Genomic DNA, 72089 nt, shown 5'->3' with positions numbered 1-72089 from the left:
AGATTTTTGTCTATCGATGAACAACGGATTCACAGAGCTCTTGGAATTATATCATTTTTCTCCTCCTTACTATTAGCGAGTTCCGACCCTTTTGTTCGAAATTTCTATTTTTTGTACTAAACCGCTTGGAGAATCAATTCTTATTCTATAAGATACTATATAAGCTATACATCCTCCTTGTATTTATGATGGAGACATCTCTAGTTCTATGGGATTTGTCTTAAGTAGATAAAATATGATGAATGGGATTGTGGCACTCCACTCACCACCAATGTGGAATGATGCCGCCAAAAAGAATGGATCACTATTTTCTCTATTGGATGCGTCGCATCCTATCTAACAAATGAGTTTTTTACCCTTAAATTCAAACATGTGGGTGCAAAATGTTATCCTGTTTTATTGTTACATAGTAATAGAAGCCTACTATGCTACTTCGGCAACACTTTTTCGGCCTCTCTTTGCTTTGGACAGGGCTTTTGTTCCTCGGGTATTAGTCACATCTCGTATTCATTCAGTAACTCTAACCCTACTTCATTATTTGACCTCATTTCTTAATAATGTTAATTTTCCATATTATGTCTTAGGAGCCTTTTCAATACGGTTCAAAATTCTAGCTCTGTTCGTAGTTTTGCTACAGATGATACACAAAGAATCTTTTTATTGTAGTTTTTCCTTCTAATGACCGATATATCTATGATTCTTTTTCCTAGATGAAGTAGCTGGCATCAGTCCATAAAACCTATAAAAAGGAGATGGTTGTAGCGCGAAGTACATTTGTACATCTACGTCATTGGCTTGCACGCAAAAGGTGGGGCTCATAGTATTCCAAGCCTGCTTTGGGGGATTCTAGTACCAATATGACTAGTGCACATTTCTGAATATGTTCTTATAGGGCCGGAAGAAGCACATGCAGAGTTAGATAGAGCAAAGAAGGGTCCTGTCAAGTCTGTCCACTAACGCCTTATCTTCCTATTTTCAAGCCACATCCTACTTCGACAGTTCTAATTTCCCATAGAGGAACTGCTTTCTACATCTGCGAATATTGTAGCTAAACTAATAGAGGAAGGAAAAAGGGAAGGATGGCATATATCAAATGGATTAGAGTTTTAAAAAACCTGTAAGAGGTTCAATTCCTCAATGATGTGGTTAAGGAAAAAGATTGAAATCAGAGAAAAAATTCTAAGGTTGGACTTTTTCTTCTTAGGTCATCAGGTAAAGTTTCCTAGTTCCAAGCTAAACGTACTAAATCAATTAACTTATTACTATTGGAAAATTCATTTTATTTCTTGACAATATTTCCTACTCATATTAACTATCTATGATAAAAGTAGAAGCAAGGTTTCCACTTTTTTAAAGGAAAGTCTCAATGCGTAAAGAGTCCTCATATAACAAAAAACTCAGTGCCGTAGTCAGCCAGGTGAGTAACGAATAGGACGTAGGCAGAAGAGGCCCCTTTCCCAATTAATGTCTTTCCCCCTTAATCTGCACCCGAATATGTAGTAAGTATGAAATGAAATGAATGAGTGGAGTAGTAAAGAAACTATGAGGAAGTGTGTCAAAAACGTATTCGAAAATACTCTTAACAATAACAAGATGAATGCCAAGGTTTTACATGACACGCTTAAATTGCTCTTTCCTATATCTATGAAAAAGGCCAAACCAACCCATGAAACTAAGAAAGAAAGAAAGAACTAAATCCAATGTTATTTATTTACCGTGTAAGGATTTGCGCTCTCCAAGGAAGCATTAAGATCCCCTATTCAATGGCATTAAAATCAAACATATAAGATACACCAACAGATACTATCACTGCAAATTTAAGAGCTAGTCTAGTAACTATGGTTATTGATTGAATTACCGGTCTTCAGTTAGAAGACCCTCATGGCTGAACTTCTTTTTGTTACTATGCTTCTACCCAAAGTTGATTAGTTACCAATCAAGACATGAATAGTCTAATTGAATTTGTATAATTTCTAAATTTTGACTACTGGCGTACGTATAACTATTGTCCACAGTCAACCTTACTTCGGTAAAAAGAATAGATGTGTCACATTCCTAACCATAGGATTTCTCCACTAGAAATGTCGGGCATTCATTACTACGTATATAATTACCAGCATCAACATTTTCCCTACTCTGATATAAGATGAAATTCTCAATGTTGAGAGTAAAGTATAAGTAAAATAACAGAGATTGCTTCCTTTTCTAGGGTGACTCTTATTCATTTATTCAATGCTTTGGAAAAAGAGGAGCAGCAAACAAAGAGAGCACTTCGCATTGGCTCATTTTATGCTACAATGTTGTCTCCCTATCACTTGGTTGAAGCAGGGATGAGACCCTATAGTCTTTATCCAGTGCTCTTTCATCTCAATATCAGTATAAGTATCAATCTATTTCCTTCCCTATGTATGAGTTAAATTTTGAGTAATAGATTAGACAACTATTAATCTCTTTCCTTCCCTGTATCAGTATGAAGGGCTTCTTTCAATGTCAATGCCTTGAATACTACTAGGCACAACATAATAAGAAGTCATTTTGCTCTGTTCATCTGTCCATAAAAATAACAAGCAAGAGGAGATGTTAAAGTTCCAATCCATAGTAATCTCTACTAATGTATATAGTATGTCACATTAGGTAACTTTACTCATTTTCATTAGTGAAATGAATCAATCGCGGTATTTCATGAATTCATGTTGTCCACGACTCTATTTAGGTTAGTCTAAGTTAATTTTTAAGTTCCAGTTCCAATTTTAATTTGTGTATATTAATGTAACTTTTCCACAAATCGACATTAAACTAACTTGCTAGCATGGAATTACAGCAATTAAGGAGGAATTTTCTGATTGTAGTAAATGTATCAAAGCTAGACTTGAAGCATGTTTCAAGTATGAACTATCTCATCCATCTGAATAGGACAACTGAACAAATATTGCTAACTAGTGTGACCGATCGATTAGTGGCCATGATTAAGATGTACATAAATCAAGCTATTCATTGGAAAAATGACAGAAGGCCATATTGGAATCATGGCCATTAACAAGCACTATGTCTTCCTTGTTATAGAGATAATTGAAAGGACGCTTAGTGAATTTTATAACTCTTACTTAATTACAGTGGGTAGGTTGTTGTGTTCACAAGTGGATGGTACTTGGACATAAAGAGGTAATGGGTCATTCATCAAGCTGGAACTCTTGCTAGTACGGTGAAACCAACTCCATCCTGTATCCTAGTAGAATGTGGCACTGGTTCATTTCATGGGAACACCTATATCTATAATGGTGAGCCAGTACTCTCTTTCTCCAGTGTATATATCCCAGTTCACTAGTATGAGAGAACCAATCCTCTCACTACTAATGGTGAATCAAATATACATATAGTACATTGTTGGACCTTATTTATCCTTGATTGGACTGTAACAAATATGAAAAACATACTCATACCAAACAACACTTATTAGAACATGCTGATTCACCAGGCAAGAAATGCCATCTGCCCGTTGGAAAGAAGCCAGGACTCATGTAAAATAAAAAGAGCCCTTATGCTCTAGTTTGACCGGGGGTCCACAACTAAGATCAGAGGGATAAACTTTCCCGTTATCGGAACAAACATTTTATTTCCAGGGTTGCTCACTTATGTTTTTCTTTCTTTTTGATGAAATGTATTTTTGGACGACCAAATTAGAAAACCTCTCCCAACAATTAGAGAAGAAAAAAAGTCATTCCTATGAGCTTGGAACTATGATGAATGGACTAAGAATTATGGGCTAGGGACTGAGAATTTACATCTAGATGCTTGTCTAGTTTTCGGTGAGACCGTTTACTTTGTAAATACTAAAGGTCCTCACCTTATTTGATTGAATCTCAAGTATTCTTTCTTCACACATTTATGAAATTCAAGCATGAAGTCTCGCCGCTAGTAGCCATGCTACCTTTTTTGGGCCTTCCTTGCACACCTTATTTATCCTACCTGCCGCCCTTTGAAACTGTCTTTCTTAGCTTTCTCCCTCCCACAAGAAATAGATTTCTTTAATTTTTAGCTTTATACTCTTGTGAAAATGGACTACACTGTCTCAACTACCCTTCTTTTGTTTGTTTCTGACCCATAGATGCCCGTTCGATTGTTATTAGGAATCCCAATCAGACTTGCTTGTGGTTTAATAATGTTGGGGTTGTTTTTACTTACCATTATTTCTATTAAAGAAATGAATCAAAAATCAAGATGTCAATGAAAATGTATTTTACCCCCTATCACATGGACAGAGAAACCTATAGTTTATTTGATAGGCCCAAAAATGCTTCTTATTGGTTCCCTACCCCTTATTAATGTGAATCGATTTTTAAACTAAACCCAAGACTACGCTCTTTCCTTTTGAGTTTTATCTTAGTTACCTAGCCTGAAAAAGGAAAGACGAGGCATAGCAATGGCTAAGGCAATGGAAGCAAGACTGAGTTCGTGTGGGGAAGGCCTATTTTTCTTTGATACAAAAGAGTTCATTAGTTTCTTGGTAGGTTGCTTCTTGATTCAGTATTTGTATTGGGTTTCTTTTCTTATGTAATATACTTACACATATAAAATATGACATAGAGCCATACCGGCCAACCCCTCTCTCTATTTTGAAAATTGGAAATCAAAATGCCTTGCGCTCATGGCCCCTTCTTCACATTGAAGTGAGTCGTGGAAGAAGCCCTAGGTGGGTATAAATCCTTCTTGTGCTCTTTCGAATCTTCCATCAACTATTGGGATCTCCTAGGGAACTCGCCCTTGGGATTCAAAAATATCTATTTTTTCTTTTCAAGCACTACCTGTCCACTATTCCATTTATCCTATCCATCGTTTCCGTGTAATCAATCTTTGATCCGTGACCGAAATAACTGCCTTTCACATCAAAACTTGGGGTTCTACCCCTATCTTTTGCCTTATCGCCCATATGCTCCTTCCCTTGCCAATGGATTAGAATCTTTTCTAACAGTGTCCAGGACTCTATAATCCTAACCCCCTACAATTAAGGAATTGAATATCATGATATAAAATAAAGCAAGAGGCACTCTAGGAAGACATCTCAATCGACCGAAATAGATAGCCTGTGGGAGAATCGGTGCACCCAACTTCAAGATAAAAAGAAAGGATGCTATGGATGCCTTCGCGTTCATTCGCCTCATCTGAAAAGAAATGACGTAAGTGGTAGTTTCCTTTTTGGCTAGTTACAAGGACTCAATAGTTGAGATGACTCGACTCATTTCAAGAGTAAAAGCTCCTGACTAACTTTATAGCACACGAAAATTGGTACCACTTCACTATCAATCACCATTAAGGATGATTCGACTTGTGTTCATCAAATTGACTCCAGAGAATAAAAGCAAAGAAGGAGCTTTCTATTTGGGTCCACTCGACGAGTTTCCCTTGAATTTATATTCCATAAGTGCAAAGCCTTCCATTTTGGTGGGTTGAAAGAACCATAAAGGACTATGATCTCTTTCTTAAAAAAGAAATTGCTTAAATTCAGCCTTTTCTTATCCTAATTTCTCAGTCTTTCTATAAGGCTAAACCTCACCACACTACAGTGCACTTTGACACAAGACAAGAAGACATGGTGTTTTGTATCTTCGAGATAGGAGTTGGCAATTTTCTTAAAGAGAACTTTAATCTAATACTCATTGTGGATCAACTCATGCTTCCACTCTATTTTCATTACGAGGATGTATCATGTCAGAATCCATTGATTTAACCAAATCATGCCAATGTTATGGAAGTTCCTGGATAGTGTAAAATAATAGTAGTACCAAAGACAACACCTTTTATCAAAAATAGAAAATTAGCTATGGAGATTCCGTGCGGCCATAAATTAATACAGACACAAAGGGCTCTAATAGAAAACTTGTTTCTATCTAATCTATTCTTGGGGCCAAATAAAGAAAAAAAGGATCTGTAAGTGACCTAGAATGACAAAGCACTCTCAGAAGGAATGGAATTTCACATTTTTTGATTTGAATATCAACAGTAATGTCTCTGTCAGACTCTCCACTCAAAATAAGGGAAAGGTGAATTCAATTCTTGAAGGAAATGGAATTTTGTGAATTCTCCCCCGAACTGGAAGATCATTTCAAGATCTTCGAACATATTCAAGGGTTCAATGTTACTATTGTAAATTTGACCAACACATAAGATGAGACTTTACTATCATGGGGCAGATTTTTGCAAAAATATGAAGGATAAACTCAGTAATATTTTGGAGAAGCAAAATATACAAGATCACAAATGCAGATTGCCCGCAGCTAGGCTAAATATGAATTGAGATGAAAGGTTTATAATCTCTTTAAAAAGATACCAATTTTCCTAGTGACATACAGGATAAACATTGTTAGATGCTGTCTAAGTTTCCAAGAAAGAGTTCCTTAACACGATTAATAAACCAATTTATTTACACGGGTTGCCCTCATTCCATTGACTAGTTCTTTAAAAGTTCTTGTATCCTTTTTGTGGATAAGCATGTCGAGGTCCTTTGATGTCATAAATAAATCATCTTGGCAGAATCCACCAAACCAATAGAACAAAGTTTAGCTCCACAGTAGTTCTACAATAAAGGTAATTAGGTCCCTTGCTAGCCGGCTTCAAATCCAAATGACCTAATGGACTAATCATGTATCTAGGATCGTAGATGATAACGGGGTTGGAAAAAAATTGGGGGACCCCTGTACCGCCTGTGTCTATCTTCTGTCAAGTATGTACCCCATACATAGACTACGTATAGAGTAGTATTCTTGGAAAGATAGAATATTACCACATGAACATAACATTAAATTAAGTTACAAATATAACATCCAAAGGATCGAATACTATACTAAATATAGTAAGGCACAGAAATGTTGTTCATTAGAGCACTAGAGTGTGGAGGTTGTTCCCATCATAGAAGTCAAGGTGTGAGACTGAGCCTTTCGAATGAGAAAGAAGAAAAGTGCAATGTTTTATTGGAAAAAACAACACAAATATCATGTTGATTTTTTCTCACCCTACTTCTAAAGATTGATAGAAAAGGCTGGAGAGAATTTCATAAAGTCATTCTCTTCTTTCTAAAGTTGCGCAAGGCGTCCCCCCTAAACAAAGCCCACCCTTTTTACCCCTTTTAATGAAGGACCCTCACCTTATTTCCTATTCATTTGTGGATCTGGACCTAATTTTTTTCAATTTCAAAATCAACCAACGGAAAAATATGTAGCCTAAGTGTATCAAAGCCTCCCTCTTGCCCAAATAAATGAAATAGGATGAATCAAATTAATAAGATTTTTTGTTGATTCAGGACACAACAAAGCCAAATTCAATCAAAGAAAGGGGCATATTTTTCCTTAGGTTGATTCATCGTATTTTAATTTTGATATGCTAATGGAAGAGGAAATTTTTTTAGATAAGATGGACCCCAAGAGATGTGCGAGAATCCACAATTACTTAGGGATCGCACTCTGTCCCGCTTGGTTGACTAAATCTTCTCTCCTTTAAGAATTCTTTCTCCTATACACCTTTTTTGCCCTCTTTCACGGAAAAGGGAAGAATAATCTAAAAAGTGGATAGAGACCAAAATTTTCATTAGATTTATTCCTATGCTTGCTTTGTTACAATAAGATAATCAGTCTAAGAGTGTTGGAGAGAAGGGAAAGCACTAAAAATATCTCTTATTCAGTGACCAACAAGTCGAATGACTTTTCAATAACCCAGGGTGATCTGACCCATTTGATATTTTTTTCATTGTATACCTCTTTCATCATTCGAAAGTGGAAAAAAGGGTACTCATATTTTAATACATAGTAAGGACCGAGAATGCTAAAAAGTGGGGGTACAAGAGTTGTCACAATAGAAAATAGAAATAAATAAATAATTATAAGGAACCAATGACTCTCTCTTCTTAAACAACCTATATACTCCTTAATTAATCAACATTTGATAGATTATCCAACCCTGAGCAATCTTTGTTATTGGTGGGGGATCGGTTCCTTAGCTGGTGTTTGTTTAGTCACTCAGATAGTGACTGACATTTTTTTTATCTATGCATTACACACCTTGTGTAGATCTAGCTTTTAACGGTGTAGAACATATTATGAGAGATGTTGAAGGGGGCTAGTTTCTCTGTTATATGTATTCTAATGGTGTTTTTCATTATGGTTTACCTTTATATTTTTCATGGTCTATATCATACCAGTTATAGCTGTCCTAGGGAATTTATTAAGTGTCTCGGAGTTTTAATCTTCTATTAATGATTCTGACAACCTTTATAGGATATGTACTACCTTTGGGTCAGATGAGCTTTTGTGGGCTACAGTAATTACAATCTTAGCTAGTTCCATACCTTTAGTAGGAGATACCATAATGACTTCGCTTTGTGGTGGGTTCTCCGTGGACAATGGCACCTTAAATCATTTTTTTAGTCTTCATCATTTACTACCCTTTATTTTAGTAGGCGCCACTCTTTTTTATTTGGCTGCATTTCATCAATATGGATCTAATAATCCATTGGGTGTACATTCAGAGATGGATAAAATTTCTTATTACCTTTATTTTTATGTAAAGGGTCTAGTATGTTGGGTAGCTTTTAATAACTCTTTTTCTATTTAGATTTTTTATGCTCCTAATGTCTTGGGGTACCCCGATAATTATATACCTACTAATCTGATGTCCACCCCACCACATATTGTTCCATAATGGTATTTCCTACTGACCCATGCCATCCTTCATTGTATGCCTGACCAATCGGGTGGTGTACATAAAATAGCACCAGTTTTTATATGTCTTTTGGCTTTACCGTTTTTTAAAAAGTATGTATGTATGTAGTAAATGTTTTTTCCCAATTCATCAAGGACTATTTTGGTTTCTTTTGGTGTATTTCTTACTACTAGGTTTGATCGTACGTCAACCTGCAGAGGAACCCTTTGTTACTATTGAACAAATTTATCCTTTAGTTTTCTTCTTGTTCTTTGCCATCGCGCCCATTCTAGGATGACTTGGAAGACGAATTCCTAATTCTGACATGGATGAGACTGATCACACCTGATGAGTGAGAAATTCTGATACTAATCAATTACGCGTGAGTATTACACCAAGAATTTACAAGTGGGTCGCGAAATAAAGGGAGAGGAATTAGATTCGAAACAAAGAGATGGATTTTGAATTAGAGTAAGGGCATTATAAGACATTCCTTTTCATTCTTTCTATTTCCTTACTTTGAATAAAGATAAGAAAATAATAGATAGGTAAAAAGGCTATACACAAGACCATGAAGCGAAAGGGAGAGCCTTCGCTTAGCTGCTTAATTGTACCCTCCTATCGTACCTATATACCCTTTCTTTCAGTTATATCCAGTTTTAGTTCTACTTTCAACTACCGATGGGAGAAGGCTTTTTTCTTATATCTAGTGGTACATCTAAAGGTCCAGTACCATAAGTCATTTGTTATCTCTAATCTGAGTCTGAGTTTTGTTTAATAAGCTAGTTTTGTTTGATCCCTTATAGTCCTTGTACTGTCTAGTAGATCTCTCTTTTTCTTACCTTAACTTGAGGGAAGCAAAATACATAAGGTTCAAATTCAAGTTAGGAAATATCCATCCCAAATTACTTTCTCTGATGTTGCTGTTATAGCTTAAATTTGTATAGACTTAATTGGAGGTGTGTTCTCAATTGGGGAGAATCTAATAAAAGGTCTTTTCTAGAAATAAAGGATTGCTACCCTTTTCCCTCATAGTACCACCCTTGAAGCTGAACCAAATTCTTGTACAGCAGGTGAAAACCATTTTGGTGTGTTGCCTACTTTCTTGATTGAGTCATGGTCATTTCTAGGGCTCATTAACTACTATTATTCATTTATTTAGAAATGGGTATTCCTCTATTACTACACTAGAAGAAGAACCATCCTTGGGAGTGGACAGAGAGCTGCCAAAGATCCTTTGAAGAGTTGAAGGATACCTCTATATGCCTAAATAGAGGAACTTAAGGCACACTAATCTAAAAGGAATGTCATGAAACAAAGTGGGATGGTCATCTGGGGTAACAAGGCACACGAGCACTCTCTGAGTCGGCATATTATTGGCCACAAATAAGAGAGAAGATCAAAGGCTACGTGAGGACTTATCTTATTTTCCAACAAGACATATTGGAGAACAAGGAGCCTAGTGGAATTTCGGAACCTCTACCAGTGGCAGAGAGAGCATGGGATAGTATCATGATGGAATTCACCTCGACACTACCATTGTCTAATTCAGTTATGGTTATGATTGATATATTATCGAAGTATGCAACCTTCCTTCCTACATCACTAGATTTGAAGATAGAAAAAGAAACTCTTTTCTTTATTAAGAATGTGGTAAAGTATTGGGGACTACCACGGACCATCGTAAGTGACCGAGACCTGCTCTTTACGGGTCAATTTCTAATAGAACTATTTTCACTCTTGGGTTTGGAGTTGCAGTTCTCCATGATTTCCACCTGGCCAGGTAAATGCCATACTTAAGTCTTACTTGAGGTAATTTGTAAGTGCAAGCCAGCGGGATTGGGCTAGGCTTCTTGATATGCAAAAATTCTCCTATAAGTTTCAAAGGAGTAAAGCTATGGAGCGTAAACCTTTTGAGTTAGAAATGTGGCAAGAACCTCATACTCCTCATACTTTGGTGAGTTCTTACAAAGGAATAAGTCCTTAAGTATATCGCTTGGCAAATACTTAGGAAGAATATATCGACACCACCCACTCTTACATAAAGAAGGTTGCATCGAAGATGAAGAGATTTATGGATAATAAATCAAGGACTTTTAGGTAGATCAGCTAGATCGCGCTCTAGTCTTTCATTGATCTTTTTTGCCTCTCACACTATGAGGATGTGCACTTATCCAGAATGTGCAAAGTAAAATAGTGGTAGATCAACTATATAGTATGGAAAGAATTTAAGCCCAATTGTTGTATTTAGTAAAAAAAGATCTCCCAATAACCCTAGTGAACATTTAAATATTTGTCCTACATTCATTCGTGAAGGTACTCCTGATAGGTTAACGACCATATTAACGGATCTTCAATCTTATAAATAAGGCATATCTTGTCTAGGAAAAATTTGGGAAATGATACCATTATTTTTGTGTCTTTCGATTATTTTATCGCCTACTTTGATTTCACCATTCTATGAATTATATACATGAATCATTTAAGGATTCTAACTAGAACCATCCCTTTTCTGGATCCACCTCACATCAATAACCAACCCCCTACCACCTATAGGTAATTTATGACAAGTATCTTTTGAAGTAGATACCTGAATATCAAGTATAGCATGCAACAATCTATCTTTCGGGACATACGAAGTTTCTTTATCAACCTAGGGTATTAATTTACCTACTAAAATATCACCCTTTTCTACCCAAAACCCCAGCATCACAATTCCATTTTTGTCTAAATTATGGAGTAAATGGGCTTCTAAATGTGGTATTTCATTAGTGACTTTTTTATGGCATTAACTTGTCGTATGAGTCAAAATTTCATATTTTCGTATGTGAAAAGAAGTATAAATATCTTCATATACCAAACGCTCGCTAATAAGTACTACATCTTCAAAATTGTAACCCACCCACATCATATAAAATACTAATATGTTTTATCCCAAAGCAAGTTTGCCACCAACCATAGCAACACCATCCACTCAAATTTGTACCTTTTTAATGCATTTACCCCGAGGAACCTAGAGGTTTTTTTATGCATACAAGTGTTTTTATTGGAACTTTGACATATAACCAATGGAATGCTTAGAATATCTCCATTACCCGCTAAAAGAATCTTGTCAATATTAGTATAAATGACCCTTTCCTCATGTTCGTCTGTAGAAAGAGCCACCTAATCTAGAGTTCCTTGTTATTCCAACCCAGTTCCACCAATGCATTTCTTTGAGAGTGAAAGAGGAATTGCTTGATGTTGTATATTATAACTAATTATAGCTCGATTTTCATCATTATGTTTGATAAAAGGAATGAGGGAAGCTCCAATAGAAAAATATTGAAAAGGAAAAATACTTCGAAGATGAACCTGCTCCTATGCAATAGTCAAGAATTCTTAACAGTATCGAGCTGGAATAATATATTCTTTCTGAATATCATGATTTAAGGCTAAAGAAATTGGAGCTGCTACCATATAGTATTTATCTCTACATGGTGATAAATAAAGCATCGATACCCCGATTGACCTCTCAAAAATTTCATTAAAAGGGCTTTTTAGAGACTCTCAATAACTAATCCTCGCATGAATTACTAAGGATCCAATAAATCCAGCATTTATTCCTTCAGAAGTGTCAATTGGTCAAATATGTCCATTGTTACTAGGATGTATATCTCCTATCGAAAAACTAGTTGTGTGACCTGTTAGTCCTCAAGAGCCAAAATAACAACATTTTCTCCCATGAACTATTTGTGTTAATGGATTAGTTTGATCTAAAACTTGAGATAATGAGTGTAAACTGAAAAGGATTCATAAGTAGTTGTTAATGGAGTTGAGGTTACAAAATTCTGAGGTGTCGGTATTAATTTATGCTGAATTTCACCACATATAGTCCCCCGAACTACATTTTCTAAACGAACTAGAGTCAATGTGGATTGATCTTGTACAGGATCTACTATAGAACAAATACATTTTTTTTCAAATGATTAATATTGTCAAGTGCACCAATTCCAAATTTCAGCCTAATCAAATGATCAGCAACTGTCAATATATCTCGTGGTAATAAAAATGTATTGTTCTAGGGTATATCAAAGTTTAGTGTTAGTTTCATATTTCATCGACCAATACTTTTGAATCCATATATTTACTGAAAGAATTTTTTTGTAATTTGTGGTCTAGTTAAACAACATCTTGCTGTTAACACAGGAGTTTCTAAAGGTAAAATTTGAGAAAAAGAGTCGAATTATATATGAAATCCTTTGAGAAGTTATGCAGGAAGATCATGTATTACTAAATAGAGCACCACTTTACATTTATTAGGCAGACAAGCATTCCAACCCATTTTAGTGGAGGGGTGAGCTATTTATTTACCTCCATTAGTTTGCTAGGGATTCAATGCCGATTTTGATTAAGATCAAATGGTTGTTCATGTATTTTTATCCTTGAAGCCTCAAGTAGAGGCCTATTTACTTATGTTTTCTCATATGAATCTTTTGTCTTCGGCTATTAGGGATCCCATTTTTGTACCAATGCAAGATATGCTTATTGGACTCTATGTATTTCTGAGCAAAAATCATAGGGGTATTTGTGTAAATACACATAATACATTTAATTGCAAAAATTAACAAAATAAAAGAAGAAGTGACAATAATTACTATAAGTATGCAAAAAAACCATTTTTTTGAATTCCTATGATATAATTGGGGCTTATTGATATAAACAAATCAATTTAGATTGTCCTTTATGGCTCCGGTGGTGACTAGATCAACGTGTTATTGCTTCAAGAGAAACTTTCATTGAAGTTCACTATGAATCTTTCGGTACTTTCTATGAGATTTATAGACACCATTTAAGAGTAAGAAGTCTAAAAAAATAAGTCTTTTTTATATACATTTGAACCACTATTAGTCATATTGCTCTTTATCGAGAAATCAAACAAGCTATACAGGGGTTTTCTTAGGCCAATTCATATGGTACCTAATTTAATTCTATGATTCCATGGGACATCGGCGCTTTCTTTTTACATAGGCACACAGTTTTAGAATTTATACACGAATCAAGATCAATAAAAGGAAGTTTTACAATTACTGACTCAAACCCATTGTCTAATCCTACTCAGCGGAATATGGAGCTACTTATAGAAAAATAGGACAATATGGTCTTTCACAATAATGTGATAGACAGAATTACCATGAAACAACTTATGAGTAGATTGATAGAGCACTTTAAAATGGCATATACATCACATATCCTGGATTAAGTAAAAACTTTGGGTTCTAAAAAGCTACTGCTACATCCATTTTACTAGGAAGTGCTAACATTTTAATAATACCTTCTAAAGGATGGCTCGTTCAAGATGCTGAACAATAACGTTTGATTTTGTTAAAATTACCATCATTATAATAATGTATACATGGTGGAAAAATGACGTCAATGTATTGACATATGGTATTCTATGAGTGAATATTTGCGACAAGAAATTAATCCAAATTTCAGGATGACTGACCTTTCAATCCATTTCATATAATGTCTTTCTCGAGAGCTAGAGAAAATGCATATCAGGTACATCAATTAGTAGGAATAAGAGGATTAATATCGGATCCTTAAGGATAAATAATTAATTTGCCTATTCAAAGCAATTTGCATGAAGGACTCTCTTTAATAGAATACATCATTTCTTGCTATGGAGCCCATAAAGGAATTGTGGATACTATTGTATGAACGTCAGACGCTTATCTCACTCACAGACTAGTTGAAGTAGTTCAACATATTATTTTACATCGAACATATTGTGGCATCGCCCGAGGTATTTCTATGAGTTCTCAAAATGGGATGATGCCGTAAAGGATTTTTAGTCAAACATTAATTGGCTGTTTATTTGGAAATGATATATATATGGGTTCGTGATGTATTGCCAATAGACATCAAGACATTGGCATTGGACTTGTAAATCGATTCTTAACCTTTCGAGAACAACCAATCTCTATTCAAACTCCTTTTAATTTTAGGAGTACATCTTGGATTTGTTGATTATATTATGCCGGAGTCCTACTTATGGCGACCTGGTTGAGTTGGGGGGAGCTGTCTTTGATAATAATCAAGTTTGGGTTATTATCAAATACAACTTCTATCTTGGTTTTAGTTGAAGCTCCTAAGTTTACATAAATATGCTTTTCATCGATGTCCAGTGTTTTCAAATAAACATAAAATAGGGATACAATAGTAGCCTATGTTGTGTATTGAGATTTGTGTATTGTTTTTTAAACTAGTCGAGAGTGACCAATCCTTTAGTTAACCATTTATGTTTAATGACGCCTTCGTGACCATCATTAAAGAAATAATAATTCTTTGATCACCATATTTCTCTGCCTTCCCCGCTAAAACTCATTCTCGACTGTCGCTCAAGCACTTTCATGCAATAGGAAAGCAAAGATTATCATATCTTACACCATATGAATAGGTTTCAAAGTAAGAAGTATGGTGCAATATATGAGCCCATTCCGTATTGTCTTTGTTTGTGAATATTAATATGTCCTGTCTTCATGTTGTATTATTCCCATTGACTTTGACCAAATTGTATTCCGAGTGTCTTTGCATAGAAGAGAGAAATATTCCCCTCATAGATTCAGGGATAAACTACTCTACAGAATAAGGAACAGGAAGGAAAGTCAAAACCCCAGATAAAAAAAAGCAATCAGCCGCTGTCACCAACCGAGACTCAGATTAGATGGTGGAGTACGTTCCTACCATAATGAAATAGGCATCATCTAATTGAAGGCCTAATAAAAAGTATCCCACATAGTTAAGAGTGCTTCTCCCTTGCAATCAACTCTGCGCTCTCCCTAGGTGCTTATGTTACTTAACAAAAAAGCATGAAAATGTTGATGTGGAAACCCTTCATGATTGCAATCGTATGTTTTTGTCTTAAGAGAAAAAACCTTTGAATTCGGTTTTTTCATTAGGATAGGAGGGAAATTAGCAGCTCGATGGAGAGCTTGCCCAGCCTCTATGGATGACTAGGGGAATCATTATGTCATCGTTCGCCTCTGAAATCCTGGGTTTTTCTAAAATGAATTTTTTTTATTTTCATATATCTATTTTTCATATTGATCTATGGGTATACTAATCTCCATGTGAGATTTGTTTTTTTATTTTATTTATACTCAATTTCTACTCATCAACTTGAAAAGAATCCTTTTTATATTCAAGAGTTTAGAAAGGCTCTTAGCATGGGAAGGAACTCAGAATTTCTTAGAAGGATATAAGCTAGAACGATCTTATGTACGGGTCTCATTGATTATATAGACTTGATCTAGAGAAAATAGGGCAATGAGTTGTTAGAATGAACAAGGTCACCACTTCGCCCTATGGAAATAAACCTTAGTGTCTATTTTATGGGAAAGAAGATTTTTGAATCAATGAAGGGAGCCTATTGAATCAACTTTTAGGATTACATGGGGAAGGGGAATATGCCAATGAAATCATTGTAGGGACAAAGATGGGGATGGCACAATTATTTATCAATTATGCGGCATTACCGCAGTTGTATATGGTTGTATTTTTTTTTTGTTGTTAGAATGATTTGATGGCATAAAATCAATAGTTTAAATGCACAAAATAGAATAGAAAGAAAGGCTTTTTAAAAGACTCCGGTACTATCTCTCCGCTACTCTAGGTAATTGCCCCCCTTATCTAAGTGTGATTTCTATCTGATGTATGGTAGTGCCTAAGGGCATATCATTTGAAGTAGATTCATCTTTTGATCAATTTACAAACTCTTTTTGAGCTTATTCGAAAGAAAGAGATTTCTGGATGTAGATGAGGATATCTATAGAGATGAATCTTTTATATACCATAGAATGAAGTAGCACATGGGTGGATACATAAATCTATATGAATCCAAATATACTGAGTCACTCATGTTATGATCTTCTACATCCTGGATCTTTCTGTTTCATCATCTTGCTATGTTCTTCATGTAGCATTCACAACAAACGATCCCAGGAAATTAGGTTGATACTTCCATATATTATGGGTAAGGTAGGAGACATCTCTATTTTTCCCTAGGAAATGTTTTAACTTCCCACTTCTTAAATTTTAATTCACCTCTAACCGTCAAATAAAATGTGAATAACACTTCCTACTCTCCATGAGAGAAGGGGCACTTTTGGTTCTTTTGGTGCTTGAAAGAATTTTTTTCTCCATAATACTATATCTCTTCAGTCAATAATTTTATATGAGGAACTACTGAACTCAATCACTTGCTACCCTTACTCTTTAGTTTTCTGTTGAGGTCTATCCCGCAGAGGTACTCAAATTGGATTAGTGATCAATTTTTAGGGTTTTGTTGTAAACCTAATTTGTTATTTCAAATTATAAAAATCAATAGTTCAAACAACACTCAAAGGTAGGGCATTTCCTATTTTTATCGAAAATTCTGTACCATAAAGAATGGTATATCCAATTAGAGACCCTCTCAGATGTAAATATATATCCTCTCACCATCCATATAGTGTATGAGACAAATGTATACATTTCAATTAGGGTTATATTCTATGGTTATGATTCTAACATATATGTCTTTTTTTATTCCGTTGAAAATTGATTTTACGGTATAGATGCTTATGACCTCCCCCTCTATTCCTTGTGGTAATGATTCCTCTGGAATTACAATATTTAACACAACAATGCTATCCATAGATCAAATTATTTTGTGGATGGGATATCACTTGACTATCTACGATTCCATTTCGTGTACACGGGGTAGAAGTTTTAAATAAATGTATTGCCATGCTATTAAGAATTTTGATTATTATTCTTTTTTTATTGAGGTGAAATAGATTAACCCAATTGAAGTGTAATGATAATTCGTATGTAATGCATTGTATGTCCCATAATAGGTCCCATTCTTCTACTCTTTCCCGGAAGTTGGTGACTATTCTTAGCTATTATCTTGACACCAAAGAAGAGTTTGACCCAATTCTTTATTGTTGATCTTAGAATAACCTCGTAGCTCACTTTTATGTTCTATTTAATTCTGATACGACAATAGAAGTATATTTATTCTTTCCCAATAACCGAATACTTTTGTTTGTAAATACTACAAATTATATTCCACCTATAAATTGATTTTCATGACTATGAGTGAAAATATAAATAAGAATACTAGTTCTAACTGTTCATTATGATATGAATATACCATATTAGTTCATTATGTATGGATGATAAGATTCCATTGATACAGAGACAATTCTAATAGACTTATTGAGGGTCCTATTGGTGTGCATCTAGTAGGAATTGAACCGACGAATTTTTCAATTATGAGTTGGGCACTTTAACCATTTATCCATGGATGCAAAAAGACACAACAAGTGAAATTGGTTTTGTTATTCCTTCTTAAGCTTCTATTTATTCCGTTAACGGAGATTTGGGGAAAGATGGAATAAAAAGATATGTTTCTAGAACAAACAAGATATGGTATGAAAAGATGGAGTTAGAAAAATTAGACAAGATTGGAATGTGTATAGGAACATATATTGATGCACCCGATTGGCTAATACTCCCATGTTTATCCAATATATTCCACCAGTTGACTGAAGACTTGATTGCTGGTATATCGATTAGCCTAGAACGGATTGAAATAGGAGCCATTTTGATAGAAAGATTTTGGAAATGCAGTGCGCCCAGGTAAGTAAGGAACAAGATAAATACAGAGGTTAAACGAGCATCCCACACCCAAAAGGTTCCCCACAAAGGTTTTCCCCAAAACCCCCAGTAACTATGGTAAACAACATAGAAAAAACATCTATTTTTGAATCGATTCCAGAAGATCAAAGAACAAGGGGATATTTTCTTAATAGGAACAAAAAAGTGTTTGTAACCATAATGATATAAACAAGAATACTAATCTGAGCCGCAGGAACAGGTACATACGGAATACGAGAATTTCTGCCTTGTTGAAGATCTAGTGGTGCTACTAGAAGACATAAATTAATATCCATTGTTGTTAAGAACAGCCATGATACAATGAGAATTTGTGCGTAGCTTCTGGTCTTTGACATCAAAAAGGAAGGTTGCAATAACAAAAGGGAAATGTGATAATTTGGTCTTGCCTAGTGGAACAAGAAAGACATGGATCTATATTCAATACTCAATTAAATGATTTATTCCCAAAAAAGAGAAGAAGTCCCCTTGATTACTTTTTGCTCCACTCTTGCATGGCACTCCATGCTCACAGAGTGGTATACCAAGAAAAAGAAAATCCTTATGGCGACTACCTTACTTAAGATATTGTTTTTGTTCTTATTCTTTCTTAGTTGTAGTTCCAATATTGGTTTTTTCTTTCTTGGTTTCTCAGGGCCCTCCATCTTCAAAATGGTCTGCTTGGCCACTATAAATGAATATTATGTCAATAGAGTAAGTTGTTCTATAAGTTGTACCCTTAACTAGAAGATAGGGCAGCAATGCAAATGCTTGTAAGTGCATTAAGTAAAATAAATAGATACTTGTTGGTCTATATTGTGCAAGGTAGAGCCCTGTCCTTGGAAGCCATGTATTCAAGCCTTCCTAGCCTGGGTTTATGTAAAGCGTGAGAATAGAAGCAAGCAAGGTCTTTTGCTACTCATGTGACTCCTCCTCATGGCTATTAGAAAGGGCCTAAAGTGATGATGATTCGATTTCCAAAATATATAAATATAAATAAAAAGGCCTCGTTTTGTTGTTTTTTTTTCTCTCTCTTATTGACTATTGACATACCAAAGTCTTGTTAAATTAAATGTGATACCCGCCCTCTACAAAGTGGTTTTTGAAAAGGTCTTTAAAAAACTCTTCATCTTCTATTCCAAAAGGTTTAATGAATGGATTTTTTCACTGCCCACCACCCATGAACTGATTGATTATATAGGACTGCCTGCCCTGGTTCAAATAACATTTTATCCTACCTAGCTCACCCCCCCCCCCTCGAGCTTAAAAGCCTTTTTACTATCACCACTTACCTAGATGAATATGGCTAGTTTTCTATCAATATTTCTATCTATAATTAAGGTTTTGAAACCTCTCTTTTCTCTCTATAACTAGAGAGGTAGGCAACCTGAGTTTAGAGCCACCTCAATTAGAGATGTCAAAACATCAAATGGATCAGAAACCAAAATCCTAAAGTGACTTTGGAATAGGTTCGACAGCTTCGATCAAAAACCTTTCCTATCAAGTCTCAGCTGATCCTTTAGCGTCTGTACTAACTAAATTAGAATCTATATTTGAAACATAAGAGTAGGCTTGAGGAGGATCAAAAGACTGATTCTTGAATCCCTAAAGTTAGAAAGCTGGTTAGACTATAATCTATGCCTATGGAAAGAAAAGTCACAAAAAGCTATCCATATGATCATAAAGAAAGGCTGGCCTATACGTCTTTCTAGAGTACGCTTGGTTCCTTTCCATTATAGCCTATTGCTACTTGGATCAATCAGCCTATTCTAGTTTGCCTTGTGACATCTAATTTTAGGGAATTCATTAGATCATGAAGTTGCTTCACACCTGGACATATTGAGGGAATAAAAATAAACTTTCCATTAAAAAAAGAGAAAAGAATTGGAATGGGAGAGGATGTTCATTGAAAAAGTTGCCTTAATAGGTTGGTCATTTGTCACGAGAAGAATGTGAGTTCTTCTTTTTATCGGTGAGTCACTGTCCCTTATAGTCTTCTTTCCAATTATCGGTGAGTCGCTGTCACTCATAGTCTTAGTACTCTCATTCCTCCTTCATAAGAAGGCATAATAACATATACATCAAATTAAGATAAAAATACAAGATTTTTCATTCCTTATTTATACTCGTTTATCCCTCAATCATCTGGATGGGCCTAGGATAAGGTATTAAAAAATCATCGAAATACAGGGTGATTGAACCGGCTCAACTACAATTCATGTTTGAAAAAAAGATATGCTCTAATGTAAGAAGGGGGTAAATGAAAGTAAGAACCATGTGTATGGATGAAAGAGCCTACTTTGAGGAAAGACAGGAAGAAAGACTATAGGAAGGCTAAGTGAAGTACTTATGGGGAATTCTTTAACATTTTACTTTACTCTTCTTACTTATCACCTTCTTTCTCCTATCTCTAATCCTAATATACTAAAGATTAAGTCCAGTAGCTCCAGGTACAAATATCTTCCTTCCAGATCGCCAACATCAGTAAAAGTAGCTTATGCTTTTGAAAAAAAAAAGTAGAGAAAGAAGGGTGGTATAAATAGGACCATAAGAAGTACCTTTGGCATCTCAAGTACCTAGTTCAGAGCTAAGACATCTTTGGCATATTCACCAGTAGTGCCCTTTTCATGATGGGAAGGCAACTTAACTTAATCCATCGGTTATAAGCCACCGAGGGAATCAAGTGAATGACCTAAATGATTATTTCAGAAGTAGTTCTTTACTAGCTTGATGACTCAAAGCAAGGTCAAAGTCCATCCCTATTTTTAAAACTGATTAATTAACGTCCCACCAAGAAAGGTCATGTTGCACGGTAGAAGCCAGTTCAAGAAAGTGAAACTAAGATAGGAAACTTCCCCTTTTTTGACTTTTAAGTAAGACCCTGTTCTCTTCCCTTTCGATATCAGGATAATTGACGAAGGTGATGTGTTGAACATTTTTTATAAAGCCAAATATACAAACATCTACCTGGTATACAAACAATCCATCTATGTGGATACCCCTTTCTTACTCTCAGCCATTATCGAGAAGAGAAAATTCTGAAGGTTCTATATATTCTTTCTTTGTTTAATTCATTACTATCCTTTTAAATTTTAGTCTCAAGTTTCCCCTCCAATCCAAGTGATCACCTTCTTAGTTAACTTTGGAACACATTGTTTAGCCATCTATATTTAGATACAGAGGGCTTACGAGTCAAAGAATTTGAAGCCCCAAAAACAAGGTAAGAAAAGTTGATCGGCCTCATACAAAAAAAAATTTCTAAGAAATCTCAAAGAGATTTTCAATAAGTCAATACCAAGATTTGATTTCTGTGCCTAGTGATATGGTGATAATTCAGAAGTTTTTTTGTAAAGAAGAAAGGCCTTTTCCTATGGTTTCATGTGCCAAGGCTTTACTAAAAAATGCTATTTTTCAAGAGAGAGGTTTAAGACACATTAATCATGCCTTGAAGGATGGAAGTAGTGGAGTAAGAGAGGAAAAAATGAATAGAAATAGATAAGAAAGAGAGAAGGTGATTTCAGCTAGTAGAACAGACGGAATGTGAAGAAATCCCCAGGATGGAAAGAGGCTTAAAAGAGAGAACCAGGAATGAAATAGCGAGACCAAATGAGCAAAAATCCTTGAAGGTTGACAATAAGAGTGTAAAACTTTTTGCGAGAGGGTAGAGACCTTGATCCTATAAAGAATGTAACTATCTTGAATATTATAAGGAATCAATTTAGAACTATTTTTGTATGTCATCATCCGGGGTTATCAGCCCCGGTTGGAAAGTTTGAAAACATTCCAATTAGGATATTTCTAACACATAGTCATTTATAACTGCATACTTATTCTAATGGTACCGAATGGAGCACCAACAAGGGTTGTATCAAATTCTAAGAACTTTATTGTTCTCTGATGAGGATTAATATCTTATTCTAATCTCTAGTTCCTTCCACACTTTACCTATGTGAAACTAGAAATAGTATAAGTATGATGGTGAATCCATGGTTGGAACCCTATCGCCTTCCCCCGAGATTGATGATAGCACCCAAGTGCATACACAAGTTTATGTGGTCTTATCAGGTAGAGAAGTTGCCTTCAATAAGCAAAGTATTGATCCCACAGAGACTTGATTAAAAAACAATTCAATTTCAGTTCACAGTGGCGTAAATAAAAGTATTGAAGAAATCAATGGAGTTTCGTGTAGAAGCCGCTCAAAAATAATCCACACTATAACAGCGTTTTGTCCAGAATTGTCCAAGATTATTCTTAATGACGTGTGTATATATAATACTCTTTTCCTAATCCATTTGGGATTAAGGAAATATCACAATTGTCCAATATTCCCACAAAGATTCCATCCAGATCCTCATAATGTTTGCCATTTTATTATATTAATAATGGAAAAAACCTTAATGCAGTGTATAATTGGGATATGCTGTGCAATTTTAAGCAGTGAAATGCAGCATGCATCGCATGCATAAGTGAAACAGAATGAAACCCGCATCGAGGTCATATCGCACGCAGCTACTGTAAGTTTCTTCCACAAAATATTCTAAGGTAAAGAAACACTGAAATAGACCATGCGACGCGGGCAAATGGTGGGAACAATCTGGAAATTGTGTCCTAATACGTGGTTTAAGTGTTTTAACATCGTTCCTTCCATCCAAGCTGTTGGTGTTGTTTTTCCTTTAATTTTAAGAAATTTAACATCCGTTTTTCACCATAACTAACTCAAAAAACATCCTACAACACAAAAAACCATGGATTAGAGTTCAACATAAGAACACGTCAAAGACAACACACTAGAAACTCAAGCAAATTACTAGTCTCGAACACTTTACCCTTAAACTTTTTGTTGACACTTGGATCAATCTCATCAAAGATATCACATATTATACAATTTTTCCACACATTATCACACATTTAAACCATAATTAACTAACTTAACACACTAGAATTCATCAAAATCAACTAGAATGACACCTAGCTCAAGCTAGTAAAACTAGTTTTCTCGATTAAACTCTAAATGACTTAATTAAGTATAAAATTTTTTGAAAAACACTTTGAACATTGTAATCACATCCTTTGACACTTAAATTCTTATTTATATCAATATTAATATGTTAAACTCACAAAAAACTTGCAAAAAAAGGCTAAATAAGCTAGAATCAAAATGCTAAAGCGTATAAATACACCCTACATCAACCGACTACTTTGTGCTATAGGGAGAATGTAAGACTTAGTGGGAAATTGAAATATCACTAAATCTTATTATGTTCAATTTTCTTAGTACGACCCAAAGGTTTCCTAAAGTTTCTCTATTCGAGATGGGTACTTTTCCACTGCTATATTATGGTCAAAGATAGTCTAATACCCCTTTGATCATAATAATACTAGGTTTTCTAATAAAGCTCTTGACTATTTTTAAAATTCCTTAATTGAGGGAGTTTCATTAGTTAGAGGTCGGTTAGCTCAGGTGATTGAGGGAGGTGGTAAGAGACTATAAGGACCCGCAAAGTTCCCTCGTGGTCTGAGTCTTAGGGAATTTCAAGTAAGGCATAATTTCATCCCTAAAAGATTGAGAAGTGTCTTACTAAGTGATTATCATGTTAACCACAGAGCATTTCCCTAATTTTGGCTTTTTATCACATAGTAAATTCGATAAGCTTTCCGTCAATATAAACTTCACTCAAATCTGATACCCAGGTAAGAAGTTATGGTAATTTAAGAGCTAGTCATAAAACTGTGTCATTTTAGTGCTTGGCGCACCGCGGAGAGGGTCGATTCGATAATTTTCAAATTCCAATGGAACTTCATGATATTGGTACCTCGTGCTGAGGTTCTAGGTCCCAACAAGTGGAAAAATATGATGGCTCCACGTCGCGGTGACACCCAGTTTACCAATTGTCAATTGCCAATGAGTCAGCATGATAAGTGGTGCATCGCGGTGACCCTTTAAATCGGGTTCACGGTTAAATTTTTTCATCTTTGTACAGATGTTAAACGGGGCATTTTGGACTTTTTCCAAGCAGATAAAACTGTAAAAACACCAAATCAAAGTCATTTGCAAGCATCTTATGAGTTTTTTCTCAAGTTTTCTCTCATAAAAAACCCTAAGTATCCAAAAACTCTTACAAGAATCTCAAGAATCCACCATGGATTTTCTAAATTGAGTCAAGATTCAAGGTTCTCAAGTCAAGGACCTCAAGAACCCTCTTCAAGAGTGATAGGGTTCCAAAAGTGATAGTTCATCCAAAGCTTCTAATTTAAGGTATGTGGAGTTTTGAAAAAGGGTAACCCTTTCACCCTTCTGCCCAAAAGGCTTATTTACATCATGAATTTCCTAAAATATATGAGGTTTCTACATGAATTTGAATTGGGGTTTTTCACCCATTATTATTGAAGGCATTATCTTGATATTTCCCATGAATTAAGAGTCAAATGACATGAATTCGGCATGTTTTATTGAGAATTTATAGCTGAGTATAAACCCCATGATTTTACTCCTTGAGAAGCTAATATTTACAATGTTGAGATATTGAAGCATCTGACTATATTGAGATAAATTGCTGAAATTCCCAGATTTCCACATGATTTATGAATTTATATGCTATATAATATGATTTTTATGAGCTTTAACTTGAGATTGAATTATGGGTTAGTAAGCCCTATTTGAGACATGTGAAATTATGAACTCTTGTGCTATAAGAACCCATGATTTAAATATTTTGAGATGATTTAGAAATAACTTGACCTAATGGTCTAAAAGATTTGAAATCCACTTCATTATATGAGATTATCCATTTGATTATTGGGTTCGTGGTGAACCATGAAATTATTCTAAAATTGGATTTTTTTATGACATGAGCGCAGATAATCTAAAGGGAGTAGTACTTAGCACCGAGCGGGTAAGTCACTATGGGGTTTCTTACCCCAAAACTACGTGCCACCATAGGTTGGGCCTGAGGCTGAGTTTATTATGATTATGATTGGGCCCATGGCCGAGTTTTATTTAGTGATCACTAGACCTTGGTTATACTCTATGGCAAGAGTATGATTCTTCTCCCCAATGTGGGGTCTTCTCTTTTGAAGGACAAAACATTGGACTTCATGTATCTCGCATAGTTTATGTTGGTAACGAGAACCTCGCTTTCCTTTTTAAACTTCAAAATTTGATACTTTTTTTCTTTTCGTATAGTCTACTTTCCTAAATAATTGAAATGCAAAGATGTTTCCAAACCAAGGTATTTTCTTGATGAGAGTCATTTTCCTAAATGAAAGCACCTTCCCTTGTTATGGTTCTTTTCATAAAGGTTTGAGTTAAGTTATTTCCTTAAGCTAGAATAGTTTTACATTTGAGATAGCATGATTTTACCTAAAGCTTGAAATGAGATAATTTCCTAAAGTGAATGAAATACCTTCAAGTATGTCTTTCAAGTCATATGATTCTGATTTACAAGTATACGAGTTTAAAATAGTTATGAAATATTAAGTATTGAAGAGGTTTTACTCTCCATGAGACATATGCATGAGTTGAAAGTATTGTTCAAAGTCCCTTAGCCTTTACGTATTGAGAGTAAGAGAAGATTTCTGATTTTTAAGGTTAAAGAGTGATGACTTATGAGATTTGTGTTGCATGCCTCATTCTATATTATTTATGAGCTTTATATTTTATACTTGTTCAAGCCATGTGAGTCATCTCATTTTGCATACATGATTTGATTGAAGAAGATCGGTACTATTTTTATACATATGCTCTCTCCCCTGCATACTCAGTATATTCTAAAGTACTGATTCACGTATATTTCTATGTTCTACATTGTCTTATAATTTAGATTTAGGTGCTTAGTCCCAGCCTTATTCATGATTCTTTGAGTACCTTGCCTACGTTTTCTACAGTGGTGAGTCCTCATGGTTTGAGGACCGATCTTCAGATATTTTTTGTATTTGAGAGACTATGTTTTATCTTCAGTTCATTTTGAGTTTGTTGGAGACCTGTCCCAACGGCTCTCTATATTTTGATTTGCAGAGGCTTGTTAGACTAGTATCATACTTATGATGTGTCGAGGGTATTATGGTTTTGTTTAGGTTTCTTTGTATTATGGTCATATGAACTGAGTATCTTTCTTGTATTTCCTTTCATATGATATGACTATGTGAGTGTTGAGACTATTTCATCTTGAATAGAGTGTTATTGGTAGAAACTATCTCTAGGGGTTAGCTTAGGGCTACTTGTAGCCTTAAGCATCGTGTGATATCTCGGGAGACAATTTTGGGTCGTTACAAACTTGGTATTAGAGCCTAAGGTTTCTAAGGAGTCCTAGGGAGTCTGACAAGCCGTGTTGAATAGAGTCATGATCATCGGTGTGTAGCGCACCACATCTATTCGCAAGATACCATGAGACATTTTAGGAAAAAATTGTTTCTTCTTTCTTTCATATTCTATCATGCCTATAGTTGTCCCTCTTATCTAATGATCCGTGCTCTTTCATTTTCAAAAAATGCCTCCTCGAAGAGTGAATGCTCGTAAAGACAATGTGAGCAAGCCCCACCTATTGATCCTTAGAATGAGACGGTGTCCCATGATTTAGGGAGGCCTTTTAGGCATTAGCCCAAGCAGTCACCACAAATGTTCGGGCTAATAGCCAGGCCCCAATTTCTAATCAGCAGGGTGGTTTTGTGACTTTATGCGGATAAATTTGCCTGAGTTCTATGGGTTGAAGGTTGTTGAGGACCCACAGTTGTACTTGGAGGAGTTGAGGAAGATCACTAATCTGATGCATATTTTGGAAGAAAAAAGTATTGAGTTGGCATCATATAGACTGAAGGACATTGGTTATGATTGGGTTGTATCATGAAAGAATGGTAGAGGTGAGAATGTCGCTCCTATGACTTAGCAAGTGTTCCAAGATGCCTTCTTGGACCAGTTCCTTCCACTTAAGATGACTGAGGCAAATATTGAGAAGTTCATGAACTTGAGGTAGGGCTCTATAACTGTTAAGGAGTACTGTTTGAAGTTCAATCAGTTGGCTAAGTACACTCCTGATTTGATTGTTGACACCCAAGATAGTATGAGTAAGTTTATGAACAGTGTTTCTGGGATGGTACTGAAGGAGTGTAGGGTTGCGATGTTGCATAAGCATATGGATCTGGCTAGGTTGATGATGCATACTCAATAGATAGATGTGGATAATCTTAGAGAGAGAGAAAGAATGAGGGGTAGCAAAAAGGCTAGATCTGAGCAGCATAAGTATAGTCGGCCTAGGTTCTATAAAGGGAGCCGCCTCAGTTTCTGAGACGTCCATCTATTCTCATTCCTTCATTATCTAGTTCTCCCACACTTAGAGGTAGGCCAGAGTAAGGGAGTAGGCCTTTATTATCTGCATCACAAAATAGTGTTGGCGACAGGCCCCATTATTTTTCTTATGATAAATGTTGTAGGAATCACCTGGTGAGTATTTTGGAGATTTAAGGGGTTATTTTGGTTGTGGTAAGTAGGGCAACAGACTTAGAGATTGTCCCCATGCTAGACAAGGTAACAGAGATGCCCGACCTCATGCACAGGCTGCCAGTGCACCAGCTCTGGTACTCTATCCCGCCCCTACTCAGAGCGCTTCTTCTAGCACCGCTGGCATCAGTGCCAGAACAGGTTCTATGCCTTGCCACCTCATCAAGAGCATGAGGACTCTCCTGATGTTGTTACTAGTATTCTTCATGTCTTTTGTCTCGATGTTTATGTATTTTTGGACCCCGGGTCAAACCTCTCTTATATGAACCCACTTGTTCCTGTGAATTTTAAAATGAGTCCCAAAAAGATTTCTGAGCCTTTCTTAGTTTGTACACCAGTAGGGGAGTCTGTTGTTTCTAAATAAGTGTATAGAAATTGCCTTGTTACTGTTCTTTATAGGGTTATACTTGTGGATTCGATAGAGTTAGATAGTAGATTTTGACCTTATTCTAGGTATGGATTGGCTTCATTCTTGTTATCCATCTATAGATTATCGTACCCGTTTGGTTAAGTTTCCATTTCTTGATGAACTAGTGTTCGAGTGGTCTGGGAGTTCGGTATCTACCAAGAGTTATTTTATCTCCTATATAAAATCCAAAAACTTATATAAAAAGTTTACATCTCCCACCTAGTTAGAGTCAAAGACACTAAGTCCAAGACTCTAACTAACCAGTCGGTAGATATTGTTAGTGAGTTCCCTAATTTCTTTATGGAAGATCTCCCAGGGGTACCTCCTGGTTGAGAGATAGAGTTCAGAATTAACCTTCTTCCTGACACTCGGCCTATTTCAATTCTGCCATACCACATGGTACCTGTAGAATTTAAGGAGTTAATAAAGCCACTCACGGATCTCTTAGATAAAGGCTTCATTATGTCCAGTATTTTTTCTTGGGGTGCACTTATTTTGTTTGTGTGGAAGAAAAATGGATCTTTTTGTATGTGCATTGACTACCGTTAACTCAATAAGGTCACAGTAAAAAACAAGTATCCTCTTCCAAGAATTGATGACCTGTTTGATCAGTTGTAAGGCGCAAGTTATTTCTCCAAGATAGACCTTAGATCTAGCTATTATCAACTTAAGGTGAGGGAATATGATATTCCAAAGATAGCCTTTCGAACCCACAATGGTGACGTTCAGTTTTTAGTCATTTCTTTTTAGCTAACCAATGCCCCAGCAGCCTTCATGGACCTTATGAATTGAGTGTTCAAGTAGTACCTCGATACATTTGCCATTGTCTTGATAGATGATATCTTTGTGTATTCCCATGATAAGAAAGACCATGCAGCTCATCTTAGAATTGTCTTGCAAACTCTTAGATAACACCAGTTGTCCGCTAAATTCAGTAAGTGTGAATTTTTGCTAAGGTATGTAGCCTTTCTAGGTCATGTTGTTTCAGCCGAGGATATTAGAGCTGATCCCCAAAAGACTGAAGTCGTTAGAAATTAGCCTAGACCTATTTCTCCATCTTACATTTGGAGTTTCTTGGGTTAAGCTAGCTATTATCATTGTTTTGTTGAGGGTTTCTCTTCATTGCTTCTCCTATGACCCGGTTGACCCAAAAGAAATTTAAATTACAGTGGTCTAATTCCTGTGAGTTGAGTTTTCAGGAGTTGAAAACTCGACTCACTTCAGCCCCTGTTTTAACTTTACCTGATAGTACCGATGGTTTGTGGTGTATTGTGATGCCTCTAGAGTTTGTTTGGGTTGTGTGTTGAAGCAAAGAGGTAAGGTTATAGCCTATTCCTCTAGAAAGTTGAAGCCACATGAAAGAAACTACCTGATGCATCATCTTGACTTAGCTATTGTGGTTCTATCTTTATGGTGTCCACGTTGATGTGTTTACCGATTATAAAAGCTTGCAGTATGTATTTACCTAGAAGTAATTGAATCTTAGGTAGAGGAGGTGGTTAGAGTTGCTGAAAGATTATGATTTGAGTATGTTGTATCACCTGGGCAAGGCCAATGTAGTGGCGAATGCCCTTAGAAAATTGTCCATGGGTAGCGTTGCGCATATTGAGGAAGGTAAGAGAGAGTTAGCTCATGATGTGCATTGTCTGCCTAGGTTGGGTGTTACATTGCTTGATTCAGTCGAAGAGAGTATGTTGGTGCAGAGTAGTTCCGAATCTTCTTTAGTTTTTGTAGTGAAGGAAAAGCAAGGTAGGGATCCAAGTTTGGCCAAATTGAAGGAGTTATTTAAAGACCAAAAGGTAGAGGTTTTCTCCCAAGGGAGAGATGGTGTGTTGAGATTGCGTGGTAGGTTGTGTGTCCCATGAGTTGATGACTTGTGACAGAGAATTATGGGTGAAGAACATGGCGGACATTATTCTATTTATCCTGGCACTACCAAGATGTACCGCGACTTGAGATAAATCTATTGGTGGAACTATATAAAGAAGGACATATCTGAGGTTGTAGCAAAGCGTGCAATGTTTCAATAGGTTAAGGTAGAGCACCAAAGACCGGGTGGTGTGATGCAACAATTTAGTAGACATACTTGGAAGTGGGAGATGGTGAATATGGACTTCGTAAAGGGGTTTCCTCTTTCGCGCCGTCCTCATGATTACATTTGGGTTGTTGTGGATAGGTTGACTAAGTTCGCATATTTCTTGCCAGTGCATACATTTTACACAGCTAAGGATTTTGCTAGATTTTATATCCAAAAGTTTATCAGACTGCATGGAGTTCCCTTGTCTGTTATTTCGGATAGGGGTACTCAATTTACTTCTCAGTTTTAGAGGGCATTTCAGCAGGGTCTTGGCACCTAAGTTCTTTTAAGTTCCGCATTTCACCCGTAGACAGCTGGTCAGGATAAGAGAACCATTCAAACCCTAGAGGATATGTTGAGGGCATGCGCTTTTGATTTCAAAGGTAGTTGGGATAAGCATTTTCCATTGGTAGAGTTTGCCTACAACAATAGTTTCTATACTAGCATCGAGATGGCACCATTTGAGGCCTGGCATGGTAGGAGGTATAGATCACCCATGGGATGGTTCGAAGTGGGTGAAGTTGCCGCGATCGTACCTGATGCAGTGTATAAAGCTATGGAGAAAGTTAAGCTAATTAGAGAAAGGTTAAAGACGGCTCAGAGTCATTAAAAATCTTATGCAGATAGGAGGAGGAGAGATCTTGAGTTTGAGGTAGGTGCTTTGGTGTACTTGAAGATCTCAGCCATGAAAGAGGTGAAGAGGTTTGGCAAGAAAGGAAAGATTAGTCCCCATTATATTGGCCTATATCGAGTTTTGAGCCATGTTGGTAGAGTGGCCTACGAGGTGGAGTTGTCAACCGTTCATACTATATTTTATATCTCCATTCTTAAGAAGCATATCGGTGATTCAGTGGTGGTTGATCCTTCAACGAGTGTTGATATTCAGGATAGCCTTTCCTTCGATGAGATTCCCGTAGAGATCCTAGATTTTAAGATCTGTAGACGAGGGAACAAAGAAGTTCCCTTGGTCAAAGTTTTATGGCGAAACCAGTCTGTTGTGGGTGCTACTTGAGAGGCGGAAGTAGACATATGAGCCAAGTACCCACACCTCTTTTTTGTTAGTTCAGATTAATCCAAAGGTACTATTCTTCCTTGATTCAGCTCTTCTAATCTAAAGTTCAGCTATGAATCTGTCCTTGTATGAGTTCTTGCTTTTTCCGGAGTATTCATGAGTTTAGAAAGATTTTGAACCATTTAGCAATTGTTTCAGCTATGTGCACTCTATTTTTCCTATATTCCTATCCTAACTAGCGACATTCGAGGACTAATGTTTCCAAAGGAGAGATATTGTAGGGCCCCACAAAGTTCCCTCATAGTCTGAGTCTTAGGGCGTGTCAAGTAAGGCGTGATTTCGGCCCTAAAAGATTGAGAAGTGCTTCCTAAGTGGGTATCATTTTAACCACATATAACCACATAGGAAATTCGATAAGCTTTCCGTCGATATAAGATTCACCCAAATCCTATACGTGGGTAAGAAGTTATGGCTAATTTAAGACCTAGTTGTAAAACTATGTCATTTCAGTGTTCGGCGCATCGTGGAGAGGGTCGATTTGACAATTATCAAATTTTAGTGGAACTTCGTGATATTAGTGCGTTGCACTGAGATTCCAGGTCCCAACTAGTGGGAAAATACAATGGCTCCGCATCTCGGCGACCCCTTAAATTGGGTTCCCAGTTCAATTTTTCCAGCTTCGTATAGATGTTAAAAGAGATATTTTGGACTTTTTTCAAGCCCATAAAACCATGAAAACCCCAAATCAAAGTCATTTGCAAGCATCCTATAAGGTTTTTCTCAAGTTCTCTCTCATCAAAAACCCTAAGTATCCAAAACCTCTTCCAAGAATCTCAAGAATCACCCATGGATTTTCTAAATTGAGTCAAGATTCAAGGATCCCAAGTCAAGGGCCTCAAGAACCCTCATTCAAGAGTATGAATACAATTCCAAAAGTAAGTGTTCATCAAAATATTCTAATTCAAGGTATGTGGAGTTTCAAACAAGGGTAACCCTTTCACCCTTGTGCCCAAAAGGTTAATTTACATCTTGAATTTCCTGAAATCTATGAGGTTTTTACATGAATTTGAATTGGGGGTTTTCACCCATTATTATCGAATGCATTATCTTGATATTTCCCATGAATTAAGAATCAAATGGCATGATTTGTTCATTTTTTATTGAGACTTTACCACTCGGTATAAACTCCTTGAGAAGCTAATATTTACAATGTTGAGATATTGAAGCATATGACTATATTGAGATAAATTTCAGTAATTCCCAAATTTCCACAAGATTTATGAATCTATATAATATATAATATGCTTTTGATGAGCTTTAGCTTGAGATTGAATTATGGGTTACTAAGCCCTATTTGAGACTTGTGAATCTATGAACTTTTGTGGTATAAGCACCCATGATTTGAATATTTTGAGATGATTGAGAAATGAATTGACCTAATGGTCCGAAATCTTTGAAATCTATTTCATCATATAACATTATCGATTTCATTATTGGGTTCATGGTGAACCATGAGATTATTCTAAAATTGGATTTTTTATGAGTTGAGCGCAGATAATCTAAAGGGAGTAATACTTAGCACCGAGCGGGTAAGTTACTACAATTTCTTATCCCAAAACTACATGCAACTGTAGGTTGGGGCTGATGCTGAGTTTATGATGATTATGATTGGGACTGAGGCCGAGTTTCATTTAGTGATCACTAGACCTAGGTTATACTCTCTAAAAAGAGTATGACGCTCCTCCCAAAGTGGGGTCTCCTCTTTAGGAAGACAAAATGTTGGACTCCATGTAGCTTGCATTGTTTATGTCGGTTACGAGAACCTCCCTTGTCCTTTTAAACTTTGAAATTTGATACTTATTTTTCTTTCCTATAGTCCTAAATGGTTAAAATTCAAAGATGTTTCCAAACCAAGATATTTTCTTGATAAGAGTTATTTTCCTAAATGAGAGCATCTTCCCTTGTTATGGTACTTTTCATAAAGCTTTGAGATAAGTTATTTCCTTAATCTAGAATACTTTTCCATTTGAGATAGCATGATTTTACCTAAAGCTTGAAATGAGATAATTTCCTAAAGTGAATGAAATACCTTCAAGTATATTTTTTGAGTCATACAATTCTGATTTCCAAGTATACGAGTTCTAAATGGTTATGAAATATTGATCATTGAAGAGGTTTTACTCTCCATGAGACATATGCATGATTTGAAAGTATTGTTCAAAGTCCCTTAGCCTTTGGGTATTGAGAATAAGAGAAGATTTCTGATTTTTAAGGTTAAAAAGCGATGTCTCACGAGATTTGTGTTACATGCCTTATTCTATATGATTTATGAGCTTTATAGTTTATACTTGTTAAAGCCATATGAGTTCTCTCATTTTTCATACATGATGTGATTGAAGAAAATTGATACTATTTTTATACATATGCATTCACCCACACATACTCAGTACATTCCAAAGTACTGATTCACATATATGTCTATGTCCTACATTGTCTTATAATGTCAGTTCAGGTGCTTAGTCCCAGCCTCATCCATTATTCTTTAAGTACCTTTCCTACATTTTCTACAGTGATGAGTCCTCATGGTTAGAGGATCGATCTTCAGACATTTTCTGCATTTGAGAGACTATGTTTTATCTTCAGTTTATTTTGAGTCAGTTGGGGAACTGTCCCAACGGCTCTCTATGTTTTGAATTTTAAAGGCTTGTCAGACTAGGTTCATACTTATGATGTTTAGAGGGTTTGGTATTGTGGTTTTGTTGAGGTTTCTCTGTATTGTGATTATATGGACCAAGTATCTTTCCCGTATTTTCTTTTATGTGATATGACTATGCGGGTGTTGAGTCTATTTCACCTTGAATTGTGTGTTATTGGTAGAAACCAGCTCCAAGGGTTAGCTTGGGGCTACTTGTTGCCTTAAGAACTGTGTGACATCTCGATAGATGATTTTGGGTCGTTACAGAGACAGACCTGTGCAATTTGTAATTATGTAAAACAAAGATTATTATTTCCTGTCGATAAGTGGCCAATGAATGTTCTATCTCACCTTCCAGAAGATTGAACCTTCAACCTGGAACGTCCATTGGTATGATTATGGTCAAATCAAAAGTGACACTATTTCTCATTTGACTTAAATTCGGCAACAGACCGTTGGCTATTGAGTGTCATAGACACCCTCATGTCTTGTATGTAGGGGAGTACTCTGGCATCTTCAATAGTTAACAGTTCCCTGGGTCTCAATACTTTCCTAATCATCCCTCTGATGGTTTAGAGAGTGAGTGAGATTTCTTTCTTAACTGGGCAGTCATTAGGTTAATATGGATACTAGTCCCTATTTCCTTTATCCCACCACTATAGAGTGGTTGGCAGCAAAATATGCAGACCCAACGAGTACAACCCCTTTTGCTGATTATGCTGTATTAGGTGATGATATCCTGATCACTGACATAAAGGTGGCAGAACAGTATAGGAAGTTATTGGATAGGCTTGGTGTTAACATTTCAAAATTGAAATTGATAAATTTTTATAATGGTACCATCTAGTTTGCCAAGAGGTATTGGACTAAGTCCATGAAAGTGGATTTATCTCCCATTTCTCTTTGGCCTTTACTTTCCTGTAGGACAACTCTTGGTATTTGCAATCTCTCAACCAAGTTTTCAATAAATATTTCCATTTACAAAGGTTGGGAAGAGCAGGGTATAGGGTTCGTTCATGTCTTTACTCTAACCAGTAAAAATAATAGGAAAGATTAAAGGTTTTTGCTCGAAAACCAGGCAGGTCATATCCTCTACCGTTAAAATATTGGATTGGAAGTGGTAAGCCCCTCAATCCTTATCTGAAGGGAAAGTTAGTGGATTATATTCAGACAGGGTTTAAACTTAAGGAGATATGGCTCTTCCCAGAAGAGTTGGTGTTTCATGGTCAACGAGAAATCCTTGAATGCACTGTCTTACTCAATTGGGTAAAAAAATGGTTGAAATGGGTCTCGTGGTACTCTACTATTGCTTTATCAGCAAAAGTAACCATTGATCAATTGATGGAAGTTCTTATGTGTAGCAGATCCTGGAAAAGATCAAACTTTGAATATGATTTAGTTAAGTTTAGTTTGATCTGGAAATGTTACGACATTGAAGTAGGGTGGGAAATAAGGACCACACCAAGGTGGTTATTATATCTTGTTACCTCTATTCAGTTTGATCAATATATACTAGGTGGGTACTCAGGTACCGATTTTATAATGGCACCAGTCAATTTACCATTACTGGTGAAAGGATGTGGGACATCAGACTTTAGGTGCATTTGAGCACGTAGTCCCTCTCAGTGAAGTTCCAGAAATGGTAGGGATGACGGGTTACTCTAAGAGTACCTAATATGAATAGGGATAAGTTAAAGACCCAAACCACAGTATGCACTAACTTTATTCATCAGAAGGATGCATACATAGACATAAAAGTAGTGGAATCATTATTGAGTCAACTTGCACCTACATATACCTTACATGAGAATTTTCTAACAACTTTGCCTTATTTAAGAATAGTTCCTAATACATATACCAATGTATTTATTAATATGGGACATTTAATAAAAATAATTAATAAATTTATTGATCAAAATTTGATTGTCCCTTCTTCACCCTATAAAGATAAAATATATGGGATAAAAAGGTATCAGAGTTTTTTAAATATTACTACTACTATACATATACAGTCAGAAGTAAACATAATTGGGAGAGATTGTTGATGCTTCTAGAGAACAGAAGTCATATTTACAACATACATTACGAATGAAATAGACCTACCAGTAGATATTCTAAGGGAGAGTGTCTTTTTCGAAAGGCTCCAATATTTGATGTATATATATATAGTGATTGCTCGAGTGGGGGTGTAGGTATACCACTTAAGAGAAAGCACCCCAAGTCAGTAAAGTAGTTAACCAAACACAAGTAACAAGTTTGTCTATCCTTTCTCCTAGGCCTCCCATTCATTCTTATTTATTTGATTATTTTATTGTGTAGGTCTTTTCATAGATTCCAATTCCTTCTTAGAAATCACTCATAACTCTCCTTAAGTTCAGAAAAAAATAATTCTTATTTATTGGTTGAACCTTTCTAACTAACACCCCAATCATAATTCCACCCAGGTCTTTTTTCTTTTGAACAAGCCTTCTAAATCTAAATTTTTTGTACTTTTATTTGAATTCATAATAATAATAACTAGCGGGTTTAATTAATTAAAATAAAATTGAAGGTATGTCATCTACTAGCATTGTGGTTTTCCATCAATTCTTTATCAATAGCCTACCCTTTCTTTGAACCTTGTCAATAATTGAACTTAAAGATATAAATTGAGTGTCATTTGATGAGTAACTAAAAATAAAGGAGAGGGATATGGAAAGAATAAAGAAATGAAGGATAAACTCATTGCTATCAGTAACGACTGATCACGATCCATAGGTTTATATAGAATCCATGTCCTAGGTGTATCAAAAAATATTCTTTTCTCTAAGTGTATATAATAAAATAGAGTCAAAAGGTCCACCCCGAAACCAATGGTGTACTAACTATCAACTGAGTCCTCTCCGAACCAAAGGAGATAATTTCCCATCATACGGATCACCAACTTCACTTACCTCTATGGGAGGATTGCTCCTGGCAGGTTGAGATCGCTTACAATACATGGGCTCTGTGAAAGAAGGGGTTGGGTTAGGAGAATGATCAATATGGTTATTTTCCTATATTTTTTACATGAGAAATGCGGGTCTATTTTGTCCACTTTCTTTATCCCCCTCTATCAAAATGATCATAAAGAAAGGCTAGTTTGCTTCTTATTCCCGTGTTTGATCTCTTCCATTATTGCCTGGCTTGTTGTCACCTATGTTGAAGAAAGGTTTGGAACTCTGTAGAGAAGGAAGAGGGGCCAAGGATCTTTCTCTCAAAAGTTCTTTTAAAGGATCCACTCTCTCCTCAAATAAGTAAGGCCCCATTAAGCATGGTCAAAGATAGGGATAAAGAGTAAGGATTGAAGCCCCCTAAGCTCCGCCAGGCTCTAGACATGGTTTAGCTATATAAATGTGTGGAGCCAAGTGTAGTTTGGAGTAGTAGTAGGAACTTCTAAGCCCCTTCCTAACTACTGGACCACTCTAGTGCTTCAGGTACTATGGACCCTCTACCATCCATTGCAGCAGAGCCTTTTCATGGGCGGGGGGCTAAGCGCAGTTCTTTGAATCAACGGTTGAAGGAAATTTATTCCTTTTAGATAGAAAAATTTTAAATTGGATAGGATATATGGATGGACCCATCTTTCTATTCATATATATTATAAATATAAATGGATATATATAGTGTTATAACATACCAAGAAGCCCCAAATCATTGATTTGGCTAGGTAAGACTGCACTGCTTAGGGCCCAAGAAGCAAAAGGAATAATCTCGCCTTCTTCTTCTCCACACTCTTTTTCACCTTGCACATTCCGCATGCGCTTCCACGCCATTTGTGCTTTTCTCTCCTCTTATTATTCATTAGATGACTCATATAGACTTCATCATTTTTTCCTAACTAAAATCAAAAGGGTTATATCACATCGAGATGCAAATTCATTTTCTTACCCAAATGAGATAGAGAATTTTTCACCCCTATATAGACTTTTGGGCCCTTCATATTTCTGAATTGAGACCTGTCTCGGCTCGCATAAGTCTAATAATCGATAGCAAGCACCTCAAATACGCTTGTGTGTAATAACTGAGAGTCCTATTACACCTAAAGACAACTTCAATTCACCGAACCAAGTTTTATCTCATATAGTCATTGTGGACTCGTACAAGGATATTGAGTAGATGGTTGATGTATCATACTCGACACTATCCTTCGTAGCATGCATTCCTATCTGTTTTCCAATTGATTTGGTAAGCTACATGTCTGATTCACGGAGAAGTACCTTTGGTCCCTCTTTCTTACTTACTTATGGAAACTTTCTGGCCACCCAATGACCTATAATGCTAGTCACTACTCCCACTGGGGCTAAGAAGTGAGCCCTGCAACCTAAAGCGGCAAAGAAAAAATAGAATTGTCTCTAAAAGCTAGCTAACAGGGGTATTCATTCATATAAGAACATAGTAATAGAGAGGGTAGTAGCCAATATAGGATTCGTTTTGGCTAGAGCACCCAAATCAGCTATATATTTCATATGGGTTTGCAGTAAAGCTAAAACTATGGCGAATACATCTATCTTCATTGATGCATTAATGAAGATTCAAATTAGTAGTTATTGAATTCCTTCTATGGTTCAACATGAGAAACCACTACGAATATAACCTATATATCCAATTGAACTATGAGGTAGAAGTCATTTTACTTGCATTTTGGCCATGGTGGCTAGTGCTCCTAAGATCATAGAAGTAATGCTGAAGAAAAAAAAGATTTGTTGCAATGTAGCTCCAGAAGAACCATAAATAGAAACACATAAAATATTAGCACAAATAGAGATTTTAGGTGCAATAAAAAGGAATGTTGTAACCAAGGTGGGTGAACCCTCATTGATATCAAGTGCCCACATATATAGAGTCAAAAGATATATGGAGTCTAAAGGGTAGGGGTTTTCTTCAGGGCTCGAGAGATAGAATAGATAGGCCCCCACAAATTTAAAATTTGCCTCTGGGGAATTCACACAAAAGGGAATGAGGAATTCTTAATGAAAAAAATGCTCTCTGAACCAAACGTGAAAGTCATTTTCCATTAGACGGCTTTTCCTATAGCTCTGCTCTCGACTTTGATTATAAATCCAAACAGGTCCACTCTCGGCCATTCCATATGTTGTGTAGCAGAGACGTGGTTATCTAAAGTGGATTCTCTCTTTTTTAGTAGAAGTCAAACCTGGTGTTCCTTATGGACTAAGAAGGGGGAGAACACAACAACTACATGGACCCTTTTTTTTCAGTTATTTCCAGTGCTTTCCTAGGATGAGCTAGAATTTCTTATTAGAAAGGGTAGGCAAAGCCCGAAGGCTTCTATCTTAATAGGAAGGGCAGAACGAGGAAAGGAGCTGAAAGCCAGTGTAAAGAGGAGGGCCCGAAAATCATACCACAGCAGTGAAAAAAGTATGTTCCATTCAGATAAGATGCACCTACAGTCATCCTTGGCCTTCTTCATTTTTGATGAAAAAAATCCCGATCTCTGAAAGAGTTTTTCTTCCCCCATTGTACCTCTCTCCTTTCATCGAGCCTTTACTTTAATAGTTGGTGACAGCATTCCCTTATCTAAACTTAGTAGGAAATCTTTTTGGCCTTTGTAAAATTTGGGGTGGGTTTCGCTTAAACATAGTCTCAATCAAAATGTAAAGGGTCCTAGCTACTCCATGCGTTCAATACAAAATATGGAAAGCTACAGGGATGACAAAAAAAGGGTGCTTTCCTGTGTTGCACTAAAAAAAGGGACCTAAGATACGAATGTCTTCTATTAGGTTTCTTCTCTAGCATACGTCACTGCTCATCCCGTGTTAGAGGGGAAGATTAGAAAAGCAGGAAAAGAAAGAGGGAAGGTGAGAAGTATCTTATTCTCTTTACAAGAACTTCTGGATCATAGAATCATTTGGAATAGGTTCCATATTTATTTTATTGGAAGGAATGATACATTCCATTTGGGGCTTCGGGGAACTCAAAAATTGGACTTGAGAATCAATGGTAGATAGACAAGAGATAGATAAATGATATATATATATATATATATATATATATATATATCTTATAAAATATTTTGAGATTAAATAGCAGATGGATCCTATGCCCTATATCCAACACTTATTCCTATCTAATGATAGAAAAATCTTTGTCAAATACCAGACAAAGACTGTTTGAAGAATTACTCATATCCAAAGCATCTTTTAAAAAGCACCCCACCCCATAAAACTAGAAGGCGGGTTGTTCAACTTTTGAATCAAACAAAGTAAGTAGTAAGGAAGTTCATCCACTGTAAGGAGAGGGGATTCATAGAAACTTCATTCCAAAGAAAAGTGAAGAACCAATGTTTAGTCAATAGGAGCCCTACTTCCCTCTTTCCAACCTCATCACTTCAATTCAAGGGCAAAATCATTTCTTAGTCACCGGGATCAGCGCACCTTCGGTACTTTATTAGGGCAATCAGTTTTATAGTGACTACTTTCGTTTAGTAGGGTGACAAATTCTTCAATGATGAAAACAACCAGAAACTCGAGAGGGTCGCCTTTAGAGAAGTATTTACCGGTAACTAATGACTTACCCTAAATATGTCCTGAGGCTGACTGAATCCAATCCATAAACCCAAAAATGAAATGTTTTTCATTCCCTTTCATCAATTAAGTAAAGTAGGCATACAAATCACTTTTTCTTTTATACTCTATTGGAACAAAGCAAAGAAGGAGGCGGAATGGAGAAATAAAAGGGACAAGGGCGGTCTTGCTTAGAATGAAGGCTCCTAGTTTGCGGGTAGAGTATCATACTAAAGGTCCTCATACTTTTAGGAGGTTTTTATTTTAGGTAGTTGTTCACTATTGGATCTCGACCATACAAAACCTATAGTTTTAGTTGCCGAGATATCTTTTTTTTCATTGTTCCCGATGATTTTTTGGGGAATCTGCTCCCATGCTTCAAACTGTCAAATCTGAACTGAACCCTATCAATCTTCTTTCTTTCCTTAAGAGAAGGAAGCATACCAGAAGCATGAGTTTTGTTATTCTTCTATGGTTTTTTCACTTGAATGGATGGGCAGTTGACCGAAAGATAACTTCGATTCACCCGGCCAGCAGATGGGAAACGTTCTTATCTTGTGTAAGGATACTACAAAGCAAGTTTATCTTCTAGAGGTGCAGCTATATGACAAAACTACAGAAAAAGTAGTTTTTTTATGTAACATTTTATGGTCTCAATGCCCTTACGAGGTAGTGATGAGTTTCACGCGCTCTAAGCAAAGCGTACGCATGGTTAGGAAAATTGTCCACAAAGAAGTACCATCCACCCTACCCGACCACCTATAGTTAGCCATCCCAGCTGTCCAAAAAGGAACTATAGTGATCTTGAATAGGGATCCTACAGCGATAAATAAAATCCCCATGAAAATACCACTAGATCAAGCACTACAAATTTCGTATCCGGTCTAAATCTAGGCTAATTGATTAAAGTGGGTAGATTCATTAGACCCATAGATCATTAAAAAAAAGGGTGGGTAACCTTAGCACCACACTACATGTATAGAAGCAAACCCCCTCATTACCGTACATGTTACTCTCACTATATATAGCTCACACAAAGACTCTTAAATCCATCCCGAGCCTTTTCTTCCATCTCTCTTGTCTAATCCTCAATCAAACTTATGTTACCCAAGCACTATGAAATAGGGGTCTTTCCTTGGCTTATAATATGCATCAGCTTTGCTTCGTCCCAAACAAAAGAGGCATTTTAGAGAATGTATGCATGTCGGAATACCAATAAATATATTAGATAAAAGACTACAACTACCAGATATGCCGAAAGCGACTTGTTTCTATTCTCATTAGGATTGAATAAAGATGGGAAATCTATAGATCATAGTAGTTCGCCAACCTCTCTAACTAAAATATGATTCAATTTAACTTCACGGCATGGACAAAAAGAATTGAAGAGCTTTGCTCAATTAGCCTTCCTATACTGACGAATGCCTCTTTTCTCATCTTAGAAGTCTAAATCAAACAAGTAGAAGAGGAAGGATTAAAACCTACATAGAAAATCTTCAACAAATTTATAGTCTTCTGCTTTCGACCACTCGACCACTCTCCCATTCAGCAATGAGTTCTAATACTAAGAAGAGGGTGGCGCCCCGAATCAATCAATAAGTTTAGTGATTTAATTTAATGGAACTAAGACGATTAGCTTAGCCAGCATTTCTAGAGAATCCAGTAATTTAAGAATTTCGTTGCTATTAGTATATTAGACCATCCCCCCATAAAAGAACTTAAAGCCTAAATAAAAGAGAGTTTAGTCTATAAGAAGATGGTAGATATTTAGCCATTGGGCCACATCCATCTATCCTACACAGTAACCCTTTTCTTGTTCGTTCTTCAAATGATGCTAGTGGAGACTAATTCCTTCCCACTAATAAAGATACTACTCTAGTCTATCTAGTGGATCATTCCCTAAGAATGGAATGAACCAAGTGTACCTATAGGAGATTGAGGAATAAAAACCAACAATGAACTTACTACTGTTGATTTCCCATAATTTTTCTAGTATAGAAACAAAGGAGAAAGACACTGTTGGAGGCAAGTGCTTGGTCAGAAAAGAGATAACTCAAAAATCTCCCCAAGTAGGATTCTAACCTACGACCAATCAGTTAATAACCGATCTCTCTACCACTGAACTACTGAGGAACAACGAACTTAATGTTGTAACCCAACACTCGTTATTTAACCTATGATCAATAAAAATTGAGTTTGTCACTTTTTTCACATATACCGGGAGAAAGGGTTATGATAGCATGACCCTCCCTAATCGGAGAGCCTACAGGACAATAAGGCGGTGATCAACCATCCACTCTTGAGATTCATATTAATTAATAAATCTCTGTGCCCTGCCAGTTTGCTAAGTAGACTCACTCTATCGAGTGGCAACAAAAGTTGGAACTCTTCCAGCCAAAAACAAGGGACCTACTTCTTATCCTATGAGTTAGAAGTTATTAAAGATTCACTTCTTTGTCTATCTCTCTAATTTTATACTACTAAGTAGCACTTCTGCTATTCAATAATAGAATCAATTTTGATCAAGATGAAAAAAGTCAGCCCTATATATGTTTGTTATTTGTAAAGCGCTAAGGCCATATCTATAGTAAGAGTCCCTTTTGATGCTCATTAGCATATTTTTGTATTGCATCTAGGTTTTCGCTTCTCTTGTTTATGGTCTACTTTCTCCCTTCTTATTCAAGCTTTGAAGTCCAAACTTTATTTAGATTAATGGGATATTTGAAGAACTATAGGTTTGGAACCCTATACCTATATAATAGGTTGGTCTCAATCTCGCTTGGTGGTACCCATCTCAATGATTTTTGACTCAAAATTGATTTCATGCTTCAGTTAAAGGGATTTCTCTCCATCCGTCGAGTCATGTAATTGACTACTGAAAATTTCTCCACCACCTATCTCATGCCATGTTTTATCTTTCTCTGAATCTATTCCTAGTGTTAGTAAATCATGATTCGAAACCAATAGATGGAAAAGCCTTAACTATAAGTTAGGCCAGTTTCATCATTCACGCAATTCCCCTATACATTGATTGATCATGCGAGTATACATCCAGTCAACTAATGTGTGAACAAAAGCTGACACATTTAATGCTTTTTAGCTAAAAATAATTGTGAATTCTAAAGCAACTCTTGTTGTTTTGATGTGTTTGCTTATGATATTATAGAAAAAGGATGAAGAAATAAGAATAAACAATAATGGAGCAAAAGAGTTGAAAATCTGAGCAAAATAGAAGAAAATATGGCTGACGACCACCGTGATAAGTTGTCAGCCTCATGATAGCCTATCAACATTAGTGTCATCCTTAACTAGGGAGTTGCAGTTTAAGGTACAGTTCTAATGACGCCGATGATGTGGCGTCAAAGTCGTAAGAAGGCATCATTAATGGCGTCAGCCTTAAGCAGAAAGTTAACATAGAAAGAAGATATCTGATGACGTTGGTGATACGTCGTTAGATCCCTGACATGGTGATAGCTATATCGTTAGCCTAAGATAGAACCTGAAGGCAACTAAAGCCTGTCTGACACCATCCATGATAGGGTGTCAACTTCTTGATACGGCATCAGCCTAGGCGTCACCTATTTAGAACAATTTTATTAATTTTGTTATTTTATTTCCTTAATTAGGATTAAGTATAAATAGCATCCTTTAGGGTTTTTGATTCATTCATAATTAATCTATCTGAACAATTTTACTAGGGGCAAAAAAGGAGAGAAACCTCTCATTGAGAGTTCCTAAGATTCTTGTAAACATCTTCCATTTGAAGATTGATTGTGGGTATGATTTATTACTTATTCATGATTATGAATTCAATACATATTGTTGATCTTTGTATCATGAATAGCTAATTTTCTTTACTTGAGTAATGGGAACCTTGATGTGAATGCTAATTTGGGCTGTGAATCTAATATATGTCCACAAGAAATTGATGTTGTATAAACCTTTCTTTATTTAAATGATCTTTCTTGGCTGTAACTTAATAGAGTCAGCAATACAAATATCACTTGTCTGAGAGGAAAATGTTTGTTAGGTTACTACAATGAAACAATCACTTGTTTGAGAGGAAAGTGCTTGTCGAGCAATGTAACGACCTCTCTTAGTTGCAACTTGAAAGGTGAGTCCAAGAACATCACTTGTTCGAGAGAAAAGTGTATGTGGGAAAAGAAAGAGTTTACATGGACTCGAAAGATTTTAATCTTTAGTTTAACGGAAAATTCCTTAACCGAATTTACCTACATGAGAACATAGTTGAATAGCAAACACATCCTTTAAGTTTGAGAGAATTAACGGATACACTACCTATTGAGGTTGAGACACGAATGGGTAAATAATAGTATTCAACTTTTCTTGCAATTGAAGTATCAATTAGAACTCTAAAGTGATTTGCAACCCAACCTATGCAAGCATCTTGGTAACCATAACTTTAGTGTCCCATAACATTGTTAAATCGAAGTGTTTATCAACTTTTTTTTAACAATTTAAAACCCCCAAATTTTATCTTTTTCTATCATTTGTGTAAATTTAACTTGTAGTTGTAGTTTAAAATTAGTTTGATCACCAATCACACTGTTCTTCGTGGATTCAACCCCGAATCTAAAGTTGGGTAAATATATTGATGACGTCCGCCTTGCACTTATTTGAGGTGTAAGTTTAGCGTTATCAAAAATGGCACTGTTGCCAGGGAATAATTTGGCGTATTGAGTTAGTCTGGAATTTTAGCTTACTTTCTTGAATTCAAACTTGTAAATATTTGTTTGTAATTTTCTTTTATTTCTTGTGTTAGGTATATTTTTATTCTAATTTACCTATTACTATGGCATTTTGGAATGAACATGAGTTTGGTGGTTGGAGATCGTATCTTGACGATCCATGTTAATATTATGATGGACCTCACTTTTGGCAAGATTGTAAATGTGCTCTTCGGAGTGAGATGTGTGCACCATCTCCAGCCTACTGGGAGTATAATTGTTTCTTATGTGGTGGTCAAGATAGACATTGGAGTGATTGCCCAAATGCCCCTTCCCTCTATTGCACTAACCCAAGTTCTAATTCTTCTTATGAGTATGATAGGTCTTATGGTCAAGAAAAGGAAGAACAAAGCACTGGAAAGAGTGACATTAAAGCTATGCTTCAACTAATGTTGGATCATTCAGACACAATGAATGATACCATACATGACATACATTAAGTCATTAGGGCATTTAACGAGAGAAGAGAAAGGATAGAAGAGTAGATATCGAGGTCAATCATCCAAAACACTTTTCTATATTTTGGTTAGATGATATCTTGTCTGTGGAATCATTTAACATACTGGATGAGTGTGAAGATAAGGAGCAAGAACCCTATATTGATATTGTGCTTGATGTTGAGCAGATCTTGGTGATTTCCCAACCATGAGGGATGATGCAAAGATTAAGGAAATAGTGCTAGAGGTAAAAGAAGAAAAAAAGCAAATCTCTTATGAAGACTCTATCCCAATTCAAAGTGAAAATATTGAGAAGATGAATAAAAGTGAGTGTGTAGAGGATAGTGTAAATTTTGACTTAGGATTTGTTGGCCACACTCGAAGCATTTTTCCACATTATGTTTAGATGATATCTTGTCTGTGGAATGATCTAAACTAGTGGAAGACTATGAAGATGAGGAACAACAATCCTATATTATTTATTTTACACTTGATAAACATCATAAAAACGCACTTCACTTTAAGGTTGAGTTGTTTACCATGCATCATTCATTACTCGGCTTCTTAATCTTTTTACCGCCTCCTTATTAGTGAGGCAAGAATATAGAATCTATGTTGGGGGTGAAATTCATATCCTCAAGGTGGAGCAAAAAGCTGAGTTGGGTCGTGCCGTGACATTAAACTAGGCGCTTCTTGGGAGGCAACCCTAGGTATTCATTGTTTATAGTCGTATTATGTGATTGACATCAGATCTTTGCACCCATGGTGCCACAGTTATATTTATAACTCTCTTATTTTGATTTGACATATTGGTAATAATGCATGATATTAAGTTGAGGGTAGGGATACTTGTAGGTGTTGATGTCCTCCTAGGGTTTTTGTTGTCGTGCCTCTTTTCTCTAGAGTCTTGTTCCTGGTAAAGCCAACATGCTTAGGCATATTGTATTTTTTTTTGTGATGTGTAATGGTTAATTAGGAAAAAAATAAGTATCTAGGATAGTTGACAATTTTTGTTGATTTTTGAGACTCGTAAACACCTCTCTGTTGGTCTATTTTATAACTGTGTGATATACATTTATGTGTGACAACTGTGCATCTTGTTATGGAATTAGTACTAGTGACATGATATCCACTGCTAAACAATCGCATGAACCGGATAGGTAGTAGCTTGTGATGCACCTTTGTGCCATATGTGTGTGAGATTCTTCTTAGTTCCCTTTGTGTGTTAAATCCAGAACTTGCCTGGTTAGTTTTACATTGGTTGAAAGATAGGGTTCAGGAAAGGATCATAGTCCGCTGTTGTTGTTAGTCCACTTCTAGCCTAAATAAACTTCCCTGTTATGCATAATATCTCTTGATCCCTATTTTGAGCCTGAATTGACCATTTCTTTCTATGACGCTTATCATCTTCCCATTTAGATCATAATGAACCTGTTTTGGCCCTGGTCCTCCTTAGACACTGTGCACCTAGACTTAGGTTAAAAACATAAGTTGAGGGTGGCTATAGGGGTGCATAATGTAAACTGGGTATGAAGAAAGGTAGAATAAAAGGAAAACAATAAGTGAAAAGAATAAAAAGCTGGGTGATATGGAAGAAGAATAAGAAAATAAAAAGAATTAAAAAGAAAAGACACATCCATCCTGAATATTGTGTGATCAAGAAAAGGAGAAAAAAAAGAAAAAGGTTAATAAGTGAACCCCAAAAGTTAAGGTAGTAACAAGGAGGCTTAGTCACTCTAAATTCTATTGAATATTATACCAGCCCTTATCCTACATTACAAACCGAAGAAAAGACCTATAATGATCCTAACTTATTTGTCTGGACACCTTGGTAATGAAAATAAGGGCAAGCATATGGTATTTGACATGCATTGATTGGAATTTCTTTCTGAGAGTGAGTGTCTCTTGACTGTCCTTGCATTGACATGCTTGAGTTCATATATGAGTGAGGAGGGATATTTTTGTTGTAAGGGCACATCAGTTGCATTGCTAGCTGTTTACTTGTTTGGGTAGTGTAACTTGTACATATGCATGGTTATTGTTGCAGAATTGATGCCATATCTTGACTCCTTTGTCTCACATTATTAATCTTCATAGATATGTACAATTGGACTTAGAAGAAATTGAACGTAGAGAGTGTCAAGGGTTTTGAGCTAAACTTGATAATCAACTGAGATAGGTACCTTATGTGTCTCTTGGTTAAGCATCTTAGTATGGTGTTATGTAGTTGCTTGAGGAAAAGCAATTGTTTTAAGTTGAGGGTGTTCATGTGTGAGCAAAGGTAACATATTTAATGCTTTTTAGCTTAAAATAATTGTGAATTCTGAAGTAACTCTTATTGTTTTGATGTGTTTGCTCATTATAATGCAGAAAATGGCTGAAGAAATGAGAATAAACAATAATGGAGCAAAAGAGTTGAAAATCTGAGCAAAATAGAAGAAAACATAGCTAACTATCTCTGTGATAAGTCATCAACCTCTTGATAGCCTATCAGCATTGGCATCAGCCTTAAGCAGAGATTTGAAGTCTGAGGAGCAGTTTTGATAATACCGGTGATATGGCATCAAAGTCGTGATAAGGCGTCAAGAATGGCATCAGCCTTAACCAGAAAGTTAGCATGGGAAGAAGATATCTGACTACATTAGTGATGCGCCATCAGATCCCTGATGCAGCGTCATCCATATCGTTCGCCTAAGACAGAAGATGAAGGCAACTGAAGCTACTCTGACGCCATTCATGATAGGGGGTCAACTTCTTGACGCGGCGTCAGCTTGGGCATTACCTATTTTGAACAATTGTATTAATTTTGTTATTTTATTTCCTTAATTAGGCTTTAGTATAAATAACATCTTTTAGGGTTTTTGATTCATTCATAATTCATCTATATGAACAATTTTACTGGGGGCGAAAAAGGAGACAAACCTCTTATTGAGAGTTCCTAACATTCTTGTAAACATCTTTTATTTGAAGATTGATTGTCGGTTTGATTATTAGTTATTCTTGATTATGAATTCAATGCATATTGTTGATCTTTGTATCATGAATAGCTAATTTTCTTTACTTGAGTTATGGGAACCTTTAGGTGAATACTAATTTAGGTTGTGAATCTAATGTATGTCCATAAGAAATTGATGTTGTATAAATTTTTCTTTACTTTAATAATCTTTCTTGGCTGCAACTTAATAGAGTCAGCACTACAACTATCACTTGTCTAAGAGGAAAGTGTTTGTTAGGTTACTTCAATGAAACAATCACTTGTCCGAGAGGAAAGTGCTTGTCGAGCAATGTAACAGCCTCTCTTAGTTACAACCTTACCTATAAGGTTTGGACCCTTTCTTACATTATTATTTTGGAAAGATACGTACCCATATACGAAGGCAAGCTAGATGATGAAATAGCTTTATATACAAAATAAAGACGTATGAAATTATCCTAGATACCTCTAGAAGATAGATTGAAGATATGAACATCATAGCTTCTCCTGCTATATGAAGGAAGACTTCTTTTAAGGGGAAATCCCATTCCCCTATCTATCTATTCGGTTCCAATATCTCCATTCTTTGATTTGGAATCCAACTAAAAGTGTTCTTGACCCGTAGTCTCTAGACAGATGAAAGATGCGGGCCATGCATATTTGATAAAGTATCCTTTTTTAGTTTTCTTCTAATCTCTAGACTGGCCATCGCAACCTCACCTCAGAGATTGGTTGATTACAGATAAATTTTTGAAGTGTTGTTTTATCCACCTTTTCCCTTTCAATTGAACAAATTTAATAGTTGTTACAAGCCTGATTCTAAGACCTGAACCTCTTTCAGGTTTGAAAGAAGCTATTATTCCATCGATAACTCAATCGATGGGACTTTCTTTACTTGGGGTTTGTTTAAAGTTAAGGATAGCATGATGAACTAGATTTGGGTCATTTTGGTTAAGCCTGCTAAACATCATTTGGATGGGCTTGGAGCCTTTTCCTGATTTCATATGCCTTTGATGGGTTTTGTACTTAGATAGATATAGTGGGCCTTCTTGCATGGACTTGGTCTTTCTTTGATGATGGGAAGGACTTCTCTTCATGTAGGCCTTCCCTATAATACTGGGGCTAACGTGCTAGGTCGAGCGGCCACTGAAGCTTGCTTGTTAGCATAAAACTATCGAAACCTCAAACCAATAAATATCAGGACTACTTAGGCATACTTTGATTTTCCTTCTAAGATAAGAGCATTCCACTAACCCTGTTATTTTTATAAACCTCTTCACTAATTTCCTACTAACTTTGAAAAATAAATTTCCCCTAGGGTAAGGTAAAATAAAGGGAAGATGAAAAAACTACTACCCTAGCCTAGTAGGTAGTTATCTATTTCACGTGCCCTTCCTGTACTGACTTATACTGACTTATTGTATAACCATTGTTAGTAGACTGACAGCGTCAACTAGAAAGGGATTTTTCTTATGAAATAAAAATTGAATTAATGTAACTGGAGAAATATTTCCCATTCCTTAGCCAAAAAGAGATGTAGCCACGAAAGAGGGATTATGTTGAACAGAATTGACTGGGTGGTAGAGTCATGAAAATGCTTATTTCTTCCATATTTTTGACCTTAGATCCATGGAAGAATATTTTTACAATAAAATATGGTAGAATTTCAATCTTAGATTAAAAGACTATGTATAGATGGTCTGAATAATCGAACAAAGAATTGTTAAACAGTGAACAACAAGGAAAAACCAGTTCAAATATTCACGATTAGGAAATAATGGATTCTCTTCCGGATAGGAAGGCTAGAATGCCAAAAAATATCTATTGATTAATTCCCCGACCCCTTGACTCATTATACAAGTTACAACTATAGCTGGTGTTGTATTGGTGTATTATTAGTGAACTTACAGAGCGAGTTGTAAAGGTAGAAAAAAAAGATCAACCTGTAAGTTCACACTAGTCAGTATAGCTTTTTTGAATCCCATTTTCCACAAGAGTCAATATTTCCGAAACAATCTTCTTCTTAATAGACTTTCTATAGGATAAATTATAGGCAAATATTCTTATTCCTTTCCTCTATAGGGAAACCTTTCTTCTAAGTCAAACCATAAGATCCATTTATAATCTTTCTTTGATTCTAGATCAAAGATTAATTTCATCTATATTATATATATATATATAGATTTCTATCTAGAAACTATATCTATATATATTAAGTAGATTGTAGGTTTCGATGTATATCTATCATATTGTGGCTTCTTGTACTAAATATTTCAATATCATTGCAGTTGGTATTTGTGTTTTGTTCCAACAGCGTGATGAAGAATAGATCAGAGAAAGATACTTTCATTTCCAATCTCCTATTTTTTTTAATCGAATTTTGGATTTTCTAAATGGAAAAATAGTAGATTATCTTTTTTTCTAACAGATAAAAGAATAGAAAAATCAATATTCGATCGAACTATCTTTTTTCCTTTGATCTGTGGAAAGATATTTTGGGGTTTTAGATTGATTTATATGAATTATAAAGGAAAGGGATAGCTTGGTCCTTGAACAGTTTTTTAAAAACAAAAGATTGATTGAATTGTCTTATTAGGACAATTCATGGTTCATATGCCTAGTAAGAAGGAATAATCTAATGGAGTTCATGGTTTTACTTAGGTCATTTTATGGAATAATCAATTAAGGATTTTGATCTTCAAAACCTATTGGAAAGGGCAGTAGAAGAGAATCATACAAAAATGATCGAATCTTCGAACAACCTGAAAAATATATGAGGTTCTCAGAAATGGTCAAAGTAGTTGAATAGGAGGATCACTATTACTATATCCATTGGTAAGTTTACCAAAGACGAAAGTGATTTATTTGATATTATGGATAACTAGTAACGGAGGGACCATTTCATTTTTATAGGCTGGTCAGGACTATTGCTCTTTTCTTGCACCTGTATCGTTTTATGGGTTGGTTCACAAGTACAACCTTTATAACTTCATGGTATACCCATGGATTGACCAGTTCTTATTTAGAAAGCTGTAATTTCTTACTACAACAGTTTCTACTCCTACTAATAGTTTAGAACATTCGTTGTTGTTACTATGGGGTCCTAAAACACAAGGAGATTTTACTCATTGGTTTCAATTGGGGGGTCGAGGTCTGTGGACTTTTTTTGCTCTCTAAGGAGCTTTTAAGCTAATAGATTCATGTTACGTCAATTCGTGGTTGCTCAGACTATTTAATTGAGACTTTATAGTGCAATTGCATTCTCTAGTTCAATTGATGTTTTTGTTTTTGTATTTATTTTTTATTTATCCACTAGGTCATTCTGGTTGGTTCTTTGCACCTAGTTTTGGTGTAGCAACTATATTTTGATTCATTTTATTTTTCAAAGGTTTTATAATTAGACCTTGAACCCATTTCATATGATGGGAGTTGTTGATGTATTGAGCACTGCTAACTATGCGCCATTCATGGTGCTACCATAGAAAATACTTTATTTGAAGACGATGATGGTGGAAATACATTTTGTGCTTTTAACCCAACTCAAGCCAAAGAAACTTATTCAATGGTCACCACTAACCATTTTTCGTCCCAAATCTTTAGGGTTGCTTTTTCCAATAAACATTGGTCACATTTATTTATGTTATTTGTACAGTAATTGATTTATGGATGAGTGCTCTTATAGTAGTCAGTCTAGCCTTGAACCTACGTGACTATGAGTTTTTTTCTCAGGAAATTCATGAAGCAGAAGATCCTAAATTTGACACTTTCTACCCCAAAAATATTCTATTAAACGAAGGTATTCATGCTTGGATGGTAACTCAAGATTATCCTCATGAAAACCTTATATTAACTGAGGAGGTTCCACTATGTGGAATCACTCTTTAATAGAACTTTAGCCTTAGCTAATCGTGACCAAGAAACTATAAGTTTTGCTTGGTAGGCCAAGAATAGCCGACAACTCAATTTATCCGATAAACTACTAGGGGCTTATGTAGCCTATGCTGGGTTAATTGTATTCTAGATCGAAGCAATGAACCTTTTTGAAGTGTCCTATTCCATACCCCAGAAGCCTATATATGAAAAAGGATTGATTTTACTTCTCTACCTAGCTAATCTAGGTTAGGGGGTAGGCCCTGGGGGAGAAGTTATAGACACCTATCCATACTTTGTATCTGCAGAACTTCATTTAATATCTTTTATAGTATTTGGCTTTGGCGTCATTTATCATGCACTTCTAGGACCTCAAACACTTGAAGAATCTTTCTCATCTTTGGTCATGTTTTGAAAGATTAAAATGAAATAACCACAATTTTAGGTATTCACTTAATCTTATTAGGTATAGGTGCTTTTCCTATAGCATTCAAGTCTCTTTATTTTTGGGGAGTATATGATACCTGGTCTCCGATAGGGAGACATGTAAGAAAAATTACCAACTTGACCCTTGGTCTGAGTATCATATTTGGTTATTTACTAAAATCCCCTTTTGGAAGGGAAGGATGGATTGTTAGTATAGATGATTTAGAAGATATAATTGAAGGACATGTATGTTTAGGTTCCATTTGTATACTTGATGGAGTCTGGCATATCTTAACCAAACCCTTCGCATGGGCTCGATGCGTACTTATATGGTCTGGAGAGGCTTACTTATCTTATAGTTTAGGGGTTTTACCTGTCTTTCCTTTCATTGCTTATTGTTTTTGTCTGTTTTAATAATACAACTTATTCTAGTGAATTTTACGAACCTACTGGACAAGAAGCTTCTCAAGCTCAAGAATTCACATTTCTAGTTAGAGACCAATGCATTGGGGTTAACGTGGGATCCTCTCATGGACCGACTAGTTTAGGTAAATATATAAAGCGTTCCCCAACAAGAGAAGTCATTTTTGGAGGAGAAACTATGCATTTTTGGGATGTCCGTGCTCCATTTTTAGAGACTCTAAAGGGTCAAAATGCGTTAGACTTGAGTAGGTTGATAAAAGACATAGAACCTTAGCAGGAATGATGTTTCGTGGAATATATGACTCATACTCTTTTAGTTTCTATAAATTTCAAGAGTGGTGTAGCCACCAAGATCAATGTAGTTAATTATGTCTCTCATAGAAGTTGGTTAGCTACCTCTCATTTTGTTCTAGGATTCTTCTTCTTCATAGGTCATTGTGGCATGCGGGAAGGGATCGTGCAGCTGTAGCAGGATTTGAAAAAGGAATTTATTGTGACCTTAAACCTGTTCTTTCCATGACCCCTCTTAATAGATATGAAAGCCATAAGGACTATACAGATCGCAAAAATGTATGTTTTAATGCTTGCATAGGCTCATCCACTTCTATCAATCCAACAAAGTGAATTTCACAGAAGGAAGGTTGGTTTTGCAATGCTTGAATTGATTGATCTAAGTGATCTATGAGGTTAGTCTTCAAATATCAATTTTCTTCAAACTGCCCAAATATTTTTTGTTAATTTTAGGAATCATCCTATCAGTGAGTCTTATATAATGAATTAAGTCTTCCAAGAAAGGTTTCTAATGAATCTACTAATTGATGTTCTATATTAGTTCAAAAGGTAGAAAGTAATAGGCTAAGATTCGTACCATAATGATCCCTAACCATTTTGATGTTAATGGGTCCTAGTCTTTCTGGTAGCCAATGATCTAACGGATATGACAGTGAAAAGATACCCAAAAGAGGTACGTGAACAAAAAAGTAATTGGATAGTGTCTTTCTCAGTTTTGTTCCTTTCTCGACAAGCTTGGGAGTTTCCTGATGTAATCTCCCCGCGTACAGTTTTGGAGTTTATGTAAATGCCTATCTGCATAGGGAGCTTCTGACTTATGGTTTCCCCTGATCCAAGGATGAACTAGAATTTCTTATGGTGAAGAGGAAAGAAAGAAGACATTGTAAAGGAAGACGACATTTACCATTTCTACTTTCGACCTAAAGGCTTATTGGTATCTCTTAGGTTCTCTATCAGTAGAGTGATTGCCAAAACCTAAGTATGTTGTTGGAGAATAATAAGAATTGACGGTTGTTTCTTTTAGAGACTATCCCCTATTGTTTTAGCTATATGGAAGCCATCTGCTTAAAGACAAGCCCCCTAACCATTTCGCTATTACTGCCTTAAAGCAAGGGAATCTGCTCTGACCTACCACCATTGTAGGAATTGCAAGATTTACTATATATGGATGCTTGTAATATAAACTATTTCCTGTAACAATGGATACTTCTTATTCAAGTTCCACTTATCTTAACACAACTCGAGCTAATTTACTCCCACCCTAGCTAAAGCAAGACTAATTTCTTCAATAGTAATAGCTGCAGATGAAATAGCAGTGGTTATGCCGACATTTTCCTTATCTTATTGTTGGATTATTGGATTCCATTATTTTTATAAAGAAGGAGGTTTACTTAGATCTTTCCCGAGAATCAAAGTATAAAAAGGGTCAACTCCGAACAAGGTAGGAGGTATAAAAGACTCGGTTGGACAAGGGGATCTAGTTTCATTACCTGGGAAATGTTAGAAGGTGCGCTACTATCCTACCCCACTTATGATCTTGCCTTGAATCTTCTAGTTAGTGGAATGGTCAATTGTTGTAGTATGCCGATTACCAGTTACCTTCCACTTGTGTTACCTTGTTATTTGGAGTTCTAACAATAGGAGCACCATGGTAAGCCCTTGTAACCATTGAGCTATATCTAGTGGAAATGCCAATTTCCAACTATCCGCTTCAAGTCTTTTGTTCTGCCAGCAAGCTGGTGCTTGCTGTGGGTTAACTACCCTAAAGCGAGTAGGAGCTTACTCACATACAGTTGGAAATTTTGAAAGAAAAGTGGGAGTTTTAATTTCAAACAGGCTTTGATAGATGTTTGAAATTGGAAAAATATGCTCAATCTACTCTCTTTTCTATCTTGTTACAGTTGGAGTAGTAAGCTCATCTTGTTCCCTCTTTTTCTCTCTTTCTAATAGTTTGAGTTTTAGTTGTCTTTGCTATCGATCTCGATGAACTAGTCTGAGTATTTTCCCAAATAGGAGGAGGGCCATATAATAGTTTCTAGTCTTACTTCCATAGAGTTGTAGAAAGCTAAATTAGGAGAAATTTGATATTCTATCTTATCTTATATCAATTTTGCTCTTTTTGTCTTTTTGTGCCATCTTCAAGTTATTGAAGACTTTATCTAAGAGGTGGATTACCCTCGATAGTCGAGCATATTATATATGATGGATACAAGTGGGCCATGTGAGTGAATAGGTATCAGGACATGTTAATTTTTTTATAGTCCTAAGGAGGCTACCTAAATGTTCGTCAAAAGGATTAAGAGAGGTCAAAAGGATAAATTAAAGAGAAAAGTGGTTCGTAGATCAGTATAAGTATGAACTTCAGCGTGAAGTGGTTGGGTTTACTCCTTCTAGAGAAAGGGATTCATATGTTAATTGGTTGCCTAAGCTTCTATATCCCTTACTCGATCGATCTTATTTGTTAGAATTAATTCTTTATTGCTCTAAATGAGCTACATGACTCATGTAGACTGCCTCCAGAACCTCCAGTTCCCATATTGATCTTAGAAACCTAGTCTTTTTCTTTAAAAATGAATGATTTTAGCAATCCTCATCAAGGAAGGGGTCTCATCACACATCTGATTCATGAACAAAGGATTTTTAAATAGACAGGCTTAAAATTCCTTAGAAAGACGAATAGAGAGGATTTGCAAGATTAAGAAAAGTCAAACATCGAATAAAATGACCTAAGAGAAAATGTCGTGAAAGAGTGAGCACAGGAAAAGATATTTCTTTGAATAAAGAATTCGATTTCAAACTCACTTTACTTCTCTTATTTATAATTTTTTCAAGGTTGGATTGGAATCTTCACTCCATTTCTGAAGAAATTCAATGAAGAAGTCATCTATCTTATAGAGCTTTTTCCTCTTCTTTTGACTCTCTTCAACTAGTTTTTTTCATTGTTGCGGGAATCGATACTCTATTATGTAAGGGAATACAAGTATTTCTGGGAGTTTTTTGAATTTAAATCTTACTTTTCCCAACTCAATAAAAGAGCCCCCACACCTCTTCTTATCTCGCAAGATTCATTGTGGCGTTAGCCTGTTGCTTATCCCTCTTACTCTACTGCAACACCAGCAATAAAAAGCTCTTATTCAGGCTCCCTCGAATTTTTTATAAAATATTCAATATCATCAGACACCTTAGAGGAACTACAAAGTTCTAGTCCCTTATGACTACACCTTGACTGGCTTTTAGAGAGATTTCCCTTCTAAGGGGATAAGTCAAGATAGACTACCCGCTTTTAAATAGGAATAGAATGAGAAAGCCAGTCTCTGATCCTATCTTTGGTATGTATATTCTTTTCTCATGTTGGTGATCCCAAAGCCCTTATTCTCAAGTATTCCTGCTACTTATGGAGAAAGTCCTCTTACCACTACTTGTAGGTGAGAACCCTTTCTTTTCTTTCTTACCCTGAACCCGCTCCTACTCCTACTCTAGGGCTTGATTGACCCAACCAACTCTTCAGGGTGATGTTAAGCTTTGTTCCACTGGAACCTTTTCTTTTGGGTGATAAACCTCTCTTTTATTTGTTGGAGTTGTGCCTAAACTCCCTACATTCTGGGTTGATGTAGATGTAGTTGAGTAATGGTAAATTTAGAAAGATTCATTCTTTCCAAGCCCCGTACTCTTAAGTGGGAAAAAGCATATGCTTAACATATTTGAGTTTTTTCCTAGTGCATCGGCAACTGTAGCGGCGCTTGTTCCTTCTGATGCTCTATCTTCTGCTGCTGCAAAATTACTTGTAGTTGTTCTTGCTAAACAACCAGCTGCTTCTACAAATCAGTTAACCCTAGCTCCAATCATTCCTAACGAAGCTCTTTCCCCTAGGTCTTAAACCACCAGTTTCCACTCCTAATGACTGGTACTTAACCTTTTTTCTTATAAAAATACTCTTCTATCTCCAAAAAACATAACCTATATGGAACAGTTAAAGGGAGAGGTAAACTATAACCTATAACCAAAATCCCCTAAAAACCCATATTCTACCTGCATTCTACACACCATCACTAGGTCTTAACCCTGATACTAAGGCCTTTACTTCTCTTACTTATTGGGAATTTCTTGTTTTCTATTAATATCATAGTATCGAGGAATCACCATTTACTATTACTGAGATAAGACTGCACCGATTGTTTATTCCTTACAAGGCTCCAAGGACTCTTTCTCTTCTAAATGTGTTGACCTAGTGAAAAAAGAGGATTAGAGTCCCCTTAAGCTGTCTCTGGAATTTAGCTCTTAGTCCTCTTTTGTCGAATTCATCCCTTTATTAGGCATTATAAAGACTCTTAATTCACCATTTTTATCCACACAAAAAAGGAGATTCAGCTTAACACTTTCACGATTTATATTCTTTAGCCTGCACATTCGTCACATCATTCATTCTTTTATACTCCACTTGGGGCTAAAGTATGCAAAGCCATTTCTTTCCTAGATTTTATGTCAAGATGGAAAATGGGTATATACCCCAGGAATTAAGGCATCAAGGCATTTTACTTAATGGAAGGATACTTAATAATGTAATTTGGTATCTCCATAAAGCTGTAAAATAATGTTTTTTTGAGAAAGTGCAGAGCAAAGTAATAACTACTTTGAGTCTTCGTAGTGAACTAAGTAAGATCGTAGCCTTTGAATCAAAAATTCCTTGCATACTTTGTTGTAAAGGATTATAGTCATAGAGAGGGTGTGGACTTCAACGAAGTATTCTCTCCTATTGTGAAGGATAACTCTATTAATGTCTTGCTTGCCTTGGTTTCACTCTTTCAATTAGTGTGATAGGATGAGGTATTTAGAAACTCTTTCTCTACTTTGAATAAAAAAATCCTTTTGCTAAGACCAGGAAAATGAATATAAATCAAAGTAACAAAATTTAAGATAGCAGGAAAAGTCTTATCCCCGAATTCCACTCTAGGTGGGATAAAAGTCATTGCTAGCTCTTTAAACAAAGACATTCTTAGGCAGCAGGAGGAGCATCTCTCTCAGTCTATTTATTTACCTTTAGATCTTTGTATAGATCTTAAGAAGATTCCTTCTTATTATTATGCCTTTGGATTTGAAACTACTGCATATAGGAACCTTGTGTCATCAAATGACTCTACCTTCTGCTTTATCATTGATTTTTCCACATAGAATGTTGGGCGTGATTCTGTGTTTTTTATTTTCTAGGTTTTTCCCTCCCTACCTAGGAAACATTTACTAGATAAGCTCACAGGCTAGGGACCTATCCAAGGAATAATCTTGATGTAGTGTCATCAATAATTTAGTATTCTCATTTTACTTAGCGTTAGAGGATCTTGAGTTCCAGTCTTTCTATTTATATCCCTCCAGTCATAATCAATGACTTTTTCCCTTCAATTTCGTTGTGAACTAGTAACAAAGTGCTTGGTATTATCCTAGCATGTGGTGTGGTATTTTCCCCTCCCTATAGAATATGTGTTGGAGGACCTACTATAATGTATTCTCCATCTGAAGTTAGAGTATCAAGAAGTTTTCCTCACCTCGATCCGTTATTCTTCTTTCTTTTCTCTATGTGGTATATGGTGTCTCCATTCCCTATTGTTGTATTAGTAGTCCCCAGTAATAGAAGTCTTTCCCCAAGGAAGAAATCCTTTTAAATCTCCTTCAAGAAAGAAAAAGCTAGAAGTCATTAGGGTAAGCCCTTTTGTCAGCCGTTGAGCAAGTACTTTTTTAGCTAGTTTAGAAAAAAAGCTCCATTCCATCTGCCTTTTAGCTCAACTAATCCCCAGCCTGTTCTATTGCAGTTATAGTAAAAAGGGAATCTGTTAGATCAGGAAAGCAAGAAGCATTTTCCTATGAAGAAAATCAAGCGGCATCTGGACTTTCTGTGGCTAGCCCCACTATCGATTGTGAGTTCCCAGACATGGGGAGTTTTCTTTCTCCAGTTTGAGATCCAACTGGCTAGTTTTAAAGTGTTTACTTTATAGAGGGTTATCTAGTAGAAGTAAAGATCCCAATGGTGATCTCTTTTATGGGGCCCATGTTGGTATTTTTCCCATCATATGATCAAGGTTATGATAAAATCTTGTTTTGTAAAGCCATTTAAAGGCCAGCAAATGAAATCTCTGAATCTAAGGAAATTTCTTTTACTTTAAACCACTGTGAAACCCTCCTTTTGTTTTCCTTCCTTGTGTAAATGACTAGACTCAATTTTCTAAAACCAGTAAAAATATTTACAATTCACTTCTCAATGTCATGCTAGCTGAGGGAATAGTTTACAGGCAAGAAATACAAGTATAATAATTTTATCCAAGAGTCTAGAAGTTTCTAGTTCTTTATTCTTACCGGTTAGCTACAATTTCTATTCCTGCCAACTGCTTGTTTTCTTTAGTAGTAACAGGCAATTATGAATTGTGACTGATTCACCTAAGGCCATAGATAATATGATCTTTCTTATCTGACGCTATCCCTATGCAAGATAACCTCGTATGGTATAACGTCTTGGTGCTTTGGAGAATAGAATCATTTCACTAATACTTCGATCACTTCTCGCATGGTACTTTTTCCTAGAGATCTATCTCTAGAGAAGCTTACCTATCTTATAGTTATGACACTGGCTACTGAAAAGCCTTCGCCTATAGCTTCTACTTCTACAACTATAAATGGTTTATCCTAATCACAACCTCCCTTCCTATCGATCTTGTTTTATCAGGTAGTTCTACCTCTTTCTTCGAAAAGAAAAGATGGTTCCAATGATTATTTTTTTTAGGTAGTGAAGCACTATGAAAATCTTATAGCATAACTTTTTAAATCATATTAGGTAAAGAATTCTCGAGGTTCATAGATTAGGAATAATGCGTAGGCAGGAATAGAACCTTTATCTGATAATCCCAAGCCGTTTGAAAGTAAAAACATTCGTAAAAGAGGAAAAGAACCACTCTATCAAGTTCTTTGCCAAGTACAGTAGAAACTGAAGTCTCTGCCTTTCACTTCGACTCGCCATTCATCATTTTCTCTTCCTTAGGCTATGGCAGAAGAGGTAATTGATAAGGAGTTCCAATCATTATTTTAGATCAATAAGTGTGTGTTGGTTCTTTTCATAATTAAACTTTCACCATAGATAAAGGACTAAGCCCAACATCGTCTTTCTATTGCCAAGTCAAACCTAAGACGGTTTATGCAAAACTGGAATCTAGTTCTAGCGGAAGACTCCACTGGGCAGGGACTTTTCTTAAGGAAGATTTTCAAAGAGAGGATTCCCGCTTAAGATAAATTCTTTTTATTGTGTTCCTGGCTCTCGTCTCTCCCTTTAACTTTATCCCTTGCCTAGGGAATATATGAAATTTTTTACAATGATTTCTGGGTGGGAAGAAAGTGATTGCAAGCTCTTCCAATGAATAGACTGCTAGAATAAGTTATTTGAGAATAGGTTGTTAAAGCTTATCCTTCTCTCTAATAAGATTAATTAGTTAACTACCTTTTCTCCAAGAAGAATCATCTCTTGGGCACTTTGTTTCCCTTTTTTCCAAGTCATACTCATTCCGTACAACAAAGGATTGGGCCCCCTCAGTAAAGAAAAGGGTCAGAACTCATCATATTACTAGGTATATCAGTAAAAGTACTTCTCGAGGCCGGTAGTGCTCCAGAGATGGTGATTCTAACCCTTTCCTGGTAGTAAAGAGAGAGAGAGATCTGGATAAGCAAGCCATAATGGTGGAGAATACCCACTAAGTAACTCAAAATTGGTAACTATAGCCCAATGATGTGAAGCTCGCCTACCCGGGTCAATTGTGGGCACCCTTACTACCAGTAGGTGCCTCCGATTTGAGAAAGGACTTTGAAGAAAAAGAAAATCCTTCACACAGGGTAGAGAGAATTGAGTTGGTAATTTCTTTGGGTCATAAATAAACTACGTTAGGGTGGAAAAACATAGAAAGTTTGTTTCCTCACTTCCAACCGCATCTCCTGTATTGTTAGCATGAATTGTCACTAAACACTAACCTGTCTTCAGCCCAATAGAATTCCCCTCTATTTTAACACCAACTATAAAGCATCCTTAGTCACATCAGGGGTCGCCGTCACCATACCAACTCATTCTTCCAGTTCCCCTTCTTCCTTTAGTATGACCCCAACTTTAGAAATGCATTTTTTGGGTAATAGAAACTCAAAAAGAGGGAAGTTATGTTCATCTTTAAAGCATGGAATCTTCATTCTAATTAGTTTTTTTAGCTGAGGTAAGTTATAAGTTAAGGCCTACAAGTTTGTTCCTTGAAGTATTTTTCTCTTAGTTTAATCTCTTGGATGATATAATCCATCTAATCAAAAGGAAGAAACGATATACAGTCCAGCAGGTGTATAAGGATTAATTAAAGATGAAGTAAGGATGGCTTGGGCGCGTATGATTTTATGAAATCCTCATCTACGAATGTTCCTGATACTATACTAGTGAAAGAAGTTCCTTGCCTTTTATTTTACCAGTGGGTTGTAACAAACTTCCTTCTTTATGCTCATAGGCTTATCCAACCTAGAGCATGGTTTGATTGTATACTAGTATTCTATTATAAAGCACAGGAGACCTATGGCCATAAAACTTTAGGTGCAATGATGCAACTATTATATGACCACTTACGCATTAATACATGAATATGACGGGATACCACTGCCCATAATGGCTTTTGGTTTGAATGTAGTTGGATCAATAACTTTACCTCATCCGTGCTCCTTATAAATCATTACTATTAAATAGATTAGATTCATCAAGACTTTAGAAAAGTCATACTTTCTCTTTGACATAAAGTCTTTTCTTAGTAGATTAGCAACATAGTCCAAAGTAAGGTTAGAGATGGGAACTTAGCTATCTTTTGGTCAGCTTATTTAGGGTTTTTTCCTCTACTAGAATAGGTCAAAAATACCTCACTTATCTTAATTTTGGTGCTTATCTTCAATTAGAAGAAGGTCAACTGACCCTAAGAAAAATTGATTCAGCAGGCCAATTCACACATCTTATGTAGAGTACCAGTGCCAGCCCTATCAGCTAACCTTCCATTTGATGGTAAAAGAAGAGCAATCAGCCATGTGAAAGTCATATCTTTTAATAGAAAGACTTCCATGAGGATATTTTAACCAAGACAAGAGAAATCAATTTAGCAATCCATGCCAGGTAAATATAGGAGTGGCTGGCAGTGAATGTCCGATAGCAATGGTGTGAAGCAGACTCAGCTGAACTTCACTTAAGTTTGGTTTCCCTCGAAAATGATGGAACAAGCTTTTTTTCCTATTAGTGACTATGAGCTTATTGGGAGATAGAATGAACTTGGTTAGCTAGGACTAAGAAAGGATAGGATTTGATTAGTGCACTTTCTTCCTGTCCTTTTCTTACTCTGTCGATGGTATGCCTGAGATTGTAGTCTTTATCCTTGGCTTGTACTCAAGATCCGATGTTCGGAAGACAACCAATCCTTTTCCAGTAACCACTCAAAGTAGGAGTTTAGATCTATGTTCAAAGGAGGGGGTCTATTAGCAGAGCATTAATAATTGCGTTCTTGCCTTGAATTGGTTTTCATTTTGCACTATCCGGTCACTGGTTTGACGTTAGTGCTCCATGAGTGAATATCATAACTAATGTTCTTATTTACTTGTTGTACAGGTTTGAGTGTGGATTGAATGTGAGTGTCAGATTTTTCAAATAGATATTTGGATCCATCCTTGTCAATAGGAGAAGGGAATAGGCCTTGAGAATAATGTTAGAGCCTCTTCCTAGCCCACACCAAGGATACTAATAATGGGATAAGACCTTAATACTATCTAGGATATGTTACCCTCTTTCTAGTGAGTGCAGTGAATAAATTTTTCCTCACCCGCCTATTTGACTTATGGCATCATTGACTTGCTTTCAATCAATGCAATATCAATACCATAAAGAAAGACCTTACTTTGCAGACATACTTGAGAGGCATTTTTGATTCCTTTTCAATGATCTGGAATTTCTATGAGGAGCTCTGTTTGAGAGAAAGAACTGGCTCATATTTAATTGACCTTTTGGCTATTACAATATTACAATCATCTTCTAACTTCTTTCAAGAAATATTTTCTGCTTCTTAAGATTCCATTTATGGGTATTATATTATATTCAAACATCATTATCAAAGAGAAAGTAGGAGAGTGCTGGGAACGATCACGAAGCATTGTAAGATGTTATCATGTTCAATGACACCATTAACACTTCTTTCAAAAAGATCAACAGGCTAGGTTCGGGACCCTTGTCGCAGCCCTTGAGAAACTGGAAAGTACTCATGTGGCACACCATCCTCAAGCTCTCTAAAGACTTCATTACATAAAAATCCATGTATAGATTTTTGCCATTTCTCAAAAAATCCCATTCAATCAAAAAAGATTCTTTCCCCATGTCCTAAATTTTTTTTGACCCTCCTCTCTCCTATGTTGTATTTTGGCTAAAGTCCCCTATCACTTCAAGCCACCTCGTGAGCCAAGGAGATTTTCTCTACTTAGCCCCTTAACAAAAGTGCCCATTTTTCCTTAACTATTTTCATGGGGAGAATAAAAAATTTCTTCAAGCTAGAGAGAATTTTTGAGATTTAAAAAGCTCTCCTTCAAATATCCCATAAATAAAGGTAGGTCAAAATTGGTGAAAGAAATACTTTGAACTTTCGGAATAAGGGTAATGAATATTTTTGGTTTTTTAATTTTAATGACCCATGAGGGGTTTAGGGGCTGAATAACACCCCTAGGTTTTATCATGAAAAAAGAAATACGAGGGGGACATAAACCTTTCTTCCGATCTTATGGTGGTTCATAAGTTAGCTAGCCTACTAAGTCCGGCAAACTCATCCACAATTCTAGAAAGATAAACCTAAGACTATGAACCTAAGAATAGAGGTATCCTCTTATTACAATAATTTTAGGAAAGCATAAATCAGGGAGACTCTTCCCTTATAAAGTAAGAAAAGATCCTCAACAAAGTAGACATTTTCATAAAAGCTATAAATGCAAAGGAACATAGCCTAAAGCAAGATGGTATAATAAAGAGGTAGGAACAAGTGAAGACATGACAAAAGCTTAATAGTATAAAAAACTAGAGCAAAGGGGGTTTCTTGATCCTTTTTAACTTTCTTCTCCTTAAATTTGTCATCCCCATTTTGTCTAAATAAAGAATCCTCTAGTCTCATAAAGTAGTTGTTAAAAGTTGTAATAGTGTTGGGCGGAAGTCACCAGCGGACTATATTTAGAAAGAGTGTCACCTGTGAAATTTGCTTCTCTATAAAAATAGTTGGACTTAAAATTGTCCAGCAGAGAAATTAGCTCTTGAAGATCACTTATGTAGTCACTAATGCTCCATGGGGGTTTAAAATTATGCTTGTACCATTTGTTAAGAAGTTGTGAATCAACCTCCAATATGACCCTGATATACCCATGTTTAATACACCAAGTAATATAAAATATAACAGCCCAAATTTCAGCATGATTGTTTGATCCAACACCTAGAGGGGTAGCAAAAGAATAAATAAGGTTTCCTTTACTGTCTCTAAGTATGCCTCCTAATCTAATTCTTCTTGAATTCTCTAGTGCACTACCATCAATATTCAATTTAACTATGGAAGAAGGGGTTTGTATCAATAGATTTGAATAATTGTCAACTCATGTTGATAGTTTTCAATGCAGAGTATCAGATCCCTCTAATTAGTACTCCAAGTAATGTAAGGATAAGTAGTGATCACAAATATACTTATATCCTTAATAAAAGAGAATTTCACTCTTCAAGAACTACATTTCTTTCCTTCATACTTTTTGGAAAATTTGTTCTTCCACAAGTTCCAGCATATAAATATATGAGTAACTTGAAGAATCAGTTTATGCAATTCATTATGGTGTTTGGTATCTGATACCCACATTCAACTAATGGAGATAGTTATTAAATACACTAATATCAACTTGTTACATGCATAGAGTTAAAGGGATGCAAAGATATGGATTGGAGCTCAAAATGATAAAAAAAAAAAGAGCAAAGAAGTGTGCAGCTGAAGACTTAGGCTACATCAGCATTAGTTACTGTGACAAAAGTCTTTGATCCATAGTTATGGTTAGTTAATATGGTCAGCATAATGCAGTCACAGTACACAACTACAATTGCGTGAACGTGGTCACGGACAGTCATGGGCGATTGTAGTTTAGCGAGAATATGCCAGGAACAGATCTGTAAAAGCACTTAGATGAATCCCAAAATTTAAATAAGAAAAAAACCATTTTTCTTTGGGTATCGCTTACCTCATAACTAATTTTAGATTCAAGAAGAAGAATCTCTTATTGGGCAAGTGTGTAACTACTCATGAAGGCTTAATTTCTTTGTGATTTTTTGAAGAATGGATGTTTTGGGAGATCCCCGTGGTATATTTCTCTTTACTTTCTTCATGAGTAGCTAAGTAATTTATTCTTGAGATTAGGTTAATCTGAAATGTAAATATGTGTCGGTGTTGTTGTGTTTGCATGATTTTTAGTTGTTGAGTTTGGATTCCATAATTACTTGAGCTTATTAGTTGGAATTTGATTGGTGAAAATCCCAAATCTCCAAATAGGTTTGATGAGTGAAAACCCTAAACTATAGAAATCCTTTATCAGGCAATCTATAACATCCTTGATAGAGGGTTATAGGGGGACAAAGTAATGGTGGAAAATTAAGTCTATGATTTACTACCTTTTGCAATCTTACTCATATTTGTGATTGGAGTGTATGCCATGTCAAGAGCATCATCCTAGAAATAGGGATATATGATTGAGATTTTGGGTGATTATCAATTGCACCCTTGTTAGGTGCTCGAAAGAGCCAATGGGTGAAATCGTTGTAGTTTAATTGAAAGATTGACTTCAATGACTTTCGACCTAACCTATCCTTTGATCAATAACTAAAACTCATGCCAAACCGACACTAACCCACATACTTTACCTTTAGGTAAACATGATACAAAGATACTCTCTATTCATAATCATAAAATCAAAAGTGTTATATCCGTGCTTTGTTAGTTGCTAAACCATATCCAAATCAACATCCCTCATTTTATTTTGTCTGTCTTATTTTTTTATCATTTTGGGTAAACTAGTAGTAACTAGTACACCCATACGATTTAAAGCCTATAATTTTCTCCTTATGGATTCAACCCTAGATCTAGTTGGTTGTTTGACAACAACCCCCTCACCCTTGAAACATGGAAGTGAGTTGAGCATAACCAAAATGGCACCGTTAGAGGGGAATGAAATATATATTTCAATTATGCAGTTTTATTCTTACTTGGGAATACTCGGAGAGATATCATTTACTTTATTTGTTTTTTAATTCTTTTTATAGTTGATCTAAGTGTTAACAGAACAATGATTGATAGCACAATCAACATGATCCCATTTGATACCCCTCTATATGATGAGGGCCCACTAAATAAAGTGGGGCAAACAAACGTGATATGCATCCCACCAACTAATGGGAACAGAGTCTTCCATGTCACTGGCATTATTCTTCAATTGTTTCAAATGAAAGTATTGTATGGAGGTCAAGCCTTTGAGGACCCAAATGTCCATTTAAAGAAGTTTTTAAAGTGTGTGCACTATTAATTTAGCACATACTAGTCAAGATTCTATTAGGCTTTACCTTTTCCCGTTCTCATTAACAGGCAAGGTGATTTCATGGCTCCGCTCTATCCACACGGCTCAACTACATCTTGGGACTAACTTAGTAAGGTGTTTCTTGATATACCTACCATCAAAGATGCATCAAAAGTAGGATGATATTGTAAATTATTGGCAAATGAATGGAGAACCATTATTTGAACTTGAGAGAGATTTAAGGATAAGCTTGGTCAATGTCAAAATCATGAAGTCCTAGAGAAAATGCTTCCTGAGATCTTATACCGTGTCCTTGATCCATTAAACAAAATAATGGTAGATAATACGGCTAGTGGTTCATTAGTAAAATTGCACCACCATGCGGCCTTTCTATTTATTTGATAAGTGTCTAAGCAAAATCAGGGTTGGAATATCCTAGAAATTGAAGCTCCCAAGATTCCTTCTACCAGTTCCATGGTCGATAATGCACAAGGAAAGTAGAATAAAGAAAAGAAAGAGAACACGGTGAAAATAATGACCCAACTTGAACTCTTGACAAAACATGTTATGGGCGCACCTGTGAAAGCGGTCAAAGCCATAGCATCAAAATCTTATGAAGATGATGAAGAGAGAAAGAAGTTTGATGAAGAAATCCTCTATTTTGATAACTACTAGCGGGGTTCCCACTCTGCCTATCAAATACAAGGTGGGAATCAAGGTTGGATTGACCATGACAGGGATAGAGATTGGAGGGATCGATAATCTGACTATGACTATTATGTCCCTCCTCATGATCAAGCCAAATCGAAAGAGTCAAATATCATAGACCCCAAAAATTTCAAGTTTGAGGATGTGTTTGCAAGGATATTGAGTAGAGTAAAGGGCATATACATCCACTTGTTAGCATTGTTCAATTGAACTTCATATTCACCTATATTATAGAACATACTAGTATCCTACAATTAGAAGAAATCTGAGCATCTAGAGCTGACAACGAAACCACTCTCAAGTATCATGACCACAATCCTGAATCACGATCGCGCAAATTGAGGATAGTTTCTTTACATGATAAGAATCCTGTAGTTCAAATTTTTAGTCAAGAAACAACAAGAAACTAGTCTAATGAACTCTAGTGATTAATATAACACAACTTTCATGATTAAAATATCATCGAAAGGTATAATGTGTCTTTAATGATTTTTGGACAACCTCATGGATAAGTATGATCACATTCGATTTATGGAACCCGAGTGCCACACTTATTACTATAGTGATCTTTTAAGGACAAAGCTACTTCTAGTGAGTGTAATTTTCTTTGAAAATATGACAGAGAAACTATCAACATTTCATAACAAACTTAAAGCCATCGGGTGGTGGTGCTTCACCCTAGATCCATGTATTGAAAATAAGAAATGGGTCCGTGATTTTTATGCAAACATGAGCGAAGTCTCTTTTTTGGACACACTCAATGTGACTATCAAGATTCATAGAAAACCAGTGAAATTTGGGGCTAAACAAATCAAAGATGCTTATGGGTTCAAGGATACTGACATGAGTTAATTCAAAGAGAAGGGGTGTAAATTGAAAAGTTTGTTGTCACAATGACTATGCCCCTGAAAGAAAGTCTTATGGACCAAGACTAAAAGAAATATTCACTTTCGAGGATCGAATATGGTTGCACGTCATCCGTAGCCGAGTTTCTCCTAGCACCCACATGACAGTAGTCCCCAAATTACATACTAAGATGGTTGCAGGTATTCTAGATGATATCCCTATAGATGTTGGTCAACTCATTTTTAATGAAATAGATCATTTCAAGAACCTAGGTATTAGGCATGTATTCTCCCCTCCTTGATTACAGAGCTTTTCAGAAGAGCGGGGGTGGAAGAGTATTCTAGTGATACATAGGTGTGCCTTGATACCCCCATTTACCCCTTGAGGATTAGATGTGAGGGTGTACCCAACAAAAGAAAGAATAGAAAGATCAACTCTGAAAATATTTCATGCAGTGAGCCTGAGTGTTATAGGCCTACAACCAAGGGACCTCTTGAGGAGATTAGAGTAAATACGTCAACCATCAAAGTTCTTATATCTAGTTTGCTGCAGGGACTGGGACTACCTTCTACCACTCATTATTCTTATCGATCATGTACAAATTATGAGAAGTAAAAGGAGGAACAAAATAAGCAAGAAGCTACCAATGATAAGCTTTAAAATGCCTACTCCCCTTTGGCGGAGTCACATCAAGACCTCCAGATCGCGTATGAAAAAATGGTTACAAAGGAGAAGAACGACAAATTCTTTATTAGGATATGGAAGGGCGTGAAGGGCCTATAAAAGGTCCTAAGGTCTCGAGATAAACTTCCTTCTTCTTTGTTGGACAGTGATGATGAGGCCCTAGTCGAGTGGTAAAATTTTGAGGAAGATGGTGATAATGCAGAGTCCAACTGTGATAGCAGCCCTTGCTACGTGTTCTTGTTAAATGGTTTCTCCATAAAGTCTATTGCATCCTTCTTTATTTCATTTAATGGTAAGGGGAGTCATCAAAATCCTATTTGCCCATATGTGAAAAGATCTTGGTGGTAGCAATCAAGTCTGTGTTATCATGATGATTGAGTGATAGAATGAGGGCATACATATGAAATTCTCATAATAAGAGGTAGTGTTGCTTGGTGACAAGCAAGGTCTGAAGTTGGGGGTTTGAAGAGTGGTGATTTTACCACTCGTTCGCCCTCAACATTCGTAAGCATTACGTTGTTTTGGATGAATAAATGAGACATAATTGTGATTAAATGCACTAATATCCACTATTTGCAAGCATAGAGTTGAAGGGATGGAAAGATGTGGATTGTAGCTTAAAATTATAAAAAAGGTAGCAAAAATAGTGCGGTTGAAGGCATAGACTAAATCAGCCATAGTTACTGTAACCACGATCCTCGATCCGCAGTCACAGTCAGTCAAGATGGTCATCATAATATGGTCGTAACACTCAACTACTATCACGTGGACGCGATAACAATTGGTCATGCGCGATCGCGATTCAGCGAGAATATTCCTAGGAGTAGATTTGTAAAATCACTTAGACAAATCCCAAACCTTATAAAATCAAAAACCCTTTCGTCTTTGGGTATTTCTTACCGCATAACTATATTTTGATTTAAGAAAAAGAAACCCTAATTGGGAAAGTGTGTATCTACTCTTGGAGGCTTAATTTCTTAGTGATTTTACGAAGAATTGATGTTTTGGGAGATACCCATGGTATATTTCTTTTTACTTTCTTTATAAGTAGCTAAGTAATTTAGTCATGGGATTATGAATAACTAAAGTGTAATTGTGTGTGGGGGTTGTTATGTTTGCATGATTTTAGTTGTTGATGGGTGAAAACCCCAAACTCTAGAAATCCTTTCTAATCCTTGAAAGAGTGACTAAGGTGATCTTGAGGTAAACCATAACATCCTTGGAAGAGGGTTATAGGGGGATAAAGTAATGTTGGACAGTCTATCGTTTACTACCTTTTCCAATCTTAGAAATAAGTCTGATTGGAGTGTAAGCCATGTCAAGATCATCATGCTAGAAATAGGGATGTTTGATTGAGGTTTTGGGTTATTATGAATTGCACACTTGTTAGGTACTCGAAAGTGCCATTGGGTTAAATCGTTGTAGTTTTATTAAAAGACTGACTACAATGACTATCAACCTAACCTATCCTTTGATCAAAAAGTTAAACTCATGCCAAACCGACATCAACACACATACTTTACCTTTAGGTAGGGATGATCCCAATACTTTCTCTATTCATAATCTTAAAATCAAAAGTGTTATATCCATGCTTTGTTAGTTGACAAACTATCTCCAAACTAGTATCCCCCATTTAATTTTATTTTTTTTGTTTAATATCATTACGGGTAAACTTGTAGTAACTTGTACACCATAAGATTTGAAGCCTATAATTCGCTCCTTGTGGACTCAACCCTAGCTCTAGTTGGGTTGTTTGACAACGAGTTCCTCACTATTGAAATATGGGAGTGAGTTGAGCGTTATCCAAAGTGTGAGGCGATCATTTTCAAATAACCAAAACATGAATTGGGGTCGACTCTCAAGGAGTGAATTATAGACTTCAAATCCTATGGGTGATTGGCCGGAATGCAAACAAAAAATGACATGTAAAACAAACAAGGGGGATTTGGTTGGAAACTTTTCATACAATTTTTATCAAACGATCATGAAATAACACTTTTGTTTTAAGCAACAATGTTTGGGTAAATCTTGGGACAATGTCTACCTAATTGTAATGTATATGGGTGGATCTTGGTTTGACATTAAATTTAGTTGTTAATTAAAGGATAGGGTAGGTCAAAGATTATTGGAGTCAATTTTTCAACAAAACCACAACAATTTCACCTGTTGGCTTTTTCGAGCACCTAACAAGTGTGCAATTATTTTTTATAATCACCCAAAACCTCAATCATGAATCCCTATTTCTAGGGTGATGCTCTTGACATGATTTATACTCCTAATGAACTTATTTCTATGTTTGTAAAAGGTAGAAAACCATAGAATTTGTTTTCCATCATTGCCTTGTCCTTCTATAACCCTCTTTCGAGGATGTTATGGATTACCTAATGTTCACCTTCATCACTCCTTCGAGGATGACAAAGGATTTCTAGAGTTTGGGGTTTTTACCCATCAAACCCATTTATAGATTTGGGGTTTTC

At 36.0% G+C, this 72089-nt stretch overlaps 1 non-coding gene and 3 pseudogenes across 1 annotated transcript; 1 reads left to right on the top strand and 3 right to left on the bottom strand.

The window, feature by feature from the left end:
- Positions 1-5668: 5668 nt before the first annotated feature.
- LOC124900049 lies at positions 5669-6222 on the top strand (annotated as a pseudogene).
- Positions 6223-18078: 11856 nt separating this feature from the next.
- On the bottom strand, positions 18079-18899 carry LOC124885776 (annotated as a pseudogene).
- Positions 18900-36693: 17794 nt separating this feature from the next.
- Positions 36694-39053, bottom strand: LOC124885775 (annotated as a pseudogene).
- A 3608-nt stretch (positions 39054-42661) lies between these two features.
- Positions 42662-42733, bottom strand: TRNAN-AUU. The gene has a single exon. It is a non-coding gene; the product is annotated as a tRNA-Asn (tRNA).
- Between the last annotated feature and the right edge of the window lie 29356 nt (positions 42734-72089).

This window comes from Capsicum annuum, chromosome 7 (genome assembly GCF_002878395.1).
Source record: "Capsicum annuum cultivar UCD-10X-F1 chromosome 7, UCD10Xv1.1, whole genome shotgun sequence".
Taxonomy (NCBI): domain Eukaryota; kingdom Viridiplantae; phylum Streptophyta; class Magnoliopsida; order Solanales; family Solanaceae; genus Capsicum; species Capsicum annuum.
Note: the sequence above shows the minus strand (reverse complement) of the source record. Positions and strands in the feature narration are given on the sequence as shown.